This window comes from Cupressus sempervirens, unplaced genomic scaffold, assembly GCF_028749045.1.
Source record: "Cupressus sempervirens isolate cs-2001-9-10 unplaced genomic scaffold, ASM2874904v1 CseChr00s100013_2_01, whole genome shotgun sequence".
Taxonomy (NCBI): Eukaryota; Viridiplantae; Streptophyta; class Pinopsida; order Cupressales; family Cupressaceae; genus Cupressus; species Cupressus sempervirens.
This window is the reverse complement of record NW_028322208.1, coordinates 721,551-793,639: the sequence shown is the minus strand read 5'-3', so window position 1 is coordinate 793,639 and position 72,089 is coordinate 721,551.

Here is a 72,089-nt window from a genome sequence, read left to right as displayed (position 1 = left end):
CGTCATGGAATGTGGCATAAATAGTCATAGGTCATCCTATGACCCCTTTCAACCTATATAAATGATTCTAATATGTCTCTAGGGGTCCTAAGACCCCTAGCAACATATGTCATCATGGACTTTTGACCCATATAAATAATTCTAATATGTCCCTAGGAGTCCTAGGACCCCTAGGGACATATGTCATCATGGAATGTGCCGAAAGGGGCCAAAGGTCATCTTGTGACCCCCTTCAACCCATATAAATGATTCTAATATGTCCCTAGGGGTCCTAGGACCCCTAGAGACATATGTCATCATGGAATGTAGTGAAAGAGGTCATAGGATAACCTATGAACCCCCTTCAACCCATATAAATGATTCTAATATGTCCCTAGGGATCCTAGGACCCTTAGGGACATATGTCATCATGGAATGTGTTGAAAGGGATCATAGGTCATCTTATGGCCCCCTTCAACCCATATAAATGATTCTAATATGTCCCTAGGGGTCCTAGGACCCCTAAGGACATATGTCATCATGGAATGTGTTGAAAGGGGTCATAGGTCATCCTATGACCCCTTTCGACCCATATAAATGATTATAATATGTCCCTAGGTGTCCTAGGACCCTTAGGGACATATGTCATCATGGAATGTGTCAAAAGACCTATGACCCCCTTTGACCCATATAAACAATTATAATATGCCCTTAGGGGTCTTAAGAACCTTAGGGACATATGTCGTCATGGAATGCATCGAAAGGGGTTATAGGTCATCTTATGACCCCTTTCGGCCTGTATAAACAATTGTAATATGTTCCTAGGGGTCTTAGGAACCCTAGAGACATATGTCATCATGGAATGTGTTGAAAGGCGTCATAGGTCATCCTATGACCCCCTTCAACTCATATAAACTATTGTAATATGTCCCCAAGGGTCCTAGGACCCCTAGAGACATATGTCATCATGGGATGTGTCAAAAGGACCTATGACCCCCTTCGACACATATAAATAATTCTAATATGTCCCTAGGGTTCTTAGGACCCCTAGGGACATATGTCATCATGAAATTTGTTGAAAGACTCCTAGGGACATATGTCATCATGGAATGTGTCAAAAGGACCCACATAAATGATTTTAATATGTCCTTAGGGGTCCTAGGACCCCTAAAGACATATGTCATCATGGAATGTGTCACAAGGGGTCATAGATCATCCTATGACCCCTTTTGACCTATATAAACAATTTTAATATGCCCCTAGGGGTCCTAGGACCCCTAGAGACATATGTCTTCATAGAATGTGTTGAAAGGGGTCATAGGTCATCCTATGACCCCCTTTAACCCATATAAATGATTGTAATATGTCCTTAGGGGTCTTAGGACCCCTAGAGATATATGTCATCATCATGGAATGTGTCGAAAGGGGTCATAGGTCATCCTATGACCCCCTTCGACCTATATAAATGATTGTAATATGCACCCCCTTCGACCCATATAAAAAATTCTAATATGCCTCTAGGGGTCCTAGGACACCTAGGGACATATGTCATCATGGAATGTGTCTAAAGGGGTCATAGTTCATGCTATGACCCCTTTCGACCCATATAAACAATTATAATATGTCCCTAGGGGTCCTAGGACCCCTAGAGACATATGTCGTCATGGAATGTGTTGAAAGGGGTCATAGGTCCTCCTGTGACCCCCTTCGACTCATATAAATGATTCTAATATGTCCCTAGGGGTCCTAGGACCCCTAGGGACATATGTCATCATGGAATGTGTTGAAAGGGGTCATAGGTCATCATGTGGCCCCTTTCAACCCATATTATAGATTCTAATAGAAATAATATAGTAAAATAATAATAATGTAGTCTAATAATCACACACACACACACACACACACACACACACACACACATATATATATATATATATATATATAATATATATATATATTATAATAATAATAACATAATATATTATTTTATATTAATAACATAGGTCATAATAATAATAAGATATTATAGATAATAATAATAATAACATAATATATTATTATATATTAATAGATTACATATTATATCTTTATGTTAAGTTATTATATATATTATATATTATATAATATTATATTATTATATATTATATCTTTACATATTTCATAACTCAAATTAGTCATCTAACTCACAAATTCATTTTTCCCTCCAAATTTTTTTCCACTAGTATCGGATATCTGAGTTGATATCAAATATCAAATATGAAATCGGATATCCAATTTCATATCAGATATCTGATCTTAGATCAGATATCCAATAAGGCTTTGATCTTACTTTCTAGGATTGGTACTTGGATAGGTGAAAAAAAGTCAGAGTGGATTTTGAAGCGCTTTTAGACATCTTCAAACTTTTTTTTTCACATCGCCACTTTTTAGCACACCATGATCCTACACATACCCTAATATTCATGTCATATAATCCAAATATAAGAATAGGAAGTGATCTATACTAATTTAAAATTGAAAAAACTATGAGATAACATTTTGTTGGATTACCATATTGGCTAAAGATAATGATGTTTCCAAGCATTAGTTGGAGGGTGATTTAATGAATATAGTTAAGTATCTAAATGTTACATCTAGTCCCTCATGGACTATTCATAATATCATAAAGGAAACTCTTGATATCTTTAGATCCATGGATAAGTACCATATATTACATGTATTTAGGGAATTGAATATGGTTATGGATTCAATGGCCAATGTGGTGATGAGATGCATGATAAAACTATACTATAGAAGGGAGATATAAAATTTCCTAAGGTTTTCATGTCAAGTATTGATTATGATCTCATTAATGGGAAGGAAGGAGTCATGAGCACAGAAAATGGAGGTACCTAGAAGAGTTTGGTTGATTATTATGAGGAGCTAGTTGCAGTGTAAGGATATACATTCTATTTATTTCATCTTTACTCTGTAGGTATTATGGCTGTTTTTGAGAATTGTAGTGTGTATATGTATTAATTGGACCCTAGTTTTTGATGTGAATACTTCCTTCTTTTGTTATAGAACTTTGGTTAATTAAGTTGTAGAGAAAACATATGGGTCGACACTGTAGAATATGAGAGCTATCAAACTATGAGAAATATAAAAGGTGAACTAAGGTCTAGGAGATTTTACAGAAGGGGGATCTGACCCCGTTCATGAAGAGATTCCATGGTAGGAAGCCTGAAGTTATGCAATCAGTTCTTGAGGAAGTGGAGTGAATTAATCTTGTATGTGGGTGGTCAGAGTGTTATCGTCACAAAGGAACTCATCTCTAAAGTGACTGTCATCCCAATTATGGATAGGAAGTTATATAGGGATCACAAGTTTTTTAATGCTATTATTGAAAAATTCCCCAAGGAGTTGGGTGAATTGAGGCTTTGATGAAGACTGAAGGTAAAACTTATTTTTAGCCTAATTATATTAAGAAACTATGGTGTGTTTTTTTACATGTCATCGTCTAATATGTTACCTTGGATAATAGGTTTTCTAGGGTGTATTCTCGCCACTTTTCTATTATGAACTATTTTAGGCCTAGTATAAATCTTTTGAATCATTTCCATCTATATATTTCATTGAATGCTAACATTAGTGGTATGAGGAAAAAGCTTTTCTGTAACCCTCCCCTCCATGACGGCTTAATGATTCTTATCTACGAGCATGTTAGGGCTCACTATGTGGGGAAATCTATTGAGGAGAAGGGTGTGGTTAATGATGAAGAGGAGTCGAAGGATTCCTAGGGATATTCTAAAATTGAAGATAGTGAGGTTATGCATTCAGAGTATGATAGTTCTATCAAAAATAAGAGAAAGGTGAAAGGGTTAGCTTCTATGGCCCCCATGGTTTTTGTCAAGAAAGAGAAGAAAACTCCTCTGGTTAAAAAGACGACTAAGATGGGTATATCCTCTTATGAGGACTATTATTAAGGGTGAGAAGATATGGAGACTAATGACGAGGATGTAGGCTGTAGCAAGAAGAAAACATGGGAAGATGAAGGAGAAGAAGTAGAGGAGAGGAAACCTTGTTAGCAAAATCATTAGAACCCCTATGACCAAAAAATATGTTAAAGTGACCATCTCCTCTAATGGGTATGATGAGGAAGATGATGAAATGGATAGTGATAATGAAGAGGTGGGAATTAGCAAGAAACGTCAACCTTCAAGGAAAAAAAAGAATATGAAACATGGAGGAGGATTCAAGATGCTTTTAGACTACTCTATAAATCTCATCTAGGATCACTATAGGGATGTCTCCCCTTGTGAGGAGGATAATTAGGGCATCAATGTTATCCTATCCTTACAGGCTAAGGCTCTTGTTGATGTTTCCCATACTTCCCCTCCAGTGACTTCTACTTTGACTATTGACATAAAGATTGTTTGGAAGAATATTGATAGGAATTATGTGAGGCTAGGAATTACTAGACAAAAATTTGTTCTTATGGTAGGTTAGCTGGAGCTAGGTAAAATTGATCTTAGGGAACTTATTGATCCCTCTATGTTGATCCTAAATAATTCTAGTAAAGAGGAGAAGATGGGTGTGTTGAACAATGCCATAAATAGTATGATGGACAATTTTAGATCCATCAAGTGGTTGTTCCATTACATTGGTGATTTGAATAAGGTGATAGAGTTAGATAATAAGGTGATTGGTTTAGAGGAAACTTTAAGAATAATAGATAACTAGAGCTATAAAATCCTAAAGGCATCTAATGAGCACATAAAAATTTGTATTAGCAAGTTGGAGAACTCACCAGGGGACAAGGCTATCATTAAAGTTCCTCATGATCAAGGGGGTGTTGTTGATAGTAAGGATGGACCTGGTAAAAGGACCAGTGCCAATACTAGAAAGATGGCTACAATTGCCTCTACTAAAGTTGGTCAAATCAAAGAAGTTGTGGAATGATGGACTAGTTAGAGCTCCAGGTTGTGATTCCTCAAGAAAATGGGATAATTTCCCTTTTGGTGTTCTGGTGCTAGTTGTTTTGCTTTTGTGTTTTGTTGTTTTTTGTCTTCTTACTATCTTTTCTTGGATGACTTTTGTTCATTGGTTGGTCCTATCTTTTTCTTTTAGTCTTGTTTTTTTATGTGGGCTTAATGGTTTAATCTTCTAAGTTCCCTTGTTTAGGGTTTCTAGGGCCCTTCAAAATATATTTCTTAATCAAAAACATTTCATTGGATTTTTAATAGAATGTCTCAATATTATTGACTTTTTGTTACATATTTGTACGATTTAAAGGTTAAATAGACATGTGTGATAGGCAATAATTGCCATTTTGAATATTATTTTTTTACAATCCACAATAGTTCTTGTTATTGCTTATGGCCTTTATTGCATTTGTTTGTTAACATCAATGTTTTAGATCACACTCTATTATCCAACATCATGAAATAGATAGCTCATGGAGTAGGAAAAATGATGATGGGACACAAAGTGTGATCCAAAACATTGATGTAAACAAAAAGACACAATTAAAACGAAAAACAATAACAAGGAATAGTCATATTAGAAAAATGACATGTAGAAATTAAAGATATATGCAACCAATTAAGATCGAGAATTTTAATGATTATTCAACTTATGGTTATGTTTGAGATAGTCATCTAACACCCATAAATCTAAGATGGTAATAGTAATAATAGAAGATTGAGGTATAACATTTGCCATAAATGTAAGTATTAATAGTCATACATTTATAAAATTTAAAACATAAGATTCATTTAACAATATTTGAATTCAATGCTGCAAGTTCTTGCATGAATTTGGTCCATGACATCTTTTGTAGCTTGTTTCCACAATTAGTTATCTCTAAACAATTGATCCAAATCCACAATCTATTATGAGTTACCTTGAATAAGGAATATGTGTATAGAAGTAAACATTTATGAATTTGATTGAAATATAAGCATCTTGAAATGATTATGTTTTATTTTTATAGGTAATTGGTGAAAGTCTAGATTAATTTAAGTCGATAGACTTATATGTGGGAACTTTGTTCCCGATTTTTGCAATTTTTGGCCGGCAAATTATCAGCCTCACCAGAAGTTTTTTACAATTTGTCAGCCAAAGTGAGATACCCACTCAAAAAACACTTCTATTATCGCCCTTTTATTTCTTTTCTTTAACTTTCCCTCTTGCATTGCATAGGCATTGTTTTTTCCTTTTTCTACTACTGTTTGGGGCTTTCATTTTGTTTTTTCCTTTTGCAACAGTTGTTTGAGGCTTTTTAATTTCATTTCCCAAATTTTATATAGCGGTGGTAATGGCAATAGTTTGAAGGATTTCAGGCTATAGTTTGAAGGATTTCAAACTATGTTGTTCTTACTTAGTCTCTCTGATAAGTTTTTCTCCATTATATATATGAATGCTATTAAAGATTTTTATTTCTGAATTCTTCGTCACTGAGATTTAAGAATTTATTTACACCAAACTTGTAACCTTTCCCAAATTTGTTTTCATATTTATTGTTGTAATGCAATTTCTCCTTCAAAGTTTAAATTACATTGCTTCTCTAGGCAATCTTTGTAAAGTTTACCATGCTCACCTACTTGCATGATCTTTGTCACTTGCACCTAGGGCATCTATTTTAGGCAACTTGGGGAGCTCCATTTCGTTCAAGAAAGGCTATGAATTTTGTCTAATTACATTGTTAAGAAGAGAATTTCATGTGTTTTCTCTGGTTGTGTTTTTCCTTCTCGTTGTTTATGGTTTGTGTTACTTAGAACTTGAAATATCATAAAATTCAATTTAATAATCATCGGCTATACTAAGACACAAAGTTTCTCTTTTGTAGGCATATGCACTTTCTGTATATTATGTAGTTGTTGCATTTTTTTATATAGTTGGAAATACAAGATATAATTTATATTTTAATTTATCGCAATGTAGAGGTTGTAAATGGATTGCATTAGATTGAATTAGTGTAAGATTCACAAATCTTATAATTATTATTTTTAATCATTATGAATCAAGATTAATAGGTTGTAAAAAAGTAGAACTAGAGATAATATTTAATATGGGAAGAAAATTGTGGTAAAGAATGATATTAATAATTACTATTCATAGTTCTGATCTTCTTTAAAAATACACATTTATATGATTAATTTATTTTTTTAATAATTTAAATTTTAAAAGAGCAGATATTTTTAGAATGAAAACAACTATAGAAAGTGATTTTTTTAATTAAAAAAACTCATAATTTAAATTCAAAAAGAGCAGACATTTTTAGAATAAAAGTAGGTAATCATTTATTAGTATTTGTTCGTAGGCTAAGTACTATTGTATCAATTTTTGAATCCTGTCTATTAACTGGTTATTAAATATAATGTCTCCAACCAATGTCTACCAATTAAAATTACATATCTCTTTTTATGTGCAATAATTTAATTTTTTGTTATAGTATACATGCACTTTTTTTAAGTTAAAAATTTATGATTATTTGATTAGCTATGACACTTTGATGGACAATATTTGATTGACTCTATTGTATTAGGGGTGAAAGACATGCCTTCAAGCACCAAGTAGTTTAGATTTATAATCATAATATTTCGTTTCATTAAAAATTTAATTTTAAAAATAGAATATTTAAGAAAAATATTATATTCAAATAGAATATAATTAAATAATATTATAAGATATTGTAACTTATTTTAAAATATTAAAATAATTTTATAGTTTATATTTAAATATATAAATTTAATTAAAAAATTATATCAATCATTTATATTTATTATAATGCGACAAGTACTTAGCCACTACGTGACAATTGTTTATTATGTAGTAACTTTATTTTGAAAAATGAATAAATTTCTAAAACTATTTAAAAGTATAGAAAGTTTTTATTAAATAAGATATTGTAACTTAATTTTAAAATTTTAAAATAAATTATAGAGTTTATATTTAAATATTCAATTTAATTAAAAAATTATATCAATAATTTATATTTATTATAATGTGACAAGTAATTAGCCACTATGTCACACTTGTTTATTATGTAGTAACTTCATTTTGAAAAATAAATAAATTTCTAAAACTACTTAAAAGTACATAAAGTTTCTACTAAAATCTACATTGTATTTAAAAACAAACTCAATTTTGAAAAAACAAAATCTAAAATATATTTTCTTTTGCAAAAAGAGGGGTAAAAATTTATTAAGATAGAAAGGAATACAACAAGGAGAGCTTAACAAGGAGCTCGATCCTGAGCAACCAGATCATCAAATTCTTGCACCATCTCAAAGGACAGTTGCCCCCTAAAAGGGTTTGTGGTAAACCTAGTGTGACTCGAACTGGAGTTGATGTGTAGCACCGGGATCATTAGCCTAACACTACGCCTCACGACTTGCCTTCACACCAACTCGGCTACTCAAATCTAAAATATATTTAAAAGTAAAGAAAGTTTTTATTAAATTCTACATTATACTTAAAAACTATTTACTAGTCAATACTTTTTTAATAAAATAAAATATATTCCAAAAACATGTTTAAAAGTGTACAAATATTAAAATCTACATTATACTTAAAAACTATTCATGAGTCAAATTTTTAAATTAAAATATTTAGAATATAAATATTTAAATATGTAAAAAAATAGAAATATTTTACTAAAGTTTAGAAAGTTTATATTAAAATCTAGATTATGACTTTTTTTCAAAGCTTAAAAATAGTTTTATAAAATTATTAATGTTTCTATTTTCTATATAACAATTTTATTTTTTAAAGATGTAAATAATATATAGAAAAAATCCAATAAAATGAATAATTAAAGTAACAAAAAACTAAACCATTTTTTTTTACAAAATAACTATATAGATTTTATTATCTTGTTATTCTAAACTTAATATTTATACACATTACAAAAAAAATCCAAACATTATAAAAATTTACTATAGAAGGGAGATATAAAATTTCCTAAGGTTTTCATGTCAAGTATTGATTATGACCTCATTAATGGGAAGGAAGGAGTCATGAGCACAGAAAATGGAGGTACCTAGAAGAGTTTGGTTGATGATTATGAGGAGCTAGTTGCAGTGTAAGGATATACATTCTATTTATTTCATCTTTACTTTGTAGGTATTATGGGTGTTTTTGAGAGTTGTAGTGTGTATATGTATTAATTGGACCCTAGTTTTTGATGTGAATACTTCCTTCTTTTGTTATAGAACTTTGGTTAATTAAGTTGTAGAGAAAACATATGGGTCGACACTGTAGAATATGAGAGCTATCAAACTATGAGAAATAGAAAAGGTGAACTAATGTCTGGGAGATTTTACAGAAGGGGGGTCTGACCCCGTTCATGAAGAGATTCCATGGTAGGAAGCCTAAAGTTATGCAATCAGTTCTTGAGGAAGTGGAATGAATGAATCTTGTATGTGGGTGGTCAGAGTGTTATCATCACAAAGGAGCTCATCTCCAAAGTGACTGTCATCCCAATTATGGATAGGAAGTTATATAGGGATCGCAAGTTTTTTAATGCTATTATTGACAAATTCCCTAGGGAGTTGGGTGAAGTGAGGCTTTGATCAAGACTGAAGGTAAAACTTATTTTTAGCCTAATTATATTAAGAAACCGTGGTGTGTTTTTTTACATGTCATCGTCTAATATGTTACCTTGGATGATAGGTTTTCTAGGGTGTATTCTCGCCACTTTTCCATTATGAACTATTTTAGGCCTGGTATAAATCTTTTGAATCATTTCCATCTATATATTTCATTGAATGCTAGCATTAGTGGTATGAGGAAAAAGGTTTTCTCTAACCCTCCCCTCCATGACAACTTAATGATTCTTATCTATGAGCATATTAGGGCTCACTATGTGGGGAAATCTATTGAGGAGAAGGGTGTGGTTAATGATGAAGAGGAGTCGAAGGATTCCTAGGGATATTCTAAAATTGAAGATAGTGAGGTTATGCATTCAGAGTATGATAGTTCTATCAAAAATAAGAGAAAGGTAAAAGGGTTAGCTTCTATGGCCCCTATGGTTTTTGTCAAGAAAGAGAAGAAATCTCCTCTGGTTAAAAAGAAGACTAAGATGGATATATCCTCTTATGAGGACTATGATTAAGGGTGAGAAGATATGGAGACTAATGACGAGGATGTAGGCCGTAGCAAGAAGAAAACATGGGAAGATGAAGGAGAAGAAGTAGAGGAGAGGAAACCTTGTTAGCAAAATCATTAGAACCCCTATGACCAAAAAATATGTTAAAGTGACCATCTCCTCTAATGGGTATGATGAGGAAGATGAGGAAATGGATAGCGATAATGAAGAGGTGGGAATTAGCAAGAAACGTCAACCTTCAAGGAAAAAAAAGAATATGAAACATGGAGGAGGAGTCAAGATGCTTTTAGACTTCTCTATAAATCTCATCCAGGATCACTATAGGGATGTCTCCCCTAGTGAGGAGGATAATTAGGGCATCAATGTTATCCTACCCTTACAGGCTAAGGCTCTTGTTGATGTTTCCCATACTTCCCCTCCAGTGACTTCTACTCTGACTATTGACATAAAGATTGTTTAGAAGAATATTGATAGGAATTATGTGAGGCTAGGAATTACTAGACAAAACTTTGATCTTATGGTAGGTTAGGTGGAGCTAGGTAAAATTGATCTCAGGGAACTTATTGATCCCTCTATGTTGATCCTAAATAATTCTAGTAATGAGGAGAAGATGGGTGTGTTGAACAATGCCATAAATAGTATGATGGACAATTTTAGATCCATCAAGTGGTTGTTCCATTAGATTGGTGATTTGAATAAGGTGATAGAGTTAGATAATAAGGTGATTGGTTTAGAGGACACTTTAAGAATAATAGACAACTAGAGCTATAAAATCCTAAAGGCATCTAATGAGCACATAAAAATTTGTATTAGCAAGTTGGAGAACTCACCAAGGGACAAGGCTATCATTAAAGTTCCTCATGATCAAGCGGGTGTTGTTGATAGTAAGGATGGACCTGGTGAAAGGACCAGTGCCAATACTAGAAAGATGGCTACAATTGCCTCTACTAAAGTTGGTCAAATCAAAGAAGTTGTGGAATGATGGACTAGTTAGAGCTCCAGGTTGTGAATCTCCTCAAGAAAATGGGATAATTTCCCTTTTGGTGTTCTGGTGCTAGTTGTTTTGCTTTTGTGTTTTGTTGCTGTTTTTCTTCTTACTATCTTTTCTTGGATGACTTTTGTTCATTGGTTGGTCCTATCTTTTTCTTTTAGTCTTGTTTTGTTATGTGGGCTTAATGGTTTAATCTTCTAAGTTCCCTTTTTTAGTGTTTCTAGGGCCCTTCAAAATCTATTTCTTAATCAAAATCATTTCATTGGATTTTTTATAGAATGTCTCAATATTATTGCCTTTTTGTTACATATTTGTATGATTTGAAGGTTAAATAGACATGTGTGATAGGCAATAATTGCCATTTTGAATATTATTTTTTTACAATCCACAATAGTTCTTGTTATTGCTTATGGCCTTTATTGTATTTGTTTGTTAACATCAATGTTTTAGATCCCACTCTATTATCCAACATCATGAAATAGATAGCTCATGGAGTAGGAAAAATGATGATGGGACACAAAGTGTGATCCAAAACATTGATGTAAACAAAAAGACACAATTAAAACCAGAAACAATAACAAGGAATAGTCATATTAGAAAAATGACATGTAGGAATTAAAGATATATGCAACCAATTAAGATTGAGAATTTTAATGATTATTCAACTTATGGTTATGTTTGAGATAGTCATCTAACACCCATAAATCTAAGATGGTAATAGTAATAATAGAAGATTTCAAGGTATAACATTTGCCATAAATGTAAGTATTAATAGTCATACATTTATAAAATTTAAAACATAAGATTCATTTAACAATATTTGAATTCAATGCTACAAGTTCTTGCATGAATTTGGTCCATGACATCTTTTGTAGCTTGTTTCCACAATTAGTTATCTCTAAACAATTGATCCAAATCCACAATCTATTATGAGTTACCTTGAATAAGGAATATGTGTATAGAAGTAAACATTTATGAATTTGATTGAAATATAAGCATCTTGAAATGATTATGTTTTATTTTTATAGGTAATAGGCAAAAGTCTAGATTAATTTAAGCGGATAGGCTTATATGTGGGAACTTTGTTCCCAATTTTTGCAATTTTTGGCCGGCAAATTGTTAGCCTCACTGGAAGTTTTTTACAATGTTAGCCAAAGTGAGATACCCACTCAAAAAACACTTCTATTATCACCCTTTTATTTCTTTTCTTTAACTTTCCCTCTTGCATTGCATAGGCATTGTTTTTTCCTTTTTCTACTACTATTTGGGGCTTTCATTTTGTTTTTTCCTTTTGCAATAGTTGTTTGAGGCTTTTTAATTTCATTTCCCAAATTTTATATAGCGGTGGTAATGGAAATAGTTTGAAGGATTTCAGGCTATAGTTTGAAGGATTTCAAACTATGTTGTTCTTACTTACTCTCTCTGGTAAGTTTTTCTCCATTATATATATGAATTCTATTAAAGATTTTTATTTCCGAATTCTTTGTCACTGAGATTTAAGAATTTATTTACACCAAACTTGTAACCTTTCCCAAATTTGTTTTCATATTTATTATTGTAATGCATTTTCTCCTTCAAAGTTTAAATTACATTGCTTCTCTAGGCAATCTTTATAAAGTTTACCATGCTCACCTACTTGAATGATCTTTGTCACTTACACCTAGGGCATCTATTTCAGGCAACTTGGGGAGCTCCATTTCATTCAAGAAAGGCTATGAATTTTGTCTAATGACATTGTTAAAAGGAGAATTTCAAGTGTTTTCTCTGGTTGTGTTTTTCCTTCTCTTTGTTTATGGTTTGTGTTACTTAGAACTTGAAATATCATAAACTTCAATTTAATAATCATCGGCTATACTAATACACAAAGTTTCTCTTTTGTAGGCATATGCACTTTCTGTATATTATGTAGTTGTTGCATTTTTTTATATAGTTGGAAATACAAGATATAATTGATATTTTAATTTATCACAATGTAGAGGTTGTAAATGGATTGCATTAGATTGAATTAGTGTAAGATTCACAAATCTTATAATTATTATTTTTAATCATTATGTATCAAGATTAATAGGTTGTAAAAAAATAGAACTAGAGATAATATTTAATATGGGAAGAAAATTGTGGTAAAGATCGATATTAATAATTACTATTCATAGTTCCGATCTTCTTTAAAAATACACATTTATATGATTAATTTATTTTTTTCATAATTTAAATTTTAAAAGAGTAGATATTTTTAGAATGAAAACAAGTATAGAAAGTGATTTTTTTAATTAAAAAAACTCATAATTTAAATTCAAAAAGAGCAGAAATTTTTAGAATAAAAGTAAGTAATCATTTATTAGTATTTGTTCATAGGCTAAGTACTATTGTATCAATTTTTGAATCCTGTCTGTTAACTAGTTATTAAATATAATGTCTCCAACCAATCTCTACCAATTAAAATTACATATCTCTTTTTATGTGCAATAATTTAATTTTTTGTTATAGTATACATGCACTTTTTTTAAGTTAAAAATTTATGATTATTTGATTAGCTATGACACTCTAATGGACAATATTTGATGGACTCTATTTTATTAGGGGTGAAAGACATGCATTCAAGCACCAAGTAGTTTAGATTTATAATCATAATATTTCGTTTCATTAAAAATTTAATTTTAAAAATAGACTATTTAAGAAAAATATTATATTCAAATAGAATATAATTAAATAATATTATAAGATATTGTAACTTATTTTAAAATATTAAAATAATTTTATAGTTTATATTTAAATATATAAATTTAATTAAAAAATTATATCAATAATTTATTTTTATTATAATGCGACAAGTACTTAGCCACTACGTGACAATTGTTTGTTATGTAGTAACTTTATTTTGAAAAATAAATAAATTTCTAAAACTATTTAAAAGTATAGAAAGTTTTTATTAAATAAGATATTGTAACTTAATTTTAAAATTTTAAAATAAATTATAGAGTTTATATTTAAATATTCAATTTAATTAAAAAATTATATCAATAATTTATATTTATTATAATGTGACAAGTAATTAGCCACTATGTCACACTTGTTTATTATGTAGTAACTTCTTTTTGAAAAATAAATAAATTTCTAAAACTACTTAAAATTACATAAAGTTTCTATTAAAATCTACATTGTATTTAAAAACTAAATCAATTTTGAAAAAACAAAATCTAAAATATATTTAAAAGTAAAGAAAGTTTCTATTAAATTCTTGTTGGTAAATAGATTTGTCACAGTAGAATTGCCCAACGGAATGTGTGGCAAACCATTCACAACAGTTGGATAGGCCCTTGGTATGCGGCCTTCCTCTGTGTTTTGAGGGTCAGCTCCCTTGTATGATATAATTTTTAAAAGGTTTTTCGATTAAAGAATCTAAAACTTCAAAGTTCAAGAGAAATTCGTGGAAGACGAATGCACCACACGCCCTCACAACCTTCTGTGGTTAACAAGATCGATAACAGAGGTTCTCAAGAACTACGCTTGAAAGCAACCTGTATTATTAAGCACATCCATTATCATCCGTAAACACTCGCATAGCACCATGAGAATTTCCACTACAACGTATAACAATTTGGATTTTAAAATAAGAAACCCAAAGCAGATCTCATTTCATTTCCTTGCACCAAGAAAAGCAATAGAGATTTTTCAATTCAGAGATAAAAAGTGTACATACTTTCCAAAATTTATCCCTAGATCAAAATTTCAGCATAGTGTTCCCTTATTTTTCCAACCAAAAAGTCCTATTACAAAGCATAAAGGCATCCTTATATAGACATAGAGGTTAATAACTACCCCTATGTGGTTAGTAACTACCTCCCAAATACATGATTTGAGTGAGGTTAATTAACCTCAATAAAGTTAACCCAGCGTGACCTAAAACTTGGACCTTAGATCAAATATCTTCAACCTCGCACTGTACTCCTTATTTACTTTTCAAAGTGGCGAACTGACTATTCTATCAAAAAGATATGCCAACATTATATTTGATTGGAGATGACCATGTTTCCATTCACAAGAAACAAGGATGCTAATCTGAATGGATTACTTAAAGTTGGAGGTAAACTCTGTAAAGCTCCTCGAGTTATGGGTCAAGAACAAGCATTTCATTTGGTCGAGCATTTTGTTAACACTCTACATGCCTTGTCCATGTTCTCCACTTTTCTATTTAGGCATTACATCGAACAAGTCAACCGCAGTCTCATGTATCCTTACATCCTCCATAACATGTCCATGAATTTTAAAATGAAGCATTAAAATTCTCTTCCATTGAAGTTAGTCAACCATTTTGAAGGTTCTCTTATTCTCTGGAATTTTTACATAGTCCGAAGAAACAAGAAGTATATTTTCTAGCTTCAAGTCAGTATGAATGAGATGCAACTCGTGCATATATGCAACAGAGTCCAAAAGTTGTTGAGCAAACTCCCGGACTAGATCAATAGGAAATGGACGATATTTTTTTTTGCATAGAAAATCGAATAAGCTTGGTCCAAGCCTCTCACAAACAATACAAATGTGGTTCTCAAAGTCAAACCAATTCCGTATCTCCACACATCCAGAACTACTCTTATCATGCTTTGAAAGGACATTTAAAACATGAATTTCAATCATTGCACCATCATAGAAAGGACTGACAAGGACGAAGCTCGAATCCAGAATGAATAAAGTGGTGCCTTATCCATTGGGCTGTAAAATAGAGTGAATTGAGGGACCGATTTACAAAAGAGGGAACAAACACCAAAAATGAGACAACAAAAAGGAAAAACCAGGCAACAAAACAACACAACAAAAACTCCTATCTAGACTATATACAAGGCAGGACTCCCTACCTCCCATGACTCAAGGTATAATCATGCAAATCCATTCACTGGCTGGGGAAAATAAATACCATAGCGTGCTAGCATGTGACAACTCCCAAGTTCCCATGGGCTCAAATATAGGTCCACTCCTTGAATTCTAATTATGAGATTCTTAGAATGCTCCACATCTCTAAATAAAGGGATGCATCCAAACAACCAGGCTTCATCAAAAATCTCAGACTTTAAAATCATCTCCACTTCCTGTTGCCTGTCATTGATGAATTCATTTTGAAAGAGTTGAAGTTTAAGGCTTTCAAGTTTCTCAACACATTTATGATCTTCTCTTGTACTTGGAAAAACCTCTACTTGAGTTTCTAGTAGTTGGTCATCATGGAGTCTTGAATTCATTTCTAACACCAGACACTCTTTCTTTTTCATGGGAATGATTTTGTTTGTATTCTCTATGAAATTATTCCAATATGAATGCACATCCTTTTCACATTGAATCTTCCCATGATGTATTTCTTCCTCTTCTTCCATCAGATCGCTCAAAGAAGAAACAATCATCCTTTCCAATTGGGTGCACGTATGCTCTATTGAGTCTATTTGATCAAGAGAACTGGTCATCAAGTGACATTGATGTAAGGAAAATTCTTTTAAAAGAATGTCGTCATCTATGCCTTCATCTTCACATTTTTCAATCATTAAATCACAACACATTTCTTCAAGGCCAATTACTTCTCTAGTGCAAGGTACCATCATAATGTTTTCTTCAATATGGTTTCCACTTGTGAACTGAAATGCTTCAAATTCAGGCTTCATGCATGAGGAAGAATAAGAACTTGATATGTCATCTTCTCTTACTTGAAACTTATCTTTCATTTCCATGTCTATTGTACTTGTCATTAGATATTCATCAATATTTAAACCAGCTTGGTGCATTAATTTTCCTTGATGACCATCTTCACAAAATGGGAAAACTTCATATTCCACTTACATGTAACTTGGAAGAGGATTTCTTGACAGCTCATCATCTTTCTCTTGAAAATGATCTTCTACTCTTGTGGTGATCATTCCACTTTCTAAAAACTCCTCAACATTCACAAAAGTAAAGACTTCAAAATCAGGAGTTAATGGAGATGTCTGCAAGATTTCACTTGAGGTTATTTCTTCACCAGTGGTGGTAGAATATTGTGAAAAATATTCTAAAGAGTTGACTTCATCAATAGAGTCCTCATCATTAATGATTAGGGGTGAATTAATAGGAAGGTCTTCTCCACAGATAAAGTCATCATCTGAAGCATTTAGGCACCAAGTAGGAACAAAAGTAGTATGAAATTCACCTTGATTTGCATTTCCCCCATCTTTAATCATATCTTTTGTAATTCCTTGAGAAATATTTGATATTTCTTGTCCCTTCTCATTAGGATGGAGATGATTGAATACGTTCTCCTGTTTCATGGAATTTTCACAATGATTCCTTGATACATTACTAGACCCTTCTTCTATAGACATCATTTCTTGACCATTTCCTTGATTAGACATAGAATCCTCATCTTCTTTGACACATGAAGATTTAGATGAGTCATTTCTAACATTTCAATCAAGAGATATTTTTTTACCAAGGAAATAATTCTTGGATGAATCTTCTTTCTCAAGTTCTCGCAGTGTTTGAAGTAAAGGAGGATGTACATTGTCAGGATCTAGGCGTGCATTTCCATAGAATCTTTTTAAAAATTCAACTTCATTAGGATCAATAGGAGCGTGATTTTGATGAGCAATAGGTGCGGATATTGGGGCACCTTTTTGACCCACACTATCTATCTTTGATTGACACGAATCACTTTTTTAGTCGAACTCTTCCTTATAATTACATGTAGAACTTGTTTAGATAAAGATGATTTGGGCTTGTGAGAGAAAATTTGATAATCTTTACCATCCTCTTCTTCGATCTTTTGCAATGTCTCGAGCAAAGATGGATGAGTCTCTCCTGGATCTAGTTTTTGTCCACCATAGAAACTCTTCAAGAAGCTTGCTTGCGTAGGATCAACAAAAATCTGATTTTGTTCAAGTAGAGGTGCATGAGAGATACCTTTATTATTCTTTAGCACTGATTTAGATGAAAGACATTTTTCAGTAAAGCCTTCTTTATCTTTATATGCTGAATCTTTTTCCAAAAAGGATTTTTCATCATGAAAAAGAAAACCATAATCCTTTCCATCCTCTTCTTCAATCTTTTGAAAAACTTGAAGTAAGTGGGGATGAACCATTTTAGGATCCAACCTCCTACCACCATAGAAATTCTTCAAGAATTCAACTTGTAGAGGCTCATCAGGAATCTATTTCTTAGGATATTGAAAGTATTCATCATCACTATCGCTATCACTGTCACTTTCAACTTTTCCCCTGTACCAAACCATGATTCTAAATTTCTACCTACAAATAGAGTCGTTGATAACCAATATTTTAAAATAGAGTTGCCAACCTTCATTCCAGGGAAGGTACCTTTAATCAACCATGTTGTTAATTATTGTTCACTTGGTTTTGGATGTGACCAAGGTTTTGCCTGTTTCTTCTTGGAATGAGCACTATCCTTTCAACAACCACAATGTTCTGACCAATAGAGGCTCTTCGCAAGATTTCTCCGAACTCTTCTTCTTCTTCAAGAACTTGATTTACTTGATGATATTGATGTGCACTTCGTCTACACCTCTAGGCTAGAGTGCTCAAGTCTGAAATAATATCCTCATGGGTGTCTTGGAAGCCAAGGTTTGGTTGGAGAACTAGACAAATGTTCTCATGTGGTAGCACCATTGTGCTTCATTATAGGCGACTGTCAATCTTTCTCGTTCAGTCATCCCCAGCGGAGTCGCCAAAAATCTGTTGGTAAACAGATTTGTCATAGTAGAATTGCCCAACGGAATGTGTGGCAAACCATTCACAACAGTTGGAAGGCCGCATACCAAGGGCCTATCCAACTGTTGTGAATGGTTTGCCACACATTTCGTTGGACAATTCTACTGTGACAAATCTGTTTACCAACAATTCTACATTATACTTAAAAACTATTTACTAGTCAATATTTTTTTAATAAAATAAAATATATTTCAAAAACATGTTTAAAAGTATAAAAATATTAAAATCTACATTATACTTAAAAACTATTCATGAGTCAAATTTTTAAATTAAAATATTTAGAATATAAATATTTAAATATGTTAAAAAATAGAAATATTTTACTATGTAGGAAAGTTTAGAAAGTTTATATTAAAATCTAGATTATGACTTTTTTTTCAAAGCTTAAAAATAGTTTTATAAAATTATTAATGTTTCTATTTTCTATATAACAATTTTATTTTTTAAAGATGTAAATAATATATAGAAAAAATTCAATAAAATGAATAATTAAAGTAACAAAAAACTAAACCATTAAAGTAAAATTAAAGTAACAAAAAACTAAACCATTAATTATTCTCATGGGTCTTGGTAACATTGGCTACAACACAATGAAGAACTCAAAAAGTGCAAAGGAAATATTGTGATGAGCCAAAATTTCATTAAGGTTGTATTTGAGGGAGTTCAATTTTTATATATGATGTGTGGATGTAAATATCAAGATGTTTTGATAAAGCTCCTATCTTTCGAATAAGGTTTGGCAGAGATAAATAGGGTCCAAAATATATGAATTGATACAATTCATCGGATTTTGCAAACAAGATCTTGTATGATCTTGTATGCAAACTACAAGCAAAATCCAATAAATTTTGAAATTGCAACCCTTAAGGCAGGTCTAACAAGTCGGTAGACCTGCACTCTATTTTCTTGCTTGAGATTTTGTATGGCAGGTGTGAACAAGGTTTCTCAACTGCTTGAATGCAGACATGCTTTCGGCATCAAATCCTCCTGCAAACTACAAGCAAAATCCAATAAATATAAATAATCTTATTGCCAAATTATAGCAGGGAGGATTTGTAGGCGGAGATCCTTCTTTGGCAGGGGACTTGGATAATGGTGTGCCAATATTAATTGTTGTTGCAACTATAAAGATTTTGTAGTAATGTCTACATATTAACGGGATCAATTGCTTGTTGTGAAGTATATAAAACATCTATATTGCTTTCATTGATGGATCAATTGAATGTGTAAATCTAGGAAATTCACCATAAGAAATAATCTGAAGCTTAGAAATTATTTTAATAAGGATTGACACATATTTGCCTCTGTGCGCACAGCTATATGCAGGCTGACCTCCATTAAGTTTGCCATCACTGTGGTCAAGTTACATCAGCTCTGTTAATCTCAGGTGGATGTTTAATTATCAATATGTGATGTGGCACTAACTGTTGGAAACAACCATGAAATATTATCACTGCATTACTAGTTGTAGAAGGAGGTGCAACAACATTTATGTTCTAAGGAATTTCGAACAAAGTTGTTATGCATTCAAGGCCTTGTAATGGAGACTCTTCTGATTTTTGTGTGACTCAAAGACCATTCTTCCTTACTTTGGGACTTCACCAGTTTATCTTGACCTTGCACAATACTTTGAGTAAAAAAGCTGCACTATATTCCTGAAGTTGTTTCATAGCTTTGAAGCCTGTTTGATTGCCATGCTTTGGTTGAGTTGTAAAAAATCCAATAAAATGAATAATTAAAGTAACAAAAATAAAATCATGTAGAACATTAGAACAAATAACCCATTTGTGTAGGGGACGCTATTAAGGTTATTTGAGAAACCTTACAGTGGCTTGCTCGTCCAAGGCGTCCTGCACAAACAAATATATTCCAGCTCAGCATCCACATTCCTTTTCCGAGCCTTATAAAAATCTGCATATTCCTCCTATTTCGTAGCTATCATTCCTCTGCATGGAAAGGGAAAACGAGCCCATAGTTGCCAGGTGGAATGATTTTCTTCCCCAGCCCAACCCACCACCACCCTCCTTCTATTTTCGCATGTATCACAAAGGGAAACCTCCTCCTTCTATTAAAGCGCGGTTTTGAGTATCTCTATTTTGAATTGTATTCGTAGCAGAAACAATGGCGAGGTCAAGGAAGCGCAGCAGGGATGAATTCACAGCAGACGAAATGGAAGCAGCGGATGCTCTGCTGAGACTTTCTTATTCGGATTGTTTTTTCGCTCAGTGGGCAGTGAAAAGGAAGCGATCTTCTACCGCTAGGGATGACATTATTCACACCCGCACTACCAGAAATCACTTGACAAAACTTGGCTTATGGGCAGCTGGGCTTCCGCCGTTTTCAAAGGTAAGTGGGTTTTTATGTTTTACTGGTTTCTGCAATTGGGTTATCGGATGTCTTTTTTTTAAATGATGATGATGGGTTGTGGCCCTTGTGGGTGATTTGTTGTCTGAATTGCATGTATGTAGTCTTATTCAAAAGTTTTTGAACCAGATATATGTAATCTTTAGGATGTTGGGTTATAAATTTTTCAGAGTTGTCGAGTTCATGCGTTTGCCATTTCTCTTAGATTTTTTAATAGAGTTTGAGATTTTTGTTGGGTTTGAGTAGGGTTTGTGTTTTCTCTTAATTTTTCGAATAGAGTTTGAGATTTTGGTTTGAAATTCTGTAGATATGGGTGTTAAATGTGCTTTCTCTCAACATTTAGGATTGACTTTGAGATTTTTCTTCCAATTTTTTTGAATTCGTTTGAAATACTGCAGGATATGAATGTAAAAAAATTATCTGGAAAAAGGATGCCTAAGAAAAAGGTTGGTATCTGTATATCAATTTTTGAGTGAGAAAGTATATATTTCTTCAAAAAAAAATTGTTGTTTTTTTTGCATGGGACTTGTACTTTCCTCTTTCTGATTCAACCCTCTAGTTGGAAAGGGAAGAGATATTGCACATGACTAAGATAAAGGTTTGATGCATGCAGACCGATAAGGAATTGAAAGAAATGCTGAACGATCTCTTTTCTGAAAATGATAGATTGAAAAAGGTTGACTTGTTTATCATTTGTTTTCACTTTTATTTTAAATTTTAAATAACGTACCATCGCTTAATGTGTTTAAAGAAGTGTTTTTATTACTTTTGATAAAAGGAAATGTCTCTCATGTGTATTATATATTGGATTAGAAGAAAGAGCAAATGATGAAAAACTATTTGGAGCTACGAGAGTTGAACCATCATTTAAAATCAAAGGTATTTGACTAACATTTTTGGTGATTTTGTTATTTTCAAAGAGCTAAGGAAAAAGGAATTATACTTTAATTGAAAGGTGATTGCATTTGGTATTTGCAGATGGCAGGACACTTTGATCAAACTCAAGAGAAAAAGATGCTCTCAACTCCCCAGCCAACACCATCTGGTAGGGTTTCAAGCCATGGTACAAAAACTTTTTGTTTCACTTGATGATTGATTTAACCATTTTTCTTGGTGCATTGGGTTTAAGAACTTTGTATGGTGAACCTTTGCAGGTTAGAGTATCTGTCTATACTCTATCCACATGATAGTGAACTTTGAGGTCTAAAATGGGAACTTTTCATGACTGTCAAGGATTCCTCCTATTTTGCAAGCTCGCCGAATTTGAATGCTCCTACTGACACACTGTGTTGGATAGTTTCAAATGGTTCCCATGAAAAAATGCTTCTTTCAAGGAATAAAGTTGAAGTTGAAGCAAGTTGGCAGCAAGGAGATGATAAATAGAGCTTGCAAGAATTGAATACACCCAAATGCACAAAGTTTGATCAAGCAAGTTAAGCAAGGGCTAGTGTGTACTGCATCGAAGTTCAGGATTTCAAATTTGGTGTCTACAAAACATTTCAGAACTCTATTACTGGAATCTATGACTACAAGTGGGTTAATCAATCACAGGTTAGTTTATTGATAATGTTTTCACATAATTTGGCTTAATAGAGGCTGATAAGTAGGAGATAGAGGTTAATAAAGGTTGATAAGAAGGTTAATAGAGGTTCTTTTGGTTTTCTGCATGCCCTTCCAAATAATTAAGGATAAAAAGTATTTATGCAACCCAAGGGGCTGCATTAGACATCTTGTTGATGGATAGATTAACCACTATTTAATTGAGAGTGATGCAGTCTTCAAAGAATCTAAAAAATAGGCAATTGATTCATATTGAAATGATTGCTTCGTTGCTTATGTCTTTTCAGGTCTATTATATGTACTATTGATTTCTGAGCAAGTTTTCAATGCTTTCAAAAGGGCAATCGAATCTAATTGCTGCCTCTTTACTGTAATAAATTACTAAAATGAGTAACTAGTTCATAATAGCTTTAGGATTATAGAAATCATAGGGACTTTTGAATGATACGCATTTTTTCTTCAGCACTTACATTTATACATCTACATATTTTATGTACACACTTTTACTTGCTAATATATAGGTTTTTGATGATTGCAGACACATAAGGAATTGGAAAAAATGGTGAACATTGGCTTTTAGAAAAGAGTAGATTGGAAAAGGTTTGAATTTTTTATCACTTGTTAACACTTTATTTTAATTTCTAAATAATGTTGATCTCTTGATGCATTCAAACAAGTGTCTTTCATTAGTTTTGATCAAAGAAAATGTTTCTCATGGGTATTATGCTTTGTATCAGGAGGAACAACAACTGATAAAAACATTTCAAGAGCTACAAAAGTGGAACCATCATTTAAAATCAAGGTATATGACTATCATTTCAATAGCAGGTGAGGAAAAATGTAAACTCTCTAGGAGGCTCAACTCAATCATCAGTAATGGAAAGCCGTGGTGGATGTGAAAAAGGACCCGAAGTAACAGAAAGCTATGGTGGATGTAAAAAAGGACCTAAAATAATGCTCCAAAGCAAAAACTAGAGCTTTGCAATAGCTAAGAAGGAATTAAAAATAGAGTAATATATTGCAGTGTGTTTTGAGTAATATTTATGATAAAAATTGCAAGTGTGTTGTGAGATTGGCTTCTGAGTAAGATTTTTGACTTAAAGTTTAGAACCATCATTATTTTTCAGAGCATGTTTAATTTCAACTTTTGCTATGTTATTCCAATTGATTTATCATATCTTAACTTATTTATTATTGGATTTCAGATTAATTTGTGAGAGCTCAAAGTATTTGTAGAGGGTGCTTCTTTCCTTGAGAATGGTTTCCTAGAAAGCGAAAATAGGAAAATGATGTTCTATGGATGCCAAAATCGGAGCCTTCAATATTGGCATCATTCAGTGTTGAAATAGTGTAACAAAATTGCAAAAAAACCATTCGAACTGAATGTTTTTGGGAACTCAACTCTCTTTCTCTGCAATAGTGTAAGGGAAGACCAAACTTTTGATTGCCATTACTATCAAGCAAACAAACTATCAATCCAGCCTACAATTTGGATTGATCCAAGTCCTTCACCAAAGGAGCAATAAGGGAAGGTTCAACCAAGGAACCCAATTTCCTCGACAAGCCATCAAAAAAACTCGAATCCTTATCATCCTGTGTAATGATTTTCAACTTCTGTTCTACCAACACCTTGGCAGCAGGGGAATTGGGGTTGAATGTGACTCTTCTCAGCTCGCTTTTTGGCTCTGCAACCGCTATGATAGCCATGTCCAAACTGTAGTGCAAGGTCCCTTCCCGCTTCTCCAGCATAATTGCAAAATAGAGCAAAGCTACCACAAGGCCCTACCAGCTTTAGACTCGAGGGAAGCTTTAATGGTGGGATCCTTCAATTTTATTTGTAACTCATTTGTATGTGAAAGATTTCGTTTTATAATCATATCTAACTCAAACTCAGCATTCGTCAAACCTTTTGGCTGAATAAAACTAATAATAGGGTGAAATTATGGCAGCACTTGTACTTTTGAAATGTGCAAGGGTTAAGACAGTAATCTCATATTTTTATATGAATTTCTTGAATAGTTATTACATTATTTTTTTTATTATAATTGAGAGTGCAAGTGTTATGTTGATAGTTTTATATATATTAATTGATTTCATTGTATTATTTTGAAAGCATTGATCATAATTTTTATTTTCTCATTCGTCATAATCTTCTTTCCTCCTTTCTATATAATTTGTCAAATTTTAGTAATGATTTGAAGAGAACATGGGTTAGATATGAAATGAATTTGTTTCTATGAAAAATATAGTAGGGCCATTTTTATTAGTTTGGTTAGAAAATTTGACACTAAACACTTGATAGTGATAGAGGAAATCATGTTTTCCACGAGGATAAGCTTTGAATATATGATTTTTTGTTGCCATTTATGGCTAAGACAACAATCAATTTTTCCTTCAACTTCTCCTAGTCTATATCCTATTTCCACTATTTCTCTTTGATCTTATTTACTATTCATCTATCCATCTATCACCCTATATATCTTTATTATTTTACTTCTTCACCTCCATTCCATCCTCCTAGTTTGACATATCCCTCCACCTCACTTTATTTATCCATGTGCCTCTTTGTCTCCCTAGACTTGTATATATTTATTCGCTATCTCTATCTCTATTTATTCATAATTCTTCTATCCCACTATCTCTATTTCATTATTTGTTTGTCCATTGTGACTTTTCTATAAATATTTTCATGGATGAAAATAGGAGAAAATAGGAGAAATTATTAAAATAATGCAAAATCTTAAACAATCCAAATGTGAATGCATCAAAATAAATATATCCACTTCACCTGTATGAAAATCATATGGATGGAATGAGTACTAAGTGTTCCATTTGTTCTCATTAGAGATCGGATCTTGTCAACCACTACTCATAAAATTTTGGTCAATAATTTTGAATCAACGAAATTACATAGGTGAATCCTAATAGCAATATCACAATTTAACTTCTTGTAGGAAAAATCACCAACAAGTATCAACTAAATAAGATGTTGAGGATTTAATATTAATAAAGACTAATGGGAAACATTAATTTTTAGATTTGTTGTCTTTTATCTTTTTTATTCAATGAATGTAATACTAATTATTAAAATATGTTTTTTATTTCAATAAATGGAATTTTTTTTTATAAGAATGTCCATTTTTTGAAATAAAATGAAATAGATGTCACTATTGAAATATTTGTGCAAGAGAGAATTATGGGACATTTGGCCACGTTTGCTAATAGCCTATTTAATTTTCTACTATCCTTCCCCTTTCATCTCTTTTTTTTCTCATCCTTCTTCTTTTGTTTCTTCTCTTTCTTCATTTCCCCCTTCACATTTGTGTTGTCTCCTTTTCCTTCTTTTTTTCTTCTCCTTCTCCTATTCCTCCTCCACATTGTTCCTCTTCTTCCAATCCTCATTCTTCATCCCTTTTTCCCCCTCCTTTTCCATCTTCCTTCCTTCTCCTTCATCTTCTTTTTTGTTTTTTGTATTCTATTTCAAATTCTCCTCCTCCTCCTCCTCCTTCTCCTTCCCCTTCCTCTCCTTCTCCTCATCCTTTTCTTCATGGTGTCCTTCTCCTTTAGCAGTTGAACAATTAATATGATATGTCCTTTATATCCTCTTTTTTGTAGGAAAATACCCCAACATTTAAGAAAATTATTAAAGATAAATATAATATAATCTTACATAGTATGCCACTTAGAATCCTATATACAAGTCAAACATAAATCATTTTATTTAAGAACTACATAAATTAATTAATTAATTAATAAAAGAATATTATAAATTGACTTTACCTTTGTAAAATTAAACTTATTTAGAATTTTTTATAAGATCCATACTTGATAACTTCCATATAGTCAAAAAAATTTTAAAAATGAGCAATTTTAAAAATATTATTGTAGGCACCTAAATCTGATTACACAAATAGGTAATCATATTTAGTCATCTCCTAGGATATTACTGATTAAATATTTATTATTTATTAATGAATCATCATCCCCTAGTTCATTAATTAATTAAATGAACTATAGTCCAATTGATAAAATCAAATAATAACCCAAAATCAATTTATCAATTAAATCCCTATTCCTCTATTAAATTTAAATAAATCCTTAAATATATTTAATTTAATCCCACATCCCCCATTTTATTAAATAAATCATTCCTAACCCCTAAAACATCCCTAAACCCTACCTTTACCCCTAATCCAACCCATCCACCCATACTAACCTCACTTAGCCGCCTAACTAACTCATCCGATCAAAGCTAAACCACTTTCCCCCTAACCCCGAATCTAAACTAAGTCTAATCCTTCACCTCAACATGTGCACAACTTTAAGCAAGGGTTAAGACTTGCTAACCCAAGTGAAAGTTGACAAGACTCCCTTATCCTCTTCTATCCCTATCCAAGAGCATTAATGGCTCTTACATGCCATTAATACCTCTTAAATCTCTCTTAATGCCTCTTACATCCCTCTTACAAACTCCTCCCTCATTACTCCCTTTGACCAACCATTATACCATCCCCTCACACTCATCTTCCTTGTGACAAGTGTCACTCCCCTATTGGCTCCAAACAAGCATAATCCATGTGCTCCCCTTTCAAAGCACCCTAACCCTCCCTCGCCTTTTTTTCCATCAAAGCATCCTAACCCTCCATCTCTCTACCACTTAGCTTATAAATGAAACCCTCTCCCTCTACAAATATCATCCACTTTCATGAAAACTTATAATGCCCCATTGAGCACTAAATCATACCTATTTTTACACCATAGCCATGCTAAAATCCACCTTCACTGCCATTTTTGAATCCTCCATCCACTCCCATGCTTGAAAAATACTCATCCATTGGAAGCTTGAGCACACCGTGAGCATACATCCCCTATCCATCAGGGACATATCTACATTGTTGTAGGTTATACCCAAGGACCTTACCATTCTTGGTTTGCCTTCCTTCTGGGGATAACCTCATCCTATCACAAGTGTTAACTATTTAGTTTTGTACATGCTTTTTTTATTAGTTAGTATTCTTTTTATTACACTACTAAATTAGGTGATACATTTTGGCACACCTGATGGGACCCCACTATGGGTCATTCATTCATCCATTTCAATCAATTTTTCTTACATACAAATGATCTAACATTTTTTGTTGTTTGAGTGTGTTGCACGGTGTTCTAGTTGTCTGTGTAGGTTGAAGGACACATTTGAGAAGAAGACATATCCTCATATACTGAAAAACCAAAAATTTCTAGAAAAACCTACGACTATCATTTTTTTATGTGTAGTGTCATCTACACAAATGCACCATCATTTCTGCTGTTCCATCGTCTTCGAACTATCATCTCCACATTTTGGCATCTTCAAACCATCCTCTGTGCTATTTCATCATCTTTGAACTGTTGTCTCCATGTTCTGGCATCTGGGCCTATCAATTGTCGTCTCCAACTTTTTTTTGTCGTCTCTACCTAAAAAATGGCATCTTCGTTGTGGGTTGTTGTGTCTGGCATCTATACTATCATTTCCACTTAACTATCGTCTCTACAAGTTTCACAGTGACCTTTATTTTGGTGTCTACATTTTTTTGGCATCTATGAATTTTGTTGTCTCTATTGTTCTATCTTCTCTATGATTTGGTAAATACCTGCACTTTTTTTTATGAATTTGAGTTTTGGCATCTACGCTAGTAAAGTGTCATTTGCATTTTTTTTTTTATAAAAAAAAGTATAAGTCAAATTTTGACTTTTGGTGGTTCCATGAAGTAGAGGTTTTTCTAAGCATTTTTATGCCTATAAAAAAAATTTAAAAAGTTAATTTTTTTCTCCCATAGTTAAGCTTTCATTTTGGAGACTTTTTGGGTGACTAATCAACTTGATTTTTTTTCGCATTGCAGCTTGGAGCAGCTTGATAACCTAACTAACCATGTTGTTATTTGTAGGTTTTTCTTAGAACAAACTTGAATGTTTAAAAAATTGTCTTTGCATGCATGTTGCTAAAATCAATCTTGAATACCATGGACTAAAATCTAACATTTTCATTGGAATGCATGATAAACACACTCTTGAATGCCTTAAGGGATTCAAAATCTTGCATTGGAATGCATGATCAAACACACTCTAAATGTTAAAAGTGAAAACAATGAATGTGATAAACATTTGATTTTGGGTATGAAAGAACATTGCAAACTAACACACTTCAACTTTGGTGCTTAAAATGAACTTCATTCAATCTTGAATTCTCTGTAGATAAACTCAATCTTATTCCTTTCTTTTCAAAGCTTTCATGATCAATTTTCTTTTGTTGACTTGATTTACTTTTGCTGACCATCACTATGAAGTTGGAAATGAACAAATTGAATGCTAAGATCATGTGTGTCTTCAAAAAATAGTTTTCTAGGATACACTAAAGTGTTTGAATACAAATGAATCAATTTCCTTGCATGTTTTGAGACTGTGCCTTATAGCACATCTTGGTCTTCTCTATTTTTTGAAACTTAAGATCTTAAAGTACACGATGCATTTATCGAAAGTTGTTAGCAAGATTGTTCGCAACAACCTAGGAGTGCTTCTAGCGAGTTCATCCACCTCTAGGAAGCACGTCCCCTTGGTGAGAAACTCAAATTGGTAAAAATTTGGCTGGTATATAAATGAGGGGAAAGGTAAACTTTCTCACTCTATTACCCAAGTTCAAGCGATGTGTTTCTGGGGGCAGCCTGAGGTGGGAAAACTTTTCCATACTTTCAACATGTCTAGAATAGATTCTTAAGTGGATCACATATGTAACAACTATTTGGTGGGACTCCACAGACCTATTTACAACCCTATTTTGGTCATTCTTGATTCTATCCATGGTATGTTCATTCACAATGTAAGAGAAACATCATCCCTCAAGATTACTCACCATTGTGCTCCCCTGGTAGAGGCATAAGGCCACTTGAGTTTCATCTTCAAGGGTCATTGTTCCCACAAAAGGGTAACTTCTATTTGCCATGCCTCAAAGATTCTTTTATGTGTATCATTTGTTGATTGACTCTTGAATCGACTCACCTCTTCGATTAGAGGGACATATTGTACTAGAATCAAGAGACATCAAGTTGTGGGCTATTGAATTGCATGTTTCACCCAAAATTTGACCTTAGGGATAAAGAGTGTGTTTGAAATGTCTTATTTATGCTCAAGACCCATGAAAAACATTTGTAAAAACATACACAGTTTCTATGGTTACTATCAAATCCTTTTGCTAAAGAGATCACTTGTTTGTCTTTCTCAAAGTTGCTTTGTCCTTTGAGAAACTATTTGCTCATTATCCATCACATCAAAAAGATCCCATCCTTGTTGTTTCAAAAAATAGTTGTTAGCAAGTCCATTTGCAACAAATTTTGTCTCATTGGTTCAACTTTACCTTTTTCATAACTATCCTTGTTATCTCAAAAATGACTACTAACCAAATCCAATTACAAACAAACCTTTTTCTCCTTAGTCTAAATTTGTATCTTTTAAAATATACCCTTGTTACCTATCCTACTTGACCAAAAACAACACTTTTTCCTTCAAAAAAATCCTCCTTACCTTTTTTCAAAAGGATTGTTAGCAAGTCTATTCACAACAAATCTTAAGCCTAGTTTTCCCCACTTTACCACTTTATCATTTCTAGACACTTAGCTTTTCGTCAACTAATTCATGTTTCCAACCCAAGGTTAAAAGGTAAACTTAGCATAGTCACCGCCTATAAAAACTCATAGTCACAATCAAATCTCTTAGAGTTATCTCATGTCAGGCCAAACTAGAACCAAGTTTAAAAAGGCTAGACTTCCACAAATACTAGTTTACAAGGAAATAGAAGTAGAACACCAGAAGTATACTCCCAACCCAAGGATCGCCAAACAAGACCAAATTGTGAAAAATGGTGCAGAAAATGCATTACAAACTGAGTAGGATTACAAAATTCAAAACCTAACTCTCCAATGAGGTGTCAACCATAGCCTAATTGATAACTCTAGTATTAATTATTATGATTAGGTCCTTCTTTTTCCTCACACACTTGTGCACTTATCTTCTCATAGGTTTAGTCTTTTACATAGAGCCACCATCCCATTTAAGCATTTAATAGAATCATCTCCCCCCCTTTTTTCATCAACCTTAGGTTTTTAGGAATCCTCCAAATTAAGCATCATTAAGCCCTAGTATCCTCCATTATTTACTCCATATTTAGAAACATTTAGCATCACTTCATTAAGCATTGTTTCCCTAATGAAATCTCCATCCATCTCACCATCATAGTTATCCTTAAACTAGGCATTGTTTAGGATAAACTATCATTTGTGTCCCACATCACCTTAAGCAAAAGGTTGGGCTACACACTTGATCCCCATTTATCTTCCAAAAGGTCATAAGGTTACCTTAGGGTTTGATATCACCATCACATTTTCAAGATCACACTTAATGGAAACACAATCTCCTTCACTTAGTACCATATCATTTAGACTTCCTAGATATCACTAAAAATATTTTCACACATCCTCCTTTGCATCTTACGAAATCCCTCCACTCTAGTCATGTCTAGACAAATCATCTCTTTTGCATTCCATCCTTAGGAAATCATCTTTTCATGCCACCTACCACATGTTTCGATAAGAATAAATGGAAAGCAAAGGACATGGATCCTAGTCTTAGTAGTAATACAGCTCAGGCTTAGCCATACCTTATAGTTTCCATGACACCACTAGATCCACCACCACAAACTCCTGAAGAAACTAGCTCTTCAATAGATATTGATGCTTTCATGAACCAACCTAGACATGCAACCATTGTTAATGCCATCATAGATCGAAATAGGGAGACCATCATGGAAAACTTCTTAAGAGACAATGTTGGCGCTTTTGATTTTGGATGACCACCACCACCCAACATTATAGATCCTGCACATCCTCTGTTTGAATGGAAACCACCATCCGCAAGGTCATCTATTCCTCATGATCCTTTCTTTTCACCAAATAGTGGGTACCAACCAACACAAGAAAAACCAACAGACCCCAATATCCCCTCAACCCAGGTCATTGCCCCTATTCCACAAAACACTCAGCCCATCCCCACTCAACTCCTAGTTCATACTACATCCCAACCAACCACAAGTGTATCATCTACATATGCTTCCACCATCCCTGTCCTTGCTTCACAATATACTCCCTTTCCACTTAGTAACATTGTATTTTTCCTTCCATCTCAAAACACATCCAATCCATTAACTAGTACCCTAAACATCCAACCTACATCCCAATACACTACAAGAATGCCTCCAGTAGGGTTGAATTTTCATCTTCCATCCCACCCAACATCTTTATCAATCCATTTGTCACTAGCCACAGTACTTTAGCCTCATTTCCTTTTGAAGCTTGGAGTTTTAGTAGGACATGTGGGTCTACCACTCGTATCCCTTCAACACTGCATCCATGCCCATATCTCAGTCACATTCATCCCTTCCTCCTCAAGTCTATTCATTACCACCCATTACCAACTACTTTTCCATGCCACCCTTAGGAAATAGACAAATCCCCCCTCCATCACAATACCTAGCTATAAAAACTCTTCCTCACATCAACTACCTGACACCTGTTAATGCTTAGTTGCTTTATCAAGTAGAAGCACAACCTACATATATTGGGCAAGGTATACACTCCCAAAGCATGGCCCAAGTATTACCTACACTACCATCTTTTCAGCCACAATCATCACATCAGTAGTATTCCTAGGGATCCCCATAGAATTATCTAATAGGGTAATGACCTCATACCTATGTTCCCCAACAAAAATCTACCTAGCAGATGCAACAGTATGCCCAAACTACATTCCAACAACCCATAACATCTATCCCAATAGTAGGGCAACCTATTTTTTAGCCACCACTATATGGTAGTCAAGGTTTCCCATATTAGTCATCAACATCTACTACATATCCCACACTAGGGGCACTTACATCGGGGGCACCCATTACCCCACCTATAAACTCTAAATGGGAAGAGATGAAAAATGCTCTTAAAGCCCTCAAGGATGGGATAGACTCCAAAATTTTCAAATTTGAAAATTATTGCCCATATTTGTTTGAAACAACCATCATGATGACACCTTTTCCTAAGCATTTTGAGATCCCCAAGTTTGATAAATTTAGAGGGAAAAGTGACTCAGTCACCCACATCAAGGAATTCTATATGCACTACCAAGAAGTGGCCTATAATGACATGTTCCTCATGCAATTTTTTTTGAAAAGCTTAGGAGGCCTACCCTTGAATGATTATGTCGTATACCTCAAGGTAGCATTAAGACCTTTGCTAACTTTTTTGAAGCCATTATGGCTCAATATGCTACTCTAGTTGAGACTGGGTTATTTGTAGTGAACCTAGTACATACCAAGCAAAAGGAAGGAGAAAGCCTTGCAAAATACTTACAATGCTGGAAAACCCTCACAACTAGGATCTCATGCACCATCTTCGAATGTCACCTTGTGAAAATGTTCATTAACAATGTACATCCTAGCCTTTCCCATCACATGTTTATGAACTATTTACAAACATATAAAGACATTAAAGAAAAAGGGATGCAACTCAAGCAAGGGCTCATCAAGGATGGTGTAATCAAAATTTACATAGAAAATACCTAGGATTAAGGTCCAAGTAATGACAAACCATGGTATTGGAATAAAAATAATAACATAGTTATTGATGGTGTCACCGACACTCAACATGTTCATATCATCAGGGCAACAACTGAAATTCCCACCATGTTTTGTCAACAACAACCTTACTTGAAACAACCACCAATCTATTAGTAGCCGCCTATGTAGAACAATCAACATAATGTCCAAACACCTAGCCATCACAATCAAACTAATGCTATCACACTTTTGATTGGACCTAAACCATGTGTTTAGAGTCAACCTCGTGTATACACCCTGTTGGGGAGCCCCTCAATGCAATCTTTGAAAAACTAGCAAAGGATAATCTTATTCAACATCCATAAACACAAACCTTGGAACCAAATTAGTCTAGGGCATCCTAGTATAAGGATAATGATTTTTACAAATTTCATCATGTCAAAGGACATACCACCCTCAAATGCATGCAACTCAAGGACTATGTCCAAGACCTTATTGATCAGAAAGAGATCACAGTGGGGGGCACTAGCCTCACCAAATGTAGGATTACTAAAATACCAAAATGTGTTTCCTCCTCACAACACAAACATAGGTAAATCACCTACAAACACTCTTGTCAACAAACCCAACAATGCTAAAAAAAACAAGGAGATAATTGAGATACATCTCAAAACTACACCTCAGCATACCTAGACTATGGAAACCTTATCAAATGCATCTCACAAGTTGAGACCTCTATCAATGTTATCAATATCAAAGGCCTAGACACCCAATGTGCAGTTACTACTCGATGAGCTTGACTCAATATAGTTGGTCCATCTCTATCTACACCATCAAGACCACCTTCATCAAGATCACCCCCATTAGGACTGCAATATAATATCTTGGAACACCTTGGAAATATGCTAGCCCACATTTCCATTCTAGATCTCTTATGAAAAAGACCACTTTATTAAGAGATCCTTTATAGTACTCTCCATGAGTCATGTGTCCCCACTAACATAAATGACACTGAGTTCTACAACTTGGTCAGCCACCTTTCCACATCATACGCTCTATCCTTCAAAGCCTCTAACATCCTAGCAATTCAACTTGATCATATACTTTCACTTCACATCACTGTCATGGTTTCTAAATTTGCAGTCAAATGAGTCATGACAGATAATGGATCGGCTCTAAATCTATGTACTTTAAAATTCATCAAACAAGCAAGATGCAATGAGGAAAATATCCTTAATGAGGTCATTACCATAAAAGCGTATGACAACTTTGAGTGCACCACTCAAGGAACCATCTTGCTATCTCTTAGAGTCAGCCCAGCCACTCAAAAAATAGTTTGTCACCTAGTTGATCTTAACCTTCCATACAATATCATCCTTTGCTAAACATGGATTCATACCATGAAATTTGTTCCATGCACATATCATCAGTGCATCAAGTTTCTGCATAATGGCACTAAGGTAACCATCCATGCAAATCTTGAACCCTTTTCTTATTGCAATGTGGTTGAAGCTTCATACACCAACCATTGTCCTGGAATTGAATTGGCCACACCATGACTAGTTCCTCTAGAACTTTCCATGATCCAGATACCATTTTAGCTTCTACCCTTTTCATAGTTAAGATCAACTACCAAGGTTGTGGAGATAGATGCTTTTGTTGTCGGTGCTTTACCACTTGATCCACATACTCAAGGGCACCTGACACATCAAGGACCAAGGCCAAATACAACCCTTTAACTTAGACAACTAGGCTCTACCACATTTATTACCAAAGGTATCCTCAATGGAAGGGAAACTATTCCAGACATTTGTACATGGCTATAGAAACAACCACCTCTAAAAAGTGAAGAACTTCTCAATAAACTCAAACAAAAATACCCATTGTCACATTGCCCTACTATTGAGTAATGGGATTATCAAAGAGGTGGCCTAGGCCATCTAGAGTTAGGCATTAAGTAGCCTGTGGAAGAATACAAAGAAAAGAAAAAGAAAGGCTTAGGCTATGGACTCCCTGTAACTAGGGGCACCATGAATGACGGCTATGCCTTCACAAACATCCAAAATAGTCTCACCAAGGTCAAAGACATCCCCAAGGAAGTAGAAAAGAAAGCCTAAAATGATATCTTCCTTGATGAAATTATCTTAGGAGCTTCTATGCTCTGCCAATTATCCCTAAATCTCATAGACCTACCACTTGCTCACCCTGTACTCATTGATTGGGACCAACAAAGTGTTGTCCATGTTGATGAATTTTTTATAGAGCACACACTCCTTTGATTCATGGGGGCAAAAACACCACATCAACAACCACCACTACCATCGGCATGTGTCTACAAACTGGATCTAGTAGGTTGCTTTAGGGAGGAGGATCTCTCTATTTGCAAAATTGACCTAAAAAATGAAACAAAAAACAAAAGAAAATTCATCTTCTGGTGAAAACTCCTTTGGAGCACCATTAGATGATTCAAAAAATGAAAAGAAAATCAAGGATGCATCCAATGATGAAAACATCTTGGATGCACCCAAAGATGGAGATTTCATCCTCCCCTATAGGATCATAGGCCTACCATTTCATCAACCTTGATAGAGGAAACTAGTCCGGTCAATATCAATCTGATCAAAGTACCAAAGATCACATACATTGTGGAATCTCTACCACCTAAATAGGTAGAACTCCTCATTGAATTCCTCTATAAAAATGTTTTTTGCTTTCCATGGTCCAATCAAGACATGCTAGGGTTGGACCCCAAGCTAGTGGTACATCATTTAGCCATAGATCCAAAAGCTAAACCTGTCAAGAAAAAACTCTGAATGATGCACCCCAAAGTTTCTTTACTAGTGAAATCAGAGTTACAAAAATTGCTAAAGGCAAAGATCATTTGCCCAATTGACTATTCATAATCGATCTCCAACATGGTACCTATCACAAAGCCTTTTGGTGATATTAGGATTTGTACAAACTTCATAGATCTCAACAAGGCTTTCCTGAAGGATGATTTCCCATTACCAAACATCAATATGATTGTTGATCTCACTATAGGCCATGAGCTCTTATCACTCATGGATAGTCTCTCTAGATACAATCATATCTAGATAGTAGAGGTAGACCAACATAAAACAACATTTACCACCCCTTGGGGGAAATTTTGTTATAACATGATGTCATTAGGTTTAAAGAATGTCAAGGTAGTATATCAATGCACCATGACAATCATCGTCCATGACCTGATCCATAAGACTCTTGATGATTATGTGGATGATATTTTGGTCAAATCTCTTAATTCCCTTGATCAAATATCTCCTCTTGAGGAAGTGTTTGATTGATTGGCCAAATATCATCTTATGCTCAATCCTAAGAAATGTGTCTTTGGTGTTACCTCGAGAAAGCTCCTAAGATTCATTGTATTATGGCATGGTATTGAGATTGATCATAAAAAGGTCAAGGTCATCATGGATATGGCTCCTCCTAACACACAAACAACTTCACTCTCTTCAAGGGAAACTACAATCAATCAAATGATTCATCTCCGAGCTCACTAATAAGTACCAATTGTTAACACATTTAGTCAAAAAAGATCAAAATTTCAAGTGGGTCCCCATTTTCCAATGTAAATTTGAATTGATCAAGCAATAATTGGCTAATCCACCTATATTGGTTCCTTAGGTTGCAGGCCATCCACTCATATTATACATCACAAATACCTCAACAGTACTAGGTTCTCTTCTAGCACAACTTGATGATGCAAGAAAGGAAAGGGCTATTTACTACATCATTCAAACTCTAGTTGGATATGAGCTCAATTACACATTGATGGAAAAGGCTTTCTTAGTCATGGTATTTTCCACTCAAAAGTTGCATCATTATATGTTAAGCCACACTATGCAACTCATATCCAAAATTGATCTTTTAAAATATATGTTGTCCCATACAGTACTGACAGGGTGTCTAACTAAATGGGTCATGCTTCCTAGTGAATTTGACATCCAATATGTTGATAGAAAGGCTATCAAAGGCCAAGCTATAGCAGATCACTTGGTAGATGCACCTTTGGTTGTAGATCACCCTCTCATTATGGAATTCTAGACAAACACCTCTATTTAATAGAAGAACAACCACCCTAGAAACTATACTTTGATGGATCTTACACATCCCATGACTTTGGCACTGGCATACTCTTGGTCACACCTCAAGGAGATTACATTCCTAAATCTTTTAAACTACAGTTCCAGTGTACCAACAACATCTCAGAGTATGAGGCCCTTATTGTAGGGATCAAAATAGTAGTTGAGTGGAACATCACAGAGCTACAGGACTTTGGAGATTCCCAACTTATCATAAAATAGGTCCTAAATGAGTATTAGACTAAAGATGACAAACTGTAGCCTTACAAGGAGTTGGTAGATCATTTGAAGGAGAATTTTACTTAGATTTAGTTCATAGAGATGGCCATTATTGGTTCACTTTTAGAGATCTCGCAGTAGGCTATGCAGTATGAATTATTAGTAAAGCATGTACATGAGTTTGCATATGAGAATGATGAATCAACATAGGTATGTGTCTTGGTTGGTCCCCAATCCCCATGGTACCATGGAATTCACACTTACCTACAAAATGGTATCATATCTCCCCATCTCACACAAACTGAACATTAGAACCTTATTCACAAAGTATCCTATTATACTATCATAGCTCAAGTTCTATATCATTGTGGCTATCACAATACTCTCTCTTGATGTTTAGACCAAAAAAAGGCTACAATGGCCGTTAAAGAGGTAATTTTTACTAACCATGGAGGTAATTTTGAAAATCTCAATATGGAGGAATTGTGCACTTCCCTTCATATCCATCACCATTTTTCTAGCCCATACTTCTCACAAGGTAATGGTTAGGTAGAGGCAACTAACAAAACCCTATTCAAAATCCTAAAGAAAGTTGTCAATGATTCTGGCCGTGGTTGGCATTTGCAAATCAACCCCACCCTATGGGCTTACTGCACCTCATTCTATACATCCATAGACACAACCCCATACTCCCTGGTTTATGGTGCTAAAGCAATATTACCTATTAAGGTTGAACTCCCATCAATGTGCATTTCTTTGTGGGGCTAGATATTAGATTAGGATTATAAAGTGGCTAGACTTACCCAGTTAGATTTACTTGATGATAAAAGGCAATAGGCCTATGACCACCTCATGGTCTACCAAAATTGCCTCAAGCACAACTTCAATAGGAAGGTCTATCCATGCCAATTTCAATAAGGAGACATGGTCCTCAAAGAAAACATGAAGGTCCAAGCTAAGTGAGAAAAGAAAGGAACGTTCAAGCCTACATGGCTTGGTCCTTATGTGATCACAACATCTTTTGATTCAGGGGCCTATTAGTTATCCACACTTGAGGGTGAATTCATAAATGATCCCACCAATATCATTCACCTCTATAAATTCTATGCCTAAAACTCTTCAATGTATCCTACTCCCTCAAAATGAGAAAATGGAAGAGAAAAGGAAAAAAAAATAGTAAAGAAAAATAAGCATCTAATTGTAAAAACTTGGCAATTCAAGCACCTTGGATAGGTACCCTAGTGAAAACCTATCAATTAGGCACCAAATGTGCTTAGCCCTTTTATTATCTATCAATGAAATGCCTTCCTCCCATCACCCCCCATCATACCTCATCACCCATCTTCCCATTTCTCAAAGTGTTCCAAGAATTCCATCCTCGCAATCCACCACACTCTGAGCATTTCCTTTTTGCATCCATTAGCTTGGAAAGCCTCCCTAAATCACATATTCTACCATGATTAGCATATATATCCCACCCTTATACCTTATCACATGTATTATATCGTATGTAGTTTATCCTTGTACCTTACCACATGTAGCATATCAAATTTATTTGTATACCCTACCACGTGTATTATATCAGGCTTATTTTATCCTTTTTATCATGTCTATGTGTCACATCCTTGTAACAACAACAATATTCGATGTACCATACCTTGGTAACAAAAAAAAACTTTTTTTATCATACCCATGTAACAATAGATGTAATGCATCAATGTTATCTTTATATCATGAGATTCTCCCCATCATACGCACACCCCCTATTGTATTCTATCATACATTCTTGAGTCGTTCGCCCATTGTATAGTCCTTGTACATTTTTTGAGTGTTATAGTGAAACCCTATGTCATTAGCCTATTATCTATAGAAAGGTATCGTTGCCAAAGTTTTGTCATTATCCCCAACATATTATTGTTAGGTCCTTACAGGATGCATCCTTCCTTGTACTTAACCTTGGCCTATTAGTATCTAGTCCTACCAATCTCTTTGTCAAAAGGGTTACTTCATCATGGATTTCTTCTTTTGATATTAGGTTTTTTGTATATTTTTGTTTGAATAAGTCATTTCTAGGTAATCTAGTTGCTCCCTCCTCATAGTTTCCATGGTCTTCTATATCATGGTGTGCTTTGACTGGGGCAACTCGAAAGCATGGTTTTGACCAAAATTTTTTTCTACTTGTGAGTTAGTGGATACCACCCTTGCATATTCCAAACATTTTTTCATTCATGATCACATGATGTATTTGGGAAATATCATTTTCTTATGGATCACCCAACATCGTTTCCACACTACTTTCTTCAGGATTCATGTGTGATGCTGGGGCAATCCTTGCATGCTTGTTTGATTACTTCCTATGTAATATTGGTGCAAAGGCCTTGATGTTCTTAGTAACATTGGTATATCCCTAGTATTCCTATATCAAAATAAGTGCCCAACTTCATGGTGGTGCTCCCTTTTGGAACACAACCACATTCAACCTTTAATGGATTACTTCACACTCCCATCCTATGAAAACATCCCAACCCATCAAGGCATCCCATCCTATCCAAGCATCCCATCCTATCACAACATCCTATCCTATCCAAGCATCTCATCCAATCAGTCCTACAATCATGATCCAACAATTTTATCCATATCATAGTCATGTCTCTTGCATTAATCCTCTAGTATCCAATCCTATATCAATCATAATCATAGCTTTAGCATCAATCATAATCATATCTCCTACATCAATCCCATAGTATCCAATCCTTTATCAATCATGATCATAGCTCTTGCATTAATCATAATTATAGCTCCCACATCAATCATAATCTTAGTCATCACCAATCATAAATCCTAGAATCATAATTTCCCCAAACCTCCCATCTTCCAAATCACTTCCCTGGGTACAATTTAAAATAGCCAATCACCAATTTAAAAAAAAAAATCACCCTCCCCCCTCCCCTTGTCACCAATGTTATTAACCATTGGTTATCCTAGTGCACACGTTTCTCCTTTATATCCTTCTCCCATAGTGAGAGTATGTGCTTTCTTAAGTCCCCTCTCTTAACCACTCTCAGTCCTCCTACTCGCCCCAAATTCTTGTACTTTTCAAGAAGCTATTGGGACTCACCTTTTCTCCCTACCACCTTATTGAGGGGGCATCACACAGTCCATTCTCTTCTCTTCTACTAAAAAACTAGGGCAACCATGTTGCTCTAAAAATTCTTCTTCAAGTCATTTATATTTGAACTTCTTTGAAATAGTGTTGTCCCAACACTATGTCAAAGAGGGGAAAAATGTAGAAACCTAAATCTGATTACACAAATAGGTAATCATATTTAGTCATCTCCTAGGACATTATTAATTAAATATTTATTATTTAATTAATTAATCATCATCCCCTAGTTCATTAATTAATTTAATTAACTATAGTTCAATTGATAAAATCAAATAATAACCCGAGATCAATTTATCAATAAAATCCATATTCCTCTATTAAATTTAAATAAATCCACGAATCTATTTAATTTAATCCCACATCTCCCATTTTATTAAATAAATAATTTAATAAATCATTCCTAACCCCTAAAACATCCCTAAACCCTATCTTTACCCCTAATCCAACCCATCTACCCATACTAACCTCACTTAGCCACCTAACTAACCCATCCCATCAAAGCTAAGCCACTTTCCCCCTAACCCCCTTTCTAAACAAAGTCTAATCCCCCTCCTAAACATATGCACAACTTTAAGCAAGGGTTAAGACTTGCTAACCCAAGTCAAAGTCAACAAATATTCCTTATCCTCTTCCATCCTTATCCAAGAGCATTAATGGATCTTACATGCCATTAATACCTCTCACATCCCTCTTAATGACTTTTACATCCCTCTTAAACACTCCTCCTCCCTCATTAATCCCTTTGACCAACCATTATCCCATCCCCTCATGCTCATTCACCTTGCAACAAGTGTCATTCCCCTAATGGCTCCAAACAAGCACAATCCATGTGCTCCCCTTTCAAAGCACCCTAATCCTCCCTCACCTTTTTTCCATCAAAGAATCTTGACCCTCCATCTCTCTACCCCTTAGCCTATAAATGAAACCCTCTCTCTTCACAAATATCATAGACTTTTATGCAAACTTATAATGCCCCACTGAGCACTACATCATACCTATTTTTGCACCATAGCCATGCTAAAATCCACCTTCACCACCATTGTTGAATCCTCCATCCACTCCCATGCTTGAAAAACACTCATCATTGGAAGCTTTAGCACATCATGAGCATAAATCCCCTATCCATCAAGGACATATCTACATCATTGTAGGTTATGCCCAAGGAGCTTACCATTCTCGGTTTGCCTTCCTTTTGGTGATAACGTCATCCTATCACAAGTGTTAATTATTTAGTTTTGTATATGCTTTCATTATTAGTTAGTATTCCTTTTATTAAACTACTAAATTAGGTGATACAATTATAAGTAAATATTCAATAAAATTTATAAAATACTTATTAAAATGTGATCATATGTGTTTATGTTTCTGTATTTTTCTATAGATCCCTTAACCTTCTTTTCAAATTATATATTTTCATTCATGATATGTATTATGTAGTGTTAGTTATAAAACACCATTAAATTTTTAACATATTTTAAATCATACATACACATGATTTGTATTAAAATACAATTCATGTATATTGCTAAGATAAATAATTAACAGATAGATGAAACATAGATATAATAAAATAATTTTCTAAAAGACTTAATCAGAGAAATATTCTTATTCTTTATGCACCATTATAGAATGATGTTTACAATCTTGAATGCATTGAAAATATTTATAAAAAACAAATAGATAATCTTAAAATATAATCATATAATTTTTAATAATTTTATATAAATCAAATAAAAAATATCATGTAATTTAAAAAAGAGATAATAGTTGAATAGTAGTTAAATTATTTTTTTGTACTATTAAAAAATGATTAAATAGGATTCAATATAACTATACACTTTTTTCTCTATAAACATAATATATCTAGATTTAGCTGGAATAAAAATCCCAAGAGAAGTTGGATATTGTATATCTTTGTGTTGGTTACAAGATTCACTGAAGAAAATATGGAAATGAATGCATGCTTGCTCCTTATTTCCCACCAAATGATCCCCTCATATTCTTGCTTGTACATAAGATATTTGGAACAAGTAACACTACCAAAATCTTGCAAGTATAAACCTAATGTTTTCCTCATTTTTTGGTTAACATTTCAATTCAAATCATTTAAAAGGATCAATTTCTATTTAGGTATTTTATGATAGATTATGAGACCATGCTTAGATTAGTTCTCAATTATTTTTACTTATTGACCATAAGATCTTCCAAATAAAATATTCACAAAATTGTGTTGTAGGCTCCTTCCTTTATTAAATTGACTTTAATTCAATACCATATCTTACTTTTGTGCATGATATTTTTGTTGAGAAGAGCGGAGAAATAGTAACAAGCTTGGTATATGAAACAAGTGCATGAGTGAATAATCCAATCTACAGTTGTGTTGCTACCATTTGTTGAATGTAGAACTAAGTGTTAGACCTTCAATCACAACTGGTAACCCTTCAAGAAGAGCTCATCCATGCATAGGATAATCTAGCTTCTCTAGTCATTGCTTTGTTGGAACCTTACAATTGGAACATTTTTTGTTTTTTCATTGATGTCAAATCTATTGATAAGACATATTGCTACCTAGTTTAAATATCATATCTATTTGATTGATGAAGAGGATTTGAGAAATTGTTCATAACAATAGCACCTAGAGGAAACGTTGAGTTATGGAAAGGAAACTACAATGAAAATTTAATTAGTTAGACTTTGATAAGATAAAGTGATTTTTTATATCAAGAATGTAAAGCTAAGTCAAATAATAGAGTAAAAAGTTAAGGAATGTTGAGTGATGCTAGTGTCAACCGAGTCATAGTAAGTGTTGAGAAAATTAAGTGTTGACCAAGCATCAATATAGACTAGGCAAGATAGTTTATGCATTGCTAAAAAAATTATAGTGACCAAGTGTAAGAACTTAGTGATTTCTAAGTAACATTGTTGTGAATGAATTTGAGAAAATTGTGATTTGTAGCTGACTCAATTGATTTCTTGGGAGATGTAAATCATGTTGAAGATAAGACTGATGAGTTGGATCATTAAATTCAAAGTGAGGATTAGGTATGATACATATGATTTAATTTGATGAATGAGAATATTCTAGAAAAGAAGGAAGATGAATGGATACAATGAACTTGATAAACTAGATCATGAACCCTAAGATCTACGATGATCATGATAAATGAAGAAGCAAGAATTTCCTATTTAAAGAGGTATAGAGCCAAACTTAAAGAGAGGTGTACAAAGAAAGGTGAATTAGAGACACACAAGGATGAACACAAGTGTGTGAGAGTGAAAGAAAAGAAAAAGGAGATTTCTTGCATAGATGTTGTTGATATTGATAAGTGAATCTGAGTAGTTGGCTTAAGTTTGGTTGAAAGAAGAAGATTGATTGCTTGAAGGATTACCAAGTAATTCAATAACAGAGATGATAATGGGGAGAATTATTGAATCATTGCATGAACTAAAAAGTTATTTGAACCTGTAAAAGTGAGTTATAATCATATAGATCAAACCCTACTATTTTCTTTCTAATCATTGTAAATAGTTTGTATTCAAATCCTTTTGACCTAAGGGTAAAAGCATAGATCTATGTCACCGTTTGTGATACAAAAACCTATTTTGGTCAAATCTCATTTCTCTATCAAAACTCAATTTAAAAAAAAAAAACTAAAAATACCCTTTTATAGATTTCAAATTCAATATCATCATTATATAAATTTTTGAGTTTTTTGATTAGTTATAATATGCTATAATCTAAAAATATTATAAGTCGATATTTCAACATTTCAGAAGATGCTCTCTCAAAAAATGAAAAAAAATAGTAAATCATATCAAAAAAATTTAAAAAATATATTTATCACTAGAGGAGAGAATCCTCTTCATGAATATGTGTTTTTTTTCTCAAGAAGGTATAGATTTGATAGGGAAGTTTTGATAGGAGGAAAAAACTATTGGATTCTGACAAGGTCGAACTTGAGTACTTATAACAAAGAAAATATAAATCAAAAATAATTATTTCTTTTTTTATGCACTAGCTATACATGTCATCTATAAAATATTTTCAAATCATACCAAAAAAAGATGATTTGCACATACTTGTTTGACGGGAACTACATCCTATATTTTTTACAGTTAAAAAAGGGACTTCAAAATAAAATAAAATGAATAAATTCATAGTCAAAAAAAAAAAAAAAATTATAGGCATAAAATTCATACAATTCTACACATTTCATCAGTTTACATCATCTTCATATTTTAAACACAAATACCATTTTTTTTGTCATTAATGTTGAACTGTCACATTCTGATATCACTTTTCTTTATAAAAAGGTGACACAGGTTTGTGCTTTTACCCCTAACACTCATTTGAAGGACTAATAGTTTTTGTAAATCCTTTAACAAGGTGACATTCCAAGTGGAATGATCAAAATCCTTTGACAAGGCTAGTCCTAATAGGGTGATTAAATCCTCTAACCAAGTCACATTTTTAACTGTGTGTATTGTAACCTTTAATAGGGTTGGCTCCTAACTGAGCTCACTTCAAAAGAGTGAAAAACTGGTGACATATTGCTGGTGGTTTTCCCAAATTGGGTTTCCACATAAGAATTATAATATCAAACTTGTTTTAAATGCTTTATACATTTTGCATTTGTTAAAGTTTACATTCAACAAAGTATGTTATGTTTGGGACAGTAATTTTATCAATACAGTGGAGACCGAGCGACAATAGGATAAGCAAAATAGTGAATGTTTTATGTTTAAGTTCAAATGGTACTTATGGACCTTTGGGTACTAATTCACCCCCCCTACCCCTCTCAATTATTCTAAATATTTCTAAAAATTGGTATCAAAGCTAAGTGCTTATAGAGAAAATTTTGAATGTACTTAAAGCTAAAGATCATGGCTCCCAAAAGAGAGGTACTAAAGCTAAACAAGGAGAATTTTCTTGCATGGAAAACCTTGATGAGGTTATATATATTTAGTATCAGTGATGTTGCTATCAACTTTTTAGATAATGAGTATGTGAAGGTATCAACTACTCCTCTAATAGCTAAACAACTAAAGAAAAAGAAAGAGCACAATAAAGCAATGTTGGAGATTGCCTTAGCCCTAAGCTATGTCAAGTTTGATGATTTAAAAGAATGTGATAGTGCCAAGAAGATGTGGGACAAATTTGAAAACCATATATAGAGGTGATGACAATGTCTTGAGAGCCAAATCAAAGAGCCTGAGAGGTAATTTGATGATATGAGAATGATGGAAGGAGGGAATATAGTGCACTAATGCTCAAGAGTCAAAGAAGTTGTTAATGCTATTTGTGGTGCAAATGGTGAAATCAAAGATAAAATTTTAATAAGCAAGGTATTGAGGACTCTACTCCCTATATATGTCATTAGAGTGTCTGCAATTCAAGAACTGAGATGCACACCAGGTAACACTTTGACCTTGGAAGGTGTAGTTGGTAGACTTGTTGCTTTTGAGATGTCTAACTTTGATAACTACACAACTTCTACTATTGAATTTGTCTTTAAGTCACAATTGGTTCTTAGCAAAAGGAAAGGAAAACATGTGAGGAGTGAGAGTGACAATTCTGATGATGGGCTTGATGAACTTGAAGCCCTTATTGTAAAATGATTTGGAAGAGGATGAGGTAAGTATAAACGTAAACTACCTATTATTTTTTTCTCATGCAATAAAGTTGGTTATATTGCTGCTAGGTTTTCTGATAAAGAGGATAAGGATGAAAGGAAGGAAAGAAAGTACAAAGGAAGAAGAGATGATAGAGACTAAAACAGAAACAAAGATAACAATGGTAAGAAATCTTGTTATATTGTTGAAAAAGAATTAGACAATGCATCTAAAAGTAATGATGATGAAGTTGACAATGTTGTCTATGTTGTAATGATGATGAAGTTGTCTATATTTTTGATAGAGAGGATAAGGACTAAAGGAAGGAAAGAAAGTACAAAAGAAGAAGAGATGATAGAGACTACAGGGGAAACAAAGATAACAAATGTAAGAAATCTTGTTATATTATTGAAGAAGAAACAAAAAATGAATCTCAAAGTAATAATGATGAAGTTGTCTATGTTGTTATGAAAGAAGATTCTAATGAAGATGAGAAAAGTGCATTAATCTCATATTTAAACAAAAGTGACAAATGGATAATTGATAGTGGAGGCTCCAACCATATGACTGGAGGCTCAAACTATATGACTAGTGATAAAGATAAATTTGAGGATATTGGTCCATAAAAAGGGTGGATGTGTTAAATTTGGCAATGATACCCATGTGTTGTAAAAGGTAAAGGTACTATTCAACTGATTGACAAGATAAAATGTGACAATGTTTGCTAGGTTGAAAGACTTAACAATAATTTGTTGAGTGTTTCACAAGTAAAAAAGTTTGGTTGTAGAGTTGAATTCCATAATAGAAAAGCCAAGATATACGATGTTGATAGTAAGCTAATTGGAAGTGGTAACTACAACATTTGGGGTCAAATTGCAATGGTAATTTGTGATGGTGATGTGATACGTTTAAGAATTTTATGTTTCTTTTTTCAAGTGTGCTTGACACCATCATTATACCAATGTTAGCTATTAACCTCAAAATAGTTTTTGACAATTGAGTGCCAACACACTTAATCACTTTCTACATTGGAGCCGAGTACACCATGTATGCCGAGCCACAACATGAGCCGAGTTAGGGAAGCCTTCAGATGCCAAGTGATCTTTAGGTGCCGAGTGAAGATCAGGTGCCGAGCATGATACAAGTGCTCAGTGACATTTGAGTGCTGAGTCATAGATGATGGCGAGCAATATAGAAATATAACAAGTGTTGAGTAAGCCAGTTTAATATAAGTGTCGAGCATCAGAAATTAGTAAATGTCGAGCAACACAGAATGCACATATGAGTTTGTAACATTACAAATTCAAATGTAAATCATTTTTATGGCCGACATATGATAAATCTTGAAGGATTAAAAGATAAGATATAATCTTGTGTTTTTCCCATGCAATTAGCATGTAGCCAATAAGAAAAATGGAGAAGGCATACAACCAATTGTAAATGTGCAAGGAATAAGCGAGAAATAGAGATTCAATATGGATCGTAGATCCATACCTAACCCTAAGTCTTCAAATGTCTTTATAAGGAAGATGAAATCACATTGAACCCTATGGTGGATGGATGAAGAGTATCACATCACAAAGGATCAAGATAAAAAAAAGTAGATCAAGTGCCTATATTCAGCAATCAAAGGATTGTAAGCTATTAATTTTATTATACCTAATACTCTCCAGCAATTGTATTAGAAAGAAAATACTATGGTAATAGGATAGCTTAGTAGCTATTTTGTAAATCCTATAAATAGGTGACGAAATCCTTTAGCAGGGTAACAATTCTTGTAAAGTGTTTGAAATCCTTTAACTAGGTCACTATTGATATAGTGTAAAGCTTTTAATAGTGTAGACCATTAGAAGTGGTTAAACCTTATTGCTGCAGTAATTTTTGTGGGTATCATCCCCACCCCAATTTTAGCTTCTTATTCTTGGAGGGTTTCTAGGTTACCAAAATCTCAAGTGTTATGTGGTGATGCCTATGTGTTTTTCATAATTTTTTGTTACATTTATATGCATGCAATTTACTTTCAATTAAGAAAAAGTTTTAATGGTCAAAGCATAGTACTTTCGATTCACCCCCTCTCAGAAGCATTATTCCTATTTGAACATTCCAACAATTGGTGTCAGAGTTGCAAGGTTCTCACAATAAGAATTCTAACAACTTGGAGAAAAAGATCTAAAGATGGAAGTCTTCAAACTTGGGAAGATTATTGACAATCAAGTGATTGATGTGCAATTGGCTCTACACAAAGTAGAGGAAGCAAGGGAGGAATTGAGAAAATCCTTGAAGAGAAGGAAGGATATAGCCATAGCTGAAAATAATATAAAATACAAGGAGAATGATACCAGAAAACTGTGTACCAATGGAGACACTAAAGATTTTGATGCAGCAATAGTAGAACTGATGGAGAAAAAAAAAGTTCAAGTAGACAAGATAAGATCTCTCAAGACGGAACATGAATCTTAGGCCATAATTTTATGTGAAATCACTGAACAAAAGAAAAGAGCAGTTGAAGATAAAGTAATGATGGAAGATAAAAAAAGAAATCTTGTAAATAGACTTGAAGAAAAATGTACTGAATTATCAAGGATCTCAAACATGTAGATGGATACACTTGCCCAAATGATGAATCTTCATCATGAACTCAATATGAAAGATATTGAGATCTCTACTTTGAAGATGCAGAATGAACAACTGTAGAATGAATTGAATAGAGAAAAAGAGGTAGCAATGAATTTGAACAAATCAAGTGAAGCCATCAAGTACTTTGAACAATTGATGAAATTTCCAAGATCAGCCCATGATACATCAAGACTTGGATACAACAACACTGAAATTGGAGAATCATCAAAGAGTTTTAAACAAAGAAGTGACAAAAGTAAGAATTCTAAACCTAATTTTCATTATTGTAATAAAAGGGGGCATACTGCTAATGTTTGCAGGAGTAGAAGAATCAATCAGACAAACACACTCAAAAATAAAAGTTGTTGTTACAAGTGCAACATGCAAGGACATATGACACAAGATTGTAGATCTAGAGTTACAAGGACACAAAGATTTGATGGACATTTTCATAATTGTAAGAAGTTTGGACACAGAGCATTTGAATACAGATCAAAGCCTATGTGGACATCAAATCAACAAACAAAAACAAAAGGAAATGAAATTCAGTACCATTGGGATTACAACACCAGGTATAGGTGTCATTATTGTCAGGAATATGGACATATACCCCAAAATTACATAAAAACACATTTCAAAGGGAATAATAGTAGGTGGCTAAGCCAAACCACATGTTTTAGTTGCCTAAAAACTAGTCACATTGGCAGAAATTGTCCTACAAGGTCAAAAACACCAAAAATTGAATCAAACAATGACAAAGAAAATATTGATGAGGAATACATCAGAACAAACACAAAGAAGACATGGCAAAAAAAGAATGAATCAAGTACATCCAATGAAAGGGTCACTTCACCCACAAGGTCAAGTGATCATTTCTCATCCAATTAATCTCAAGATGAGTCTATACGGTTGATACATAGAAGGAAGTATCATACATCAGCCCTAAACCATAAAGAAGCAATGCAATGTACAAATTTGCATGAAACAAGATGCCAAGACAAAATTGTAAATGATGATGTCGAGCTGTCTTTGGATGTTGAGTAAAATCCCAGTGGAAGCCAAGTTCCTAGTAGTGATCGAGTTGATGACTGATGCCGAGTTAAGAAACTCCTATGAAAGTCGAGTAATATTAAAAATTCTTCATAAGCTAAGTTTGCAGTTGAACATTTAATGTGATGGAAATAGGGTATATTATCATGATTTCAATAATTTTTATTAATTGCGATCAAGAAGCAAAGGATATAAAGAGCATAGAGAAACTTCACAATAGAGAATCCAGTATTCCAAGTAGATTGCAACCTCCTACAATGTGTTTTCATCGATCTTGAGGTATTTTCATTTTTGTCGAGCTATGTAGTTTCTTATTTCTGTGTAAAAGAAATCCTAGTTTACATAAATGGCTTCGAGTTCCAAGAAAACCCTAGAAAAAGAATCGTTTGAAGTCTAGCTAGTGTCTAATGAGGTTAGGCAGCCTAATTTTTTACTTGTTCCTGAAGTGGCATACAAAAATGACCCATTCGGAGCCCTTTCTTGCATACCCCCAAATGTTGTCATGGTTCAAGATGTAAGAAGATGTTACAATTGCAAGATAGGAGCCCTAGGAGACATGGAAATTAGAGAAGCCTTTGCAAAGCTGTGTGTCAATGGAGTATTAAAAGATGAATACAAAATTGTTGAAAGGAAGGGTTTTTCACAAGTTTTAAGTTTTCCCACCATATTCAAGACAGAATGGATCATACTTGTATTGAGCAGAATTCATGATGGTAGTCTGTGGTTAGAAGATGTCCCTATCAAATTAATAAAAAGACTAATTCATAGGGTAACTGGATATCCTACCCTAGATTGGCACAAGACCTTGAGAAGTGAATCTAGAAGGATGTCATTGAAAAGAATACAGGTGCTCAGTGGAACAAGAGAGGAATGACTATTCATACCATTCTGGATCCTCTAATTGAGTTTGTTGTTAGAGTTATTGCCCACAAATTCTACCAATCAAGTAGACTCAACAGTGTGCCATGTATAGCAATAGATGTAGGTTAAAAACTGCTGAAAAAGGATCATACTTATGATCTTGCTAAACTGCAACTACAACAGATAAATGAAAACCTAACAACCATAAGAAGGACAAAGGGTGCTCAATGTAAATTTGGAGCAATTTTGGTTTGTATATTCTTTTATGTTCAGAATGAATTTCCTTCTTTTGGAAAAGTCACATGGAGGAGTGATGGGACTATAATATTCCAAATAAATGAGTATATAGAACAAATGGGAGAAAATTTTGATGCTCTGATGACAAGCTATTTTGAGGATTTCAAGAAATCCATGAAGCAAAGGGTGAGAATACCAGTTTCCTTAGTGGAAGAGCATATTAATGAGATATGTTTCTTAGTTGATATTGACTTCACCTACATTCTTGCTGCAATTCCAAGGGTGAGATGGCTAAGGCCATTTGGTTATGAAATCAACATTGATGAAGCATCTATAGTAATAACTGCATTGTTGGCAGAAGAAGCAGATAAGAGTGCCCCACATTTTGGAACTTATGATGTGGTAAGATCAAAACTAAATATGGAATTAAAAACTGCCTCCACATTGAAAAAGAAAGATAAATTGATGAAGAAAATTAAGAAGCAATTTGGTGAAGGGGTAGAGGTTGAAGCTGAAGATGATGATGATGACAATGATGATGAAGAGGATGAACAAGAGCAAGGATCAATAGAACTAACTCAAGTCCTAGGTGAAGACAAGGAGGAAGGTGCTAAGGAAGAAGAAACCAAGGAAGCACCAACCCAGGCTGAGCCAAAGAAAGGAAAGGCAAAAGATTAGCCTCCAGCTTAGCCCAAACCAAAGAAAGTTGTCATGCCATCACCCCAAAATACAACAACCAGAGCTGCAATAAGGGCCTCTACTCAAAAGGCTAAAGAGAAAGCAACAAAGAAGAAACCAATCAAGAAGACACAGGATGAGCCTAGGAAAAGAAGAAGATATTAAGCTCAACCTAATACTGATGAAGAAGATCAATCTGAAAAGGTAAGTCATTCTTCAGTTGATATATTATGTAAAAAGATTGTAAATGGAGATTTAAGCAATATAAATAAAGTTGATTTCAATAAGTTCACTAAAGAAGAACAGAATAGAATAGAGGAATCAATTTATGGAATGATGGCATAGTTCAAGTACACCCCTCTTGAAATAGATGGACAATTTCTAGATGAACTATAAAAAAATTGTAGAAGATAGATGGCATTTCTGTTTAAGAACAAAAAAGGAGATGAGAGAAACAACCCTAGCAAGCATATTGCTTGATTTGACTAAGGTGCAAATAGAAAAAGTAGTCAAAAGGCACAATGCTAGGTTTACACCTAAATACAGGGCATTCTTCATTCTCCAAAACAAAATGGAAGATATTGTACAAAGAACAACCAAATCATGGAAGAACTTGTACAAAAAGATTGAAGATTTTCTTGAAGAAGAATACAAGGAAGAAGTTGTTGCTCCACCAAAAGAAAGAAGAAAAAGGAAAGAAGAGAAGACTGAAGTAGAGAAAGGTAGAGAAGAAAAGAAGGAAGAAGAAAAGAAACAAGAATATGAGAAGAAGGAAGAAGAAAAGAAGGAAACAGAGGAGGTGACACAAAAACAAATCGAAATGGGAATAGCTGAGAAAAAGCAACAACAAGATCAGACTGTGCAAGACACACAAATGCTGCCTACTAGCCCTCCTCATGTACCCGTCACACCTACAGAAAAAATAATTGTACAGGATGTTCTTGACACTTCTACTCAGAACATCAATCCATTAACTGTAGAGGATCTCAAAAGAATCCTTGACCAATCTATGCAACAAGCAAGATTATGTGTAGATCCAGTATTGGTTAGTATGGATGAACTATAAAAACTAGTAGAAAACACAATTAGAGATAAGGTGAATCCACAAGAACCACCTTCCATAATCTTTACAGCTACTAGTGGTCAACTTCAAATGCCAATAGTTGTTTCAATAGGCATAGTTGACACCACAGTTCAGAAGCCAAGTACAACAGCAAACAAAGAAATAGAACAAAAAGGACAAACTATTACATCTGATCCTACATCACAAACTCAAGGTGCACTTCCTACAATTAGAATAACTGATCAAGGCAGACAATAGGAGGAGAAAATAGAAGAATCCCCTAAAGAGCAGGAGGCAATACAAACATTGATAAATTTGCCTACCTCGGGGACTCTTTCACAAAAACCTTTACAAATATCAGCCCCGGGATAAAGCTCTACAAATATTGCAAGGGTACTTCACTATGGAGACCCTGAACTAGATGAAGAGATAGTCATACTGAGTTATGACTCAAAAACAATAAACATTCATCAAATCAATAAGGTGCAGGAAGCACTAAATAGAAGAAAGAGGCAAGAGATACTCAGAAAGGAGTATCAACAAAATCAAACAATGCATGAAATTAAAGATATATTTATGGAAGCTTTTAGTATTCAGTCACTAGATGAGTCAAAGCATATCATGGAACAATTATTAGATATTGTTGAATAGGTGACAAATGCAAACCTAGAAAAAAATGCAAAACTCATGGAATGGTTTGAAAGAAAATTTCAAGGAAAAGTTAATGAGAAAATATCTAGTGAAATAGCACATTCTCAGATTGAATTGGCAAAGGTCATAGACAAAGTCAAAAAGGTACTTGAGAATATATTCTCATTGTACAAAAATTTGTGTGACTTTTCATATTTCACACAAGAGACCAGCCAAAAGATAATGAGAATAGAGAGAAATTTGAATATTTCTAGCATGCAGCTAACTAAAGGTCTGGCTCAAAGTGAGAAGCATTTTTCTCAAACACTTCACACTCAAAAAGAGATAGTTGTATTAACAATAGAAGATGCCACCATCAAGGCCAAACTATTACAACTTCGATCTTCTATAACCCCTCATTTGGAAATCCTCCATAAAGAACAAGTCTATGCTGAAACTGTTCTCAAGAAAGACCCTAATCTTTCTACTTTAGAAGGACTTATTCATCTTGCTGTAGAGACTGCCCTCTAGCATAAATCATTGGAAATTGCTTTGCATAATTGGGATGTAGCTCTTAGGATGATTATGGAGGTAAACAACACATTTTTGGCAAAATATGGTCTTAACCCTTAAAAACCCTTTTCCATAAGTGTCAAAAAGGGGGAGACAAGATAAAAAGGCAGAGCATACAGCATCAAAAAATTTGGTTACCAAGATAGCACTGATAATGGCACAATCAACTCAGGGGGAGTTACAATACTTTTGAGGTATATATATATATTGTACATTACAAATTTTGATTAAGGTTTTAAAAACCTCTATATATACCAAGCAGGTTAGTACATGTACTCATAAGGGCAGTTAAGTGTTTTTGTCACTCATGTCAAAGGGGGAGATTGTTAACCTCAAAATAGTTTTTGAAAATTGAGTGCCAACACACTTAATCACTTTCTACATTGGAGCTGAGTGCACCATGTATGCCAACCCACGACATGAGCCAAGTCAGGGAAGCCTTCAGATGTTGAGTGATCTTAAGGTGCCGAGCAGCCCTTAGGTGCCAAGTGAAGATCAAGTGATGAGCATGATACAAGTGTCGAGTGACATTTGAGTACCGAGTCATAGATGATGTCGAGAAATATAGAAATACAAGTGTCGAGTAAGCTAGTTTAATATAAGTGTCGAGCATCAAAAATTAGTAAGTGTTGAGCAACACAGAATGCACATATGAGTTTGTAACATTACAAATTTAGATGTAAATCATTTTTATGGATGACATATGATAAATCTCAAAGGATTAAAATATAAGATCAAATCTTTTGTTTTTCCCATCCAATTAGCATGTAGGCAATAAGAAAAATGGAGAAGGCATGCAACCAATTGTAAATGTGCAAGGAATAAGTGAGAAATAGAGATTCAATATGAATCGTAGATGCATACCTAACCCTAAGTCTTCAAATGTCTTTATAAGGAAGACAAAATCACATTGAAGCCTATGGTGGATGGATGAGGGTGTGCAAGGAAAACTAATTCTCATAGCGAAGAGTATTAGATCACAAAGGATCAAGATTAGAAAAAGCAGATCAAGTGCCTATATTCAGCATTCAAAGGATTGTAAGCTATTAGGTTTATTATACCTAATACTCTCCAGCAATTGTATTAGAAAGAAAATCCTATGGTAATAGGTTAGCTTAGCAGCTATTTTGTAAATCCTATAAATAGGTGACGAAATCCTTTAGCAGGGTAGCACTTCTTGTAAAGTGTTTGAAATCCTTTAACTAGGTCACTATTGATACAGTGTAAAGCTTTTAATAGTGCAGACCATATGAAGTGGTTAAACCTTATTGCTACAGTAATTTTTGTGGGTCTCATCCCCACCCCAGTTTTACCTTCTTATTCTTGGAGGGTTTCTGGGTTACCAAAATCTCAAGTGTTATGTGGTGATGCTTATGTGTTTTTCATAATTGTTTGATACATTTATATGCATGCAATTTACTTTCAATTAAGAAAAAGTTTTAATGGTTGAAGCATAGTACTTCTGATTCACCCCACCCCCCTCTCAGAAGCATTATTCCTATTTGAAAATTCCAACAATTAGCATCATAATTGCAATGTTAGCATGATTATAAACAAAATAAAAAAATACAACATTAATCATTCCCCATTTGTTTTGATTAATTATGGAGAGTTGCACACAAAAGAGGGTGGAGAGCTCTGGATGTTGGTGGAGATCAATGGAGATCTAGGATTTCATTTTCATGCCCTTGTGACTACTACATTTTTTTATGTCCTTGGGTTCTCTACATTTCATTCTCATGCCATTGGTGGAGACTAGTGGAGATCTAGGATTTAATTGGAATTCCCTTGTGATTGCTGCATTTTTTTGTTGTGCCCTTATGGTTTTTGCATTTTATTATCATGCCCTTGTGATCTCTGCATTTCATTGTCATGCCATTGTGATCTCTACATTTTGTTGTTGTGTCATTGTGATCTTTGCATTTTGTTGTTGTGCCCATGTAATCTGTACATTTTGTTGTCATGCCCTTGTGATCTATGTGCCCTTACTTTGTGATTTCATTGCTGTGTCATGCCCTTGTGATCTTCGTGTCCTTTCTCTACGATTTTCTTCAAGGGGAGAAGATGTACCTATGAAAATGTTCTTTTCTTTCCTTCTAAACATGTATCTCTTTATATTTCCCCTAGTGGGTGATTAGAGAAGCTTCTCTTTATGTATATATACATACATAAACACACATATGTGTGTGTCTATATATCTATATGTATGTATGTATGTATGTATACATAAAGATATTTTTTAAGGTACTTATTACATCTTAGCAAAAAAAAAAAAATTGATCCAGCTAAATACATATTCTAGAATCCAAATAATAAAATAATAAATCTCATTCAACCCATGCTACATGACTTACCTCAAGATCCTACACAAAAATAATGTAGACCAAGAAAAATGGGTAGAGTTCACACAAAATTTTACATAAACATATCATATAAGATGTTTTTAGAAAGAAACAAGATATAACCTAGTTAAATTGGTCTAGTTGTTGATTATCTTTGTTGATTACAAAGTCTTGTAGAACTTTCACCAGATTAGGTAGAATAAAATGAACAATCAGTTGGTCTCAGCTAGCAAGATCAAATACATTTTTCCAAGATGATAAAGTTGCAGATGCATCACTTGCATGCTAGGCATGAAGCTCATTCAAAAACTTATAAAAAATGGTTGGATATAAAGGCTCCATATGTTTGCCCAACAATGGGAGCCATGGATGTAACCATGCATGTATTGGCAAAGTCTCCCTGCGAGGATCCCAAGTATCTACTATTGTTGTTAATTTGGGCATTACTATATGATCTAGAATGTTATGAAGTAATGAAGCCGATAGTAACTTCTTCCATATCTCCAAAAAAAGTAGCATGTGTTTAGGGTCCTTGGGTTGTAGGAATTTGTAGCATCTATTCTCACTACTGGAAGAATAACTTAAGTGAAGAGTTGAGTGTAAGGTGTTAAAGAAGCAAGTTTTTCTTGTGTGGAAATGCCATAATCACGAGTCTCATTCCCTTGTAGAAGCCTCTACCAAAATTACATTACCTCTAAACCATGAAAAGGATGTTGAAGTGGTTCCCAACCTTGAAACACTCTTATAAGTAATGGCAAAGAAAACGTAGATGCAATACATAGGAAATTGCACAAATTGTAGTCCTCTTGACATTTGGATTGTAAATTCTCAAAGACACTTGCAAGTGATTCCAAAGTAATTGTACCTATTGCAGCAATTTCCTAGATTCTATCCAGTGCTCCCATAATATCCTCTATGTTGTCTAGTTGTTGTTTCTACTGTGCAATCTCTTTCTAAAGCCGCCTCTTCTCCTTCTAGTATATTGCCACAAACTATCTCATGTGCCTTGAATTTTGATCAAACTTATGAATATATGCCTCTACCATATCTAAAATCAACTTCACACTGTGTTTCACCTTTGGCATAGGTGTTTGATCCTTGATAGCTTTCATTTCAGCATTAAAGTTTTTAAGATTGGTCAACACACTCACTTGCAAACCTCTCATGTCAAGCACTTTTTGTACGGTTTCAACACCATGTTCTTGCTTATGAGTTAATAGTTCTTCAAGTGCATTTTCCTGTAAAACATTAATTTTTTTGAACAATTGTAAAAGCTTAGAAAGTGCATTGTTGTTTTCTATTAGCATTGTCAAGATTTCCTTGAACAAAATCAAAATGAAGAGGCATAAATGAAACACAAATTATTACATTTCCTTCATTGTACCCATATCTTCTCTTTATGTCCCTAAGATAGACAATAATATCTATTGGTTCTCATCAACAACTAAGATAATTAGTTCTTTGCTACTATCAAAACTTATTAATGGGAGAAAGATAGTCTACATAAGTCATCAATATGAAATGAGAGTTTTGTTGATGTAGTAGATGGAGATATAAATAAACGTGTGTGTGTACATACACACACATATGTGTGTGTCTATGTATGTATGTATGTATATATACAAAGAGATATTTTTTAAGGTGCTTATTACATCTTAGCACAATAGAAAAATTGATTTAGTTGCATACATATTATAGAATAAAAATAATAAAACAATAAAACTTACTCAACCAGTGCTAAGTGACTTACCTCAAGATCCTGCACAAAAATAATGTAAACTCGGAAAAATGGGTAGAGTTTGCAAGAAATTATTTAAAAACATATCATAGCAGATATTTTTAGAAAGAAAAAAGCCATAACCCAATTAAATTGATCTATTTTTTAATTATTTGGGTTGATTACAAATTCCTATAGAACTATCATCATATTAGGTACAATAAAATGAACAATCAGTTGTTCCCAACTAGCAGGATCAAATATAGCTTTCCAACGTGATAAAATCACATATGTAAATGCATCACTTGCATGCTAGGCATGAAGTGCATTCCCCAACCTATAAAAAATGGTTGAATATAAAGGCTCCATAAAGTGGCTGAACAATGGAATCCAATAATATAACCATGAATGTATTGGCAGAGTCTCCTTGTGAGGATCTTAAGTATCTACTACTGCTATTAATTTGGGCATCACTATATGATCTAGAAGGTTATGAAGTATTGAAGTTGGTAGTAACTTCTCCCTTGTCTGTAGAAAAATGTAGCATAGGTTTAGGCTCCCTTGCCTCCTAGGAATTTGTAGCAACTATTCTCACTACTAGAAGAATAAATTTAGTGAAGAGTTGAGTGTAAGGAGTTGAAGAATCAAGTTTTTCTTATGTTTAAATTTCATAATCATGAAGCTCATTCCCTTGTAGAAGCCTCTTCCATAATGAAATTACCTTTAAACCATGCAAAGGATGTTTAAGTGGTTCCCAACCTTGAAACACTCTTATAAGCAATGTCAAAGTAAATGCATATATAATACATGAAAAATTATGCAACTTGTAGTCCTCCTAATATTTGGATTGTAAATTCTCAAAGACACTTGCAAGTGATTCCAATGTCATAGTTGTTGATCTCAGATTGGTTTTGACAATTGAGTGTCAACACACTTAAGATATTTACTAAGTTCATGATGAGATAGTAATACATGTCAAGTATAATATGTATAGATGCTAAGTTGAAATGAGTGCCGAGTCACTTATGTTCTGAGTGATTCAAGTGTTGATTAAGTAGTTGATGTCGAACAATTCAGGTGCCGAGCCAAAAATAGAACTATAGTATGTGTCGAGCATCAATATTATCAAGTGTTTAGTAACACATATTAGATCTATTTGTTTTTTATGGCACAAACAACTATGTAAACCATTTTTATGTGAACTTATGGATAAATCTTGAAGCTTTGAAAATAAGGAAAAATCTATTTGTATTCCCTATGCAATCAACATGAAACCAATCAGAAAATTAGAAGGGATTAAGTGGAAAAATGAATGAATCTTAGTTGTAGATTCATACCTAAACCTAAGCCACCAAAAAGTATTTTTAAGGAAGCTGAAGCCCCATAATTCAATATATATGAAGGCATGCACACAAGAAAAGAGTAGAAGGAAGAGAAGGGGTGAATTGATCAAAAAGCATTCAAGGTGACTTAATAGAGTGAAAGAATTGCATAATTAATTTATAGAATAGAGGATCGAAGATTCAGCATTGGCAAATCAAATCAGAAAGGATTAAGAAGGACATAATGTTGACTTGAAACCAGCAAGTTAAAGTTGTAAGTCATCATATCAAACATTCTATTGTTACTTTCTAACTATATCAGCAAAGTGAAATCCTTTAGACTAAGGTTGACTTAACAGTCATTGTAAAATCCTTTAATAGAGTGACATTCCAAGTGAATGTTCTAAAGTCCTTTAACCAGGCACACTTCTAACAGGGTGTTAAAATCCTTTAATAGGATGAGATTTAATAGTCTCTTGTAAGATTTTAACAAGGCAAGCCTTTCATAGGGCAAATCATGTTTCATGGTCAACTTATTGTAACCTTAATAGGTGACACTTTATTGCTACAGTAGTGAAGAATTGTGGGTGTCATTCCCACCCCAATTTTACCTTCATATTTGGAGGGTTTTTGGGTAATCATATCAGGTGTCAAGTGTGTGTATGCTTATATGATTTGATGCATTTTCTGTATATTTAATTTTAGTTAATTACATGCATCTAATAAATTGTATAAGAATTTTAAGTGCTAAAGTTTGAACTGTTGATTCACACCCACGCACCCCCCCCTCCCCCGCCCTCCCCAAGAAGTGTATGTTTCCCATTTGTAATTTTGACAATTGGTATTAGAGCTAAGTTCTTAGGAGGATAAGCTTTACAACTTGGAGAAAAGATCTTGAAATGGAAGTCTACAAGTTGGGAAAGACCATTGAAAACTAGGAGATTGAGATACATCTCATACTACATCAACTAAATGAAGCAAGAGATGCTTTGACGAGTTCCCTCAAAAGAAGGAAAGAGATTGCTATAGTAGACAATGACATAGAATACAAAGAGATTGACACCACAAAGTTATTTACTGATGGTAATTATAGTGAATTTGAGGTAGCAATTATAGATTTGATTGAAAAGAAAAAAGCACAAGTTGAAGAGATCAGAAATCTCAAGTCGAAACAAGAATCACAAGCTATACTATTGTGTGAGGTGACTAAACAAAAGAAGAAAGCTAGAGAAGCCAAGATCATGATTGAAGAAGATAAAATAATTTTGGCAAATAGATTAGAGGAAAAGTTAGCAGAGTTATCTAGGATCTCAAACATGCAATTGGAAACCTTAAGCCAAATGACGAATGCTCATCATGAGTTGAATGTCAAAGACATTGAAATAACCACACTGAAGTTATAGAATGAACAGCTACAAAATGACTTGAAAAGAGAAAAGGAATTTGCTAAAAGTTTCAACAAGCCAAATGAAGCCATCAAGTACTTTGAGCAAATACTAAAATCCCCTAGATTTAGTAGAGATAAATTAGGATTGGGCTACATAAGCACTAAAGAAGGAGAATCATCCAAATCTACTAAGGAAAGGAAAAATAAAGGTAAGAACTCTAAACCTACTTGTCATCATTGTGGTAAAAAAGGACATACAACTAATGTTTGTAGGAATAAGAATGCAAGTTAGAATGCTAAGCCAAAGAACATGACTCATTATCACAAGTGCAACCAACAAGGTCATCAGGCACATGAATGCAGAACTAGAACCATGCATGCACTAGAATTTGAAGGACACTACTACAATTGTTAGATGTTTGGACACAGAGCCTTTGAATGCAGATCCAAGTCCACATGGTCATCAAGCAAGCTAACAAAGGTAAGAAGCTATAAAAGCTCCTACAAGTAGGATTACAATACAATATATAGTTGTCGCTATTGTCATGAATATGGACATATCCTTGAGAATTGCATTCGAACACACTTCAATGGTAACTAAGGGAGATGGTTGAGTCAAACCACATGTTTTAGTTGTCACAAGACTGGTCACATCAGCAAGCATTGTCCAACTAGGTCCAAGGCACCAAGTTCTAAATTTGAGAAAGGTAAAGGCAAGATAGATGTTGAGCACATCAAGAATGAAATGAACAAGACATGGAAGAAGAAAGATGATGGGATTACATCAAATGGAGAAGGGATCACTTCACCCAATGGGTCAAGTTGTCACACTTCATCAAACTAAGCAAAGCATGTATGTGAGACTAATATTTAAAATGTTTTATCATACATCAGTTCCAAGAAATATTAGTACTAAAAAGATAGATCAGCATGAAAAAAGATGCAAGATAATGAGGAAATTCCAAGGCCAAATCTTCAATTTCTCACATTTCTACTGAGTATGAAAGGTCCACTTTAGATGCTGAGTAAATACTAGTGTCTGCCGAGATGATAGTCAAAGTTAGTTGGAGCCAACTCAATAGTAGTTGTAGAGTGGAGGTAAAATCAATGGATACTGAGTGAAATAGAAATCACATTGAAGCCAAGTTTTATAGTTGTACACAACTAAGCATTAATTGTAGAGTTTTCAAGGGTATATGGTAGATTTTCACCTATTTTTCATCATTACAAACTCAAAGCAAGAGCAAGCAGAGAGAAGAAGTGATCTACAAACTAGTTTAAAGCATTTGCATAGATCATAGCAAAGATCAAGCACCAATTCATTGATTTTAAAGTTATTCTTCATCTATCAAGTTATGCAGTTTTATACTCATTAAACCCTAGTTTGTCAAAATGGCATGTAGTTCAAAAATTGTGAAGGAGAAAGAAACTTTTGAAGTTCAATTAGTTAGAAATGAGGTTAAACAACCATATTTTAAGGCTATACCAAGAGTAGCCTATAAAAATGACCCAGTAGGATTGTTATCTATGATCCTACCTAAGGTTATAATGGTTCAAGATGTAAGAATGTGCTATAACAACAAAGTAGGAGCCATAGGAGACATGGAAATAAGACAAGCATATGAAAAACTATGTGAAAATGAAGCCATGAAGGAGGAATTCAAGATTGTAGAAAGAAAGGGTTTGACCCGTGCCCTAGATTTTCCCATGGTTGTTTATGGTTAGAGGGTGGACCAATTAAAATTTCAAAGAGAATTGTCCATAGGGTTACTGGTCATCCAACCCTACATCAGCCCAAGACATTAAGAAGTGACTCCAAAGAGGCCACAGAGAAAAATATAGGTGCAAAGTGGAATAAGCATGGTATGACTATTGACACCATTATAGACCCTTTGCTTGATTTTGATGTTAGAGTGATATCCCACAAATTCTATCGATCAAGCAAGTTAAATAGTGTGCCCTACATAGTAGTGGATGTTGGATATAAAATTGTGAAGAAAGATCACACCTATGATCTTGAAAAACTTCAACTTCAATAGATAAATGAAAATCTTGGAGCTATTAGAAGGTCAAAGAGTGCTCAATGCAATTTTGGATCAATACTTGTATGTATTTTTTTCTATGTGTAAAATGATTTTCCATCTTTTGGCAAAATAGGATGGAAGACAAATAGGTTAGTTGTTGTTCAAATTAATGAATATATAGAGAAAATGGGAGACAATCTTGAGTCAATTATGATAAGCTATTTTGAAGATTTTAAGAAATCTATGAAGCAGAGGTTAAGGATTCATGTTTCCCTAGTTGAGAAATACTACAATGACATTTGTTTCCTTGTTGATATTGATTACACTTACATCCAGGCTATAGTACCTAAGTTTAGATGGCTAAAGCCCCTAGGCTATGAAATAAATGTTGAAAAAACCTCAGCCACCATCACTACACTCCTTGCTAAAGAAATTGATAAAAGTGCTACCATATTTGGCAATTATGATGTTTTGAAGTCAAAGGTTGAGATGGAAATGAAGATAGCCTCTACTTTGAAAAAGAAGGACAAAATGGTAAGGAAACTAAAGGCCAAGTTTGGAGAAGGTTTCGATGATGATGAAGAAGAAGATGATGAAGAAGATGAAGAGGAAGAAGAGATGCAAGGTCAAGAACCTTTAGCTTTAACCCAAGGCATGGGTGAAGACTAAGAAGAAGAACCTGTAGAGGAAGAAGAAGCTGATGAAGCACCAGTAAAGCCAAAACCTAAAAAGAGAAAGGCTAAGGCACAACTTGTAGCCAAACCAAAGGTAAAGAAGGCAACCAAGCCAAGCACAACAAAGCTAATTGTCCCAACAAAAAGAGCTAGTATAAGGGCCATTACTCAAAAGGCTAAAGAGCAAGCAAAGGAGAAAACAAAAGCAATTGAACAGAAGGGCCCAATGAAGAAGAAAAAAAGGAGAAAGTATGTTGCACAGCATGAAACTGACAATGAAAAGATAGAATTAGAAGATAAAATTTAGTTAAGGGTGGTAAGTCATGTATCTAAATCTGATCTTGAGAATATCTGTGATAATATTAAAGATAATGTAGATATGATAGGATTAAAGAACATTGATTTTGGTAAACTTGCTAGAAAATAGAAAAATAAGGTAGAAGAGTTAGTGCATGCCATGATGTCTAAGTTCAAGAATACTCCTCTTGAATTAGACAACACAATGCCCAAGGATCTATACACCCTTGTATAAAATAAGTGGCATTATTGCTTAAACCTTGAGAAGTAAATAAGGTGTTGGTGTAAATAATTTTTCACTATTTACACTTACTTAAGTTTACTTAGGTTAATGCATTATTTTAATATTTATTTAGTCACCTAGGAGTATGCGCACTCTTGTGAGTTGTCACGTTGACAATATAGGAGTTTGCACCTCTTTTATGCACATGGTTTTTACAACACATGTGTTAGCACACTAATTAAGCACATGTTGACCACAACATATCCACTTGAGAAACACCTTGTCAGTCTTATCCTCTCATCTAGAATGATGGATAAGATGTGTGCTTAGTTGTCATCCTCATCTTATGTCCTAGTTCTTTCTAGAGACATTCTAGTTGCTTCTTGAGAAGCCTTTATATATAGGCACTCCTAGTGTGTACACTCATTTGAATACAATACAGAGCAATGTATAAGGACATACTTTGATATATTGATCATAATCCTTTTTGGTCTATAATTGTGCTTGTGTTTGAATTTTATGATCTTGGGTGAATCTTGCCCTAAGGCAAATTCTTACATGGTATCAAATCTCTTGGATAATTTCTCTTCACATAGTCATTCGAGACCATTGTTGCTTCATCACTGTGTCCTGAATCGAGAACATCACTATTATTGGGAGCATCTAGAGCTAGATTTGACCTCGTCATTGCATATGGAATGCTGATTTGGTGAAAATAGGCTATAAAGTTACCTACCCTAGGCCAAAGTCGATTGTGAGGTAAAATAAAATTTGCAAATTGGCACCTGGAGGCCCCAATTTGCAAGTTTAGGTATGATCTTAAGATCTACAATTTAATTTAATTTAGATCTAGTATTTTTATTTTCTTTGTAATTTTCAGATAGCTTTTTCAAAATATTTTTCTAGCCAGTTGGCCTAACAGAGAATTTTTTTTGGAAAACCAAGTATTCACACCCCGGCTCTACAACATGGCATATTCCATTTAGCATAAGGAATATTCTCTATTCAGTAGCAGACTTTCAAATTGGGGCAACAACCCACAACTCTTCATTGGTGTGCAATACTAGTGACCAGACTGGCTGAGCTCACCTACCGGCAGTCCCCATAATCTAGGCACTTCTTTGTTTGCATTGCATGCAACTTTCCTTTTAAATCCTTTAGAGTCCAATGCACCCATGAATGTGGGATTATTCCAAGCATTTTGGCAACAAAAAAGGCATATCCCAACCATTGCTTTGTTGATGACTCTAGTAGACACTCTTTTTGATACAAAATCCATTACCTCCACCTCACTGTGGTTGAATATTCTAGTCATAGATTCTCTTGTGGCATAAAAGATTCATAGTAACTGTGTTGGCATTTTTTATGATCGTATAACAACTATCAAGAATGGGGTCAATTGGCTATCAAATATCTTAGTTAGCATAATGCACTACCATATGCAAAAGGACTTACATATGATATTGAGACTTTTTCCTTCATTAGTATTGTTCTCTTTCTATATATGGATATGGAGGTTTTGGATTCACTTATTGAACTTAAGGCAACTAATCCATATGTTCATTGGATTCATCTTTGGGAGACATATGGAGACCCACATAATCCTCCATTCCCAAAAGATCTTATACCTCCAGTTGTAGCTGCATCCTCTTTAGATGAGATCACACCTACAACTCATGTTGGTCCTAATGATCCTATTCCAGCCATAGATGCTTTGGATTCAGTGCAACAAGACCCTTTATGTCTTCCTACTCTACCTTCATAGTTTTTTTTTTCTGAAAATGTGTAGATATGTGACATGAACTTATTCGACTTCCTGTAGCAATACTAACTTTCCTACATAGATTTAACTTAAACTGACCAGATTCTTCCTTACAAAAATTCAAATACATGGACAACATTAACCAACTTCAAATGTAAACTGGGAACATGAACCATAGAGAGTATAACAAAAAAAAATAGAGAATGAAATAACATAGAACTCTAAAATTTATTGAAAATACTTAAAACAACTACAACTATCACCATGACTGTCAACAACCAGAGGGTGGGATAATTTTTTACATTTTTGCTCTTCCCTCTGAGCTAACTCATTCTCTCTATCGATCATGTCCTTTTTATAATTACTTATGGGCAGTTACAAATGACTCTTGGGATTCTCTTTCAGTTACAAAGGATCTTTCATTACATTTGGCACATCCATCAGGCATATTTCTCTAATAAATAAATATTTTCACCATTATACAACTTCTATATTTTAATACTTTTTGCAACTTCCTATTGCAAAACTTTTGCATTTTACTGATACTCCAAATTGCCTTCTTGTCGCCATCAGACTTCCTATTGCAGACGTGCTCCTATACTATAGGGACTCCACAGTGGATCTTCTTTTCTACATCACAAATTATAAACTTTAGAGTAAATTCAAATCTGCATATATATAGTTTGTTATAAATTCATCTTTCTGTAGCAAGCCAAACATTTTTAATTTGAATAACCAAGAGTATTATACATTAAAACTGAATTTTGTATAACCCAAAACTACCATATATCGATACCAAATGAACCATATGGATTCACAGCAAACTAAAACATTCAAAACTGATTCTTGATAAAAACTTGGACCCTCACAAAATTTGAAACTTCTAATATTGATCATGGATTTGGGTATAAATGCAGACCACCAAAATCTATAACTTATTAAATCCCAAACAACCCTACATTCTGAAAATTGACAAAACATCTTCCATCATAATGAAAAATACTTCTAGAATATCATTCCTTCAAAACCAATTCACATGAGGTAATAAAATATCCCTTGGAAATCATATTTGTCAAACAAAAATCTGTAGCAAAAAAATATGTAACAATATGTCCAAATCTGATTTTTCTTTGTGCCAAATTAGAAAGAAATCAAAACTTTCCAAGCAAAAATCTGCACTTTTGGTTTTCAAACCAATCAATATCTTTCCAAATTGAAACTAACTCTTGGAATCTCATTTCATTAACAAATCTGATATCTTGAAATCATGAACCAAATTCCACATTTTATAAACCATAAATTAGTTCTAGGAACACCTTTCAATGTCAATACCATGCTATGATAGAGCAATGCAAATATTTCATACATTGAAAAAAAAACTCAAAACATAATTTGAAATGTGCAAAAATTGACTCAGGAAAATCGTAGTGAAATTATATTTTAAAACAAAATGGCCATGACTGTCGATAGCCAGAGGGCTGAAATATTCTCACATTTTGTTCTCGCTCTGAACTATATATTGTTTGAACTACTCATTGCCCTTTTATAATTATTTTGGGCAGTTACAAATGACTCTTGGGATTCTCTTTCAGTTACAAAGGATCTTTCATTACATTTGGCACATCCATCAGGCATATTTCTCTAATAAATAAATATTTTCACCATTATACAACTTCTATATTTTAATATTTTATGCAACTTCCTGTCACAAAACTTTTGCATTTTACTAATACTCCAAATTGCCTTCCTGTCGCCATCAAACTTCCTGTCGCAGACGTGCTCTTGCACCATACTCCCAAATTTTAAAAGTTTCCAAGTCCCTTGGAAACACCTGCAAAACAAAGCATTAGGAAAACATATGGATCCCTTCATCTTGACTTTTGGTTTGTACTTTTCCTCCATTAGAAAACTTGGCCTTACTTGAACTTGTATCATTTGAATTTTCTCTTTCTCCTTCATCTTTACCTTTGGTTTGTTTTCCATTGGTAAGATAAAAATTATTTTCTGCTCACGATGCATCCACTTCATCATATTCTAAATTTGTATGGATGCTACATACACTTGTAACTTCATCACATTCCAAATTTTTATTATTGCTGCATACACTTGAATTTTGATTCTGAATTTTATGTCCTGAAAATAATTTGTTGCCCTGTCATAAATATATTCAGCCTCATCTTCTTTGTCCATAACATCATTTGATACCTCTTCTTTGGAAACTTCTTCATGTTGAATCTCCATACTACCACTAGTCCTTTTCCATTCTCCCATGATGGCTATAAACTCTTCCCATAAATCAGATTCTTCTTCAAAACTTGCTACTACACAATCTTTATCTCCATCCTCATGCCATTTCTCTTGACATTTCACTACACCATGCATTTTGAAGGCTTCATTATTTTCCTCTAAACTCTTTTTCATAGGAGTACCTTTCAGCATTGTACTCATCTCTATTTTCAAAGGACACATTACTGTTCCAACCATAACTTTATCACACTCAAATCCCATCGGACTTTCCTCTTTATTCTTCTCATCAACATTTACTTTCTACGCTGCTTCTTGTTGCAAGTTATCTTCTTTCTGCTCTTCATGTTCTTTCCCTTCCAAAGGACAACTTACATCTATCATTGTTGAGATTTCTGTACCAACTTCACATATATCTACACTCTTTATGGCTGCCTTCTCTGTAGTTTCATCTGCCTCTACCAAAACTTATTTCACTTCCTCTTTCACTTAATCATGCATTGGAAATGCTATCCTATCAATAAGACCTAAACTTCTTGATTCCTTCCATGTTTCATCATCCTTCAATGAAAATATTTTTAATAAACCTTGATGCAAAGCCTCACGTTGGAAAACTCAAGAGGAAATCAATCACTCAACTAAGTTGCTTCAAGGGGCACATACATCTTCCAGGATCAACGTAAAACCAAGGGACTCAATAGTGCCTCATACCAAAAATGATGCAAAGCCTCACCTTGGAAAACTCAGGAGGAAATCAATCACTCAACTAAGTTTCTTCAAGGGGCACATACATCTTCCAGGATCAAAGTAAAACCAATCTCAACCATTAACTAACTGATTCCTCTTATACATATTTAAATGAGAACATGCAACATGAACTTTAGGAATGATTAAAAACTCCTATAGACTATTAACCAACTGATTTTATCAATACCCACTGAAAATTGTCATGCGACATGAATTTTCTTGACCTCTTGTCACCACATTTTGGTTTCCTACATCAACTTAGTGTAACCCGACCACTTCTTCATTTATATTAAAATACAAGGATGCCTTGGTCATCTGCAAATACAAAAAATGGAACAACAAATTGATTGCAAACTGATTATTAATCAACACAATGCTATATAACCCGTAAACCTCAAATCTGAATATTATGTCCAAATTTTATTTTTTCTTTGACTCAAAGGAAACATTCATAATTTTTGCAAGTATACAGTAACATGGGTTTTTTTTCTAAAAATGTGTAGATATGTGACATGAACTTATTCAACTTCCTGTAGCAATACTGACTTTTGTGCATAGATTTAACTTAAACCAACCAAATTCTTCCTTACAGAAATTTAAATACATGGACAACATTAGCCAACTTCAAATGTAAACTAGGAACATGAACCATAGAGAGTATAACAAAAAAAATAGAGAATGAAATAACATAGAACTCTAAAATTTATTGAAAATACTTAAAACAACTACAACTATCACCATGACTGTCGATAGCCAAAGGGCTGAAATATTCTCACATTTTGTTCTCCCTCTGAACTATATATTGTTTGAACTACTCATTTCCCTTTTATAATTATTTTGGGTAGTTACAAATGACTCTTGGGATTCTCTTTCAGTTACAAAGGATCTTTCATTACATTTGGCACATCCATCAGGCATATTTCTCTAATAAATAAATATTTTCACCATTATACAACTTCTATATTTTAATATTTTTTGCAACTTCCTATTGAAAAACTTCTACATTTTACTGATACTCCAGATTGCCTTCCTGTCACCATCAGACTTCTTGTCACAGATGTGCTCTTGCACCAGTTTTCATCTCTCTTTTTGGGGGAGGATTTTTTCCATGAGGTTTTCCCTCTTTCTTTGCTTTATGAGAGATTGCATTGCATTTTCATTATGTACATGGGTACCTAACATGGCCTATTAGTTGGGACCCATTATAAATTTCATCCTAGTTTTTGTGAGCTTAAGTACATTCCCCTAAGTTGCACTTAAGGGGTAGTGTTGATGTAAATAATTATTCACTAGTTACACTTACTTAAGTTTACTTAGGTTAATGCATTATTTTAATATTTATTTAGTCACATAGGAGTATGCACACTCTTGTGATTTGGCATGTTGACAACATAGGAATTCATAGCTCTTTTATGCACATGGTGTCTACAACATCTCCACTTGAGAAAAACCTTTTCATTCTTATCCTCTCATCTAGAATGATGGATAAGATGTGTTCTTAGTTGTCATGCTTATCTTATCTCCTAGTTCTTTCTAGAGACATTCTAGGTGCTTCCTAAGAGGCCTTTATATAGAGGCACTCCTAGTGTGTACATCATCTGAATACAATACAGAGCAATGTATGAGGACATACTCTAATATATTGATCATACTCCTTTTTGGTCTACAATTGTGTTTGTGTTCAAGTTCTATGATCTTGGGTGAATCTTTCCCTAAAGAAAATTCTTACATAAGGTAATCAACCCTAACCCAAGTGATGCATGACCTAATAAAGGGGCAAATTATCAAGGCAAATAAGAAGTATGGTATTAGAATTGCACCCAAATAAAGGGCATTCAACATAATTCAGAACAACATTGAAGATGTTGTAAAGAAATCCACTCAAATGTGGAAATCAATATATGGATTGACAACTATCAAAGTGGGAGAAGAGGATCCCTTTGAGGGAAGAAATAATGGAGAAGGAGAGGAAGAAAAGGAAGAGGAACCAGAAAAAGAAAAAGAAGATACCAATGTGGAGGAGACACAAAAGAAGAAAGATGAAATGGCCACAACTGAAGAGTAGTAAGAAGAACAAAATGTGGAAGACACACAAGTGCTAGCCATGAGCCCTCCACATGATACAAGCACACCTGTAGAAACCATAACTACAAAGGATTTTTCTAATAACTCACCTTAGAACATCAACCCATTAACTATAGAGGATCTAAAGAAAATCCTTGACCAATCCACACTACAAGTCAGGTTGTGTGAGAATCATGTATTGGTCAGTGTTGAAGAGCTTTAGCAGGTAGTAGCTGATATAAAAAAGGACAAGGTGAATCCACAAGAACCACCTTCTACCATCCTTTAGCTACTAGTGCTCAACCTCTAGTGCAAACATCAGATGATACAGCTACAAAGTTTGACACTACTACAAAAGTTGACATGGTTGAACAAAAAACTTAGACTGCTCAAGATTAGAAGGTTCCAAAAGCACAAATAGGACAAAAAGAGGTATCTATACCTAAAAAAAAAACACAAGGAGTAGGTCAGACATTAATAATTGATCAAGGTAGAATTGAAGAAAAGGACATACCAAAGGAGGAGCAAGAAGCCATACAAACATTGGTAAATTTACCAACATCTAGCACTCCAATAAAAGTCCTTTAGAGACCAAGTACTGATGCAATACCACTTCAAATTTTAGCACTAGGCTCCATCTCATCCAAGGTTACCAAGGTATTTCACTATGGAGAAGTGATTTTAGATGAAGAAATTGTGATACCAAAATATGGCTATGCAACCATGACACTAGAGCAAATTGGATAATGCAAGAAGTCTTGGGAAAGAAGAAACAATAGGAAATACTCAAAAAAGAGTACAAACAAAGGAAAGCATTACAAGATATTAAAGAAATCTTTTTAGATGATTTTAGCTTAAAAACACCTAATGAATCTAAGAAAATATTAGAACAATTATTAGAAATTGTGGAACAGGTGAATAATGAAGACCACGAAGCCAATGTAAAATTAATGGAATGTTCTGAAAGGAAATTCCAAGGAAAAGTCAATGAGAAAATATCAGGTGATATAGCACTCTCACAAGTTAAATTGGCCACAAAAATTGAGGAATTAAAGAAGGTACTTCATAACATATTCTCATTGTACACAAAATTGTGT